At 41.8% G+C, this 65383-nt stretch overlaps 1 protein-coding gene across 1 annotated transcript; it reads right to left on the minus strand.

Moving 5' to 3' along the window:
• Nucleotides 1–6894: 6894 nt before the first annotated feature.
• LOC106612377 (prostaglandin I2 receptor) lies at nucleotides 6895–56289 on the minus strand. Its single transcript, XM_014213457.2, has 2 exons — nucleotides 54707–56289; nucleotides 6895–8116 (listed from the first exon to the last, which is right to left on the minus strand). Exons 1-2 carry the CDS (start codon nucleotides 55532–55534, stop codon nucleotides 7826–7828), a joined length of 1119 nt encoding a protein of 372 aa, XP_014068932.1. The 5' UTR covers nucleotides 55535–56289; the 3' UTR covers nucleotides 6895–7825.
• Between the last annotated feature and the right edge of the window lie 9094 nt (nucleotides 56290–65383).

Genomic DNA, 65383 nt, shown 5'->3' on the forward strand with positions numbered 1-65383 from the left:
GCATGTCAGAGTAAAAGCCAAGCCTCGAGGTCGAAGTATTTGTCCGTAGAGCTCCGAGACAGGATTGTGTCGAGGCACCGATCTGGGGAAGGGTACAAAAAACATGTGTGCAGCAATGAAGGTCCCCAAGAACACAGTGGCCTCCATCATTCTTAAATGGAAGAAGTTTGGAAACAACAAGATTCTTCCTAGAGCTGGACGCCCGGCTAAACTGAGCAATCAGGGGAGAAGGGTAGGCCATCATTGTAAATAAGAATTTGTTCTTAACTGACTTGCCTAGTTAAATAAAGGTTAAATAAAAAATACAAATAAATTAAAAAAGGCCTTGGTCAGGGAGATGACAAAGAATCTGATGGTCACTCTGACAGAACTCCAGAGTTCCTCTGTGGAGATGGGAGAACCTTCCAGAAGGACAACCATCTCTGCAGCACTCCACCAATCAGGCCTTTATGGTAGAGTGGACAGACGGAAGCCACTCCTCAATAAAAGGCACACGACAGCCTGCTTAGGGTTTGCCAAAAGAAACCTAAAGGACTCTCAGACCATGAGAACAAGATTCTCTGGTCTGATGAAACTGAGATTGAACTCTTTGGCCTGAATGCCAAGCGTAAAGTCTGGAGGAAACCTGGCACCATCCTTACAGTGAGGCATTATACTGGCAGCATCATGCTGTGGGGATGTGTTTTAGCGGCAGGGACTGGTAGACTAGCCAGGATCGAGGGAAAGATGAATAGAGCAAAGTACAGATAGATCCTTGATGAAAACCTGCTCCAGAGTGCTCAGGACCTCAGACTGGGGCAAAGGTTCACCTTCCAACAGGACAACAACCCGAAGCACACAGCCAAGACAATGCAGGAGTGGCTTCGGGACAAGTCTCTGAATGTCCTTGAGTGGCCCAGCCAGAGCCCGGACTTGAACCGGATTGAACATTTCTGGAGAGACCTGAAAATAGCTGTGCAGCGGTGGTCCCCATCTAACCTGACAGAGGTTGAGAGGATCTGCAGAGAAGAATGGGAGAAACTCCCCAAATACAGGTGTGCCATGCTTGTAGCGTCATACCCAAGAAGAATACTGAATACTTATGTAAATGTGAAATTTCAGTTATTATTAATTTTTTTTACCTGTTTTTTCTTTGTCATTATGGGGTATTGTGTGTAGATTGATGAAGGGAAAACATTATTTTTTTCATTTTAGAATAAGGCTGTAACGTATCAAAATCTTGAAAAAGTAAAGGGGTCTGAATACTTTTTCCGAATGCACTGTACATTATTAATCATTGACTTATTTAGTCAAGAACAAAAGTTTTGTGATACATCAGTGATGTCGCCAATGAAGGGAGGAACGATGCATTTTGAAAATATCGCAAGATCTAATCATCTGTAGGGACCTGCGCCAAATGTGTATCTGGAATGCTATTGTCTCAAAGGACAGGCCTGCTGGTTCTACAGTCTTGAGCACACAACACACTACTAAACCAGAGTGGTTACATGAAAAAGCATCTCTGTCAATAGCCTGTACAAATAACACTCACATTACTCAAGGAGCGTTTGCTCGACAAAGTCTTCGTGATAATGGTGATGATGAAAGACCATGAACACAGGCAGAGGGCTTTGCCTGTTTCTGTGTTGGCTCTTAGTGGTAAATAAACCTAGCTATCGTTTGACCATGAAAAATCATCTCGCAATTGAAGGACCATCCTCAACCACTTAGTGGAATCACATTACCAGGGAATATGATATAGGGAATTTGTTGCTTTATTATGAATGAGCATAAAGTGTTTTTGGCTTGTAAGTAGCTCTCTCTCTCTCTCTCTCTCTCTCTCTCTCTCACGCACACACACAAACACTGCTGGGAAATGAAGCATCTACATCAGTTTAATGTGTCAGTAAAGCTGCTCTACTTCCTACTAGATTTTTTTTTGCTAAGACTTTGGTAAAGGAGTTGGCTTTGTGGTGAGAGAGTCTGTTGGTTATGGTTTCCTGTCCTCATTCAGATGATAGTCCCTTTGGTGAGGAATGCTGTGGTCTGTGCCAACTCTATACTGTCAGTTAGGTCTTTCAATGACCATTCATTTTTAGTAGGGTATATACTGCATGGTTGTTATACTGCAACTACATGCTCCGCCTGCTTCTGATATGATCTTTTGAGATGGCATATGGGGAAGTGAAGTTTTATGAATACTTTATGACTGCATATTTATAGTTACTGTAAACCATAGAAATGGCATTTCTCTTGCCAATGACGTTCATTTCTCTATATTTCTAAGAATCGTAAATGTTCATGTCATTGTCCCCAGAGGCCATTTTTTTTGTGTGTGACTGACTGGCAAGGTCCAAGCAGTTGTGTTGTCTAAACCCCAACTAAACCAAATTCCTGTTAATCGTGTCTTGTTCTGTTTTCCTTCATCTGTAAACACATAGGCAATGTCTTTAAGCTTTGTGAATTCTACAAGACATACAGAAATTAAACATGGAAAATATACTGTATGGGCACACAGTAAAAAACTTGCCCATCATCACAGATTAAGACATACAGTTGAAGTCGAAAGTTTACATACACTTATTTCTTGTTAACAAACTATAGTTTTGGCAAGTCGGTTAGGACATCTACTTTGTGCATGTTACACAAGTAATTTTTCCAACAATTCTTTACAGACAGATTATTTCACTTATAATTCACTGTATTACAATTCCAGTGGGTCAGAAGTTTACATACACTAAGTTGACTGTGCCTTTAAACAGCTTGGAAAATTCCATAAAATGGTATCATGGCTTTAGAAGCTTCTGATAGGCTAATTGACATCATTTGTGTCAATTGGAGGTGTACCTGTGGATGTTTGTCAAGGCCTACCTTCAAACTCAGTGCCTCTGCTTGACATCATGGGAAAATCAAAAGAAATCAGCCAGGACCTCAGAAAAAAGATTGTAGACCTCCACAAATCTGGTTCATCCTTGGGAGCAATTTCTCCTAGAGATAAATGTACTTTGATGCGAAAAGGTGCAAATCAATCCCAGAACAACAGCAAAGGACCTTGTGAAGATGCTGGAGGAAACAGGTTCAAAACTATCTATATCCACAGTACAACGAGTCCTATATCGACATAACCTGAAAGGCCGCTCAGCAAGGAAGAAGCCGCTTGCAAGCCGAAGACCACCATCGCAACCTTGAATCATGGGGGTGACAGCATCATGTTGTGGGGGTGCTTTGCAGCAGGAGGGGCTGGCACACTTCACAAAATAGATGGCATCATGAGGTTGGAAAATGATGTGGATATATTAAAGCAACATCTCAAGACATCAGTCAGGAAGCTAAAGCTTGGTCGCAAATGGGTCTTCCAAATGGACAATGACCCCAAGCATACTTCCAAAGTTGTGGCAAAATGGCTTAAGGACAACAAAGTCAAGGTATTGGAGTGGCCATCACAAAGCCCTGACCTCAAGCCTATAGAAAATGTGTGGGCAGAACTGAAAAAGGGTGTGCGAGCAAGGAGGCCTACAAACCTGACTCAGTTACACCAGCTCTGTCAGGAGGAATGGGCCAAAATTCACCCAACTTATTGTGGGAAGCTTGTGGAAGGCTACCTGAAACGTTTGACCCAAGTTAAATGTATTTGGCTAAGGTGTATGTAAATTTCTGACTTCAACTGTATGTATTAGTCTGGTTCATCTCAGTTCATCATTCCCTGTTCTGTTCATCCATTCTATTTCCATCTGGTTAATCAATGAACACTTTTAATTACAACCTCAGTGAGGGCCAGGACTGCTGTTCATTAGTGCTCTGCTTCAGATAAAGATTCATCACTGTCAAACCTCTGGTGAATCACAGATAACCAGAGTGATGGGCTTCTTCTCTGTACAACAGACCAGGCTGCTGTTCCAAAACTAGAGCAAACCATCATTACATCCTTCTGATCCTCTGTAGCCCAGTTGGTAAAGCATGGTGCTTGCAATGCCAAGACAGTGGGTTCAATTCCTGGGACCACCTATAATGTAAGTTGATTTGGATAAACATGTCTGCTAAATGGCATACAAAGCTGAAATAAATCATTCTCTCTAATATTATTCTGACATTTCACATTCTTAAAATAATGTGGTGATCCTAACTGACCTAAAACAGGGAATCTTTACTTGGATTAAATGTCAGAAATAATGAAAAACTGAGTTTAAATGTATTTGGCTAAGGTGTATGTAAACTTCCGACTTCAACTGTACATGTGGAAAGGTACTCACACCATATACTTTCAATCTTTATTTGGCATTTGAATATTTTTACATAGGAACATGTACAGCAACCTATACATAACACGTCTGTAACATGTATTCACTTAAACATTTGTTACAATTGATCCAAATACTGAAGAACATATCTGATACTGTATATTCTCTAGTGCAAGAAACCACACTGGAACACACACTGGGCACGAGTCACATCATAGCTCCGGAAAAAAAACCACCACAACACAACACAAAACACAACACACTCACATACACAAACACAACACCACACATACAACACAACTGAGAGAACACATAGAAACGTACACAAAAAGCACTTATCACCAGCAAACATAAACCCAGCACTCTTCACGCAATCACTTTCAGAATCTGAGTTTACACAGGCAGCCCAATTCTGGTCTTTTGTTTAGTAATCAGATTAGCTCTGAAAAATATCTGATGTGGAAATAACAGAATTGAGCTGCCTGTGTGACCACAGCCATAGTGACGGAAGAGAAAGAGGACAAAAAAAGCAACAACTTCAAACATCGTTTGGTGAGCTTTTTCAACGACAGAACTACCGACACAGCAGCGGTTCTAACTTTGACTACATTCAAACAAACTCATACAGATGTAGGATCTTACTTTGATCACTGCACTGCATTAAATGTAGATGAGCTTTGTGATTTGCATAAATTCACTGAAAACCCCACACTGACACGGTTATATTAACAGTATTGCACTTTTCACTTGCACTTTTCACTTGCACAAGCAACATTATGGACTAAACGTTCAAATCCTGTTGCTGCAGGATTATTTTTGCTGTGACAATATAGGTCAAATGAATTAGCTAGATAAGAAAGAGAGGTACCATCTTGCGTGAGTGCACTAAGGAATGTTCATACAATATATTGTACAACAGAATCGCTCCATAGACACAGGTCTCTCTCAATGAGCCTATAATACACCCTAGCTTTGATTACCTACAACAGCGTATTGACAAAGTGTTGGATGCAAAGGTCTGGAAATTGTGACATGGATTTAAGACATGTCACGTGCACATGCATAGGATCCATGATCCATTCAGCCTTAAAGAAGATAAAGAGATTGGCCTTCATTAAAACTTGACCATAGATCCAGGGGACATGCATACAGAAGAGGCCATCATGCTGTATGAATGTGACCTGCTGTGACCTCGTACATGACCTCGCAGGCCTACATTCTGTTTTCGACTACACGGATCAGTGCAGCGAAACAGAGCATAAGCTGCATCCCACACTTCAATTATGTGACAGATCAGACAGCCATTTTAAATGCTAAGAGTTAAGAGGGCAAAGAGGCTGTCAATAAAACACAGCATAACAAATCACATCTTACTCATTCCTGCATGTTGATTTACTACACTGTTGTTAATGTCATTTGAAGTTAATGACCTGATTGCCGTGGGCATACACAAGGGCATATTGTCTGTTTTTGATGTATCGTGTTGTACATTTACAAGATGTGAAATAATTCAGGAAGTGAGGAAATCTAAATTCCATAAGGTAGTAAGAGTGGACATGACCATACCATCTTTGGTAAGCTAATGGAATGATTAGTAGATCTTTTAACAGGAACATTCTCGCCCAGTTTGGAAATGGTGTCCAGTGATACCTGGACAGAAGACCTAGTGCAATTTTTTCCCTCGGGTTTCACCGGGTGGTTGTAAACAGCGCCTTCAGAAACTATTCACACCCCTTGACATTTTCCACATTTTGTGGTGTTTCAGCCTGAATTTAAAATGGATGATGATTTTTGAAAACTTTACAAATTAAAAGCTGAAATGTCTTGAGTCAATAAGTTTTGAACCGCTTTGTTATATGGCAAGTCTAAATATATTCAGGAGTAAACATGTGCTTAACAAGTCACATAATAAGTTGCATGGACTCACTCTGTGTGCAATAATAGTGTTTAACATTATTTTTACCACACACATACAGATAATTGTAAGGTCCCTTAGTCGAGCAGTGAATTTCAAACACAGATTCAACCACAAAGACAAGGTTTTCCAATGCCTCACAAAGAAGGGCACCTATTGGTAGATGGGTAAAAAAAAAAAGCAGACATTAAATATCCCTTTGAGCATGGTGAAGTTATTAATTACACTTCGGATGGTGTATCAATACACCCAGTCAGTACAAAGATACAGGCGTCCTTCCTAACTCAGTTGACGGAGAGGAAGGAAACCGATCAGGGATTTCACCATGAGGCTAATGCTGACTTTAAAACAGTTACAGAGTTTAATGGCTGTGATAGGAGAAAACTGAGGATGGATCAACAACATTGTAGTTACTCCACAATACTAACCTTAATGACAGATTGAAAAGAAGGAAGCCTGTACGGAATAAAAATATTCCAAAACATGCATCCTGTTAGCAATAAGGAACTAAAGTAAAACTGCAAAAAATATGGCAAAGAAATTAACTTTGTGTCCTGAATACAACGTGTTATGTTTGGGGCAAATTCAACACAACACATCACTGAGTACCACTCTTCATATTTTCAAGCATGATGTCTGCATCATGTTATGGGTATGCTTGTCACTGGCAAGGACTAGGGAGTTTTTAGGATAGAAATAAACGGAATAGAGCTAAGCACAGGCAAAATCCTAGAGGAAAACCTTGTTCAGTCTGCTTTCCAACAGACACTGGGAGACAAATGAACCTTTCAGCAGGACAATAACCTAAAACACAAGGCCAAATGTACACTGGAGTAGCTTACCAAGATGACATTGAATGATCCCGAGTGGCCTAGTTACAGTTGACTTAAAATCGTCTTGAAAATATATGTCAAGACTTGAAAATGGCTGTCTAGCTATGATCAGCAACCAACTTGACAGAGTTTGAATAATCTTCTTAATAATAATGTGCACGCTCTTAGAGATTTACCCAGAAAGACTGACAGCTGTAATCACTGCCAAAGGTGATTCTAACATGTATTGACTCAGGGTTGTAAATACTTATGTAAATGTAATATTTCTGTATTTAATTTTCAATACATTTGCAAACATTTCTAAAAACATGTTTTCACTTTGTCATTATGGGGTATTGTGGGTAGATGGGTGAGAATAAAAATCGATTTAACACATTTTGCATTCAGGCTGTAACACAACAAAATGTGGAATAAGTCAAGGGAGTATGAATACTTTCTGAAGGCACTGTATGTACTGTACGTCGACAGAGAGCTCTTTGACCTGACCTTTGACCCTGGTTGTCCATAATAAATCCCTCTTAGTGGTCCTCTCCTGCATACATTCAGTACCAAGCAGGAGTTTCTGTCCATTTCAGTTGCTTTGAGTTAAGTTTTCAGTGAGTTTAAAGGCACAATCAATCACTTTATCCACTCCTTTGCAGTCTTTTTATACGGCACGGTCATGTATGAAATATGTAGCTCATGCATCAGTATACGCATATGCATTCTAGTCAACAGCGGATAAGGTACCTGTAAGAACTGGTGGTCAACAAAGTGAATTCTCCAAATCCTCTATCCAGAACCCCTTCCCCCATTGTCTGCTCTCCCACATACATACATAACTCCCATCCTCTTTCATGCCCCGGGTCCCACCCCTCACATCAGAGGGGCCGGCTGGAGTATAGCTTGGGCTGCGGGGAGACGGAGGGCGAGGGCTTGGGAGACTCCCTGTGGTCGTCAGGGGGTAAGGAGAAGGTGCAGTGGGCCGTGTTCTTCACCGCTCCCCCCGTGAAGCGGCAGCGCAGCAGCAGGCGGAGGTGGCGGAACACAGACTTGCGGAAGATGATGAACACCCAGGGGTCAACGATGGGGTTGAGGGCCTGGAAACGGAACGCCAGCAGGTTCTCCTGGTCGTCACCCACCGGCTCGATGGCATTGGCGAAACCGGCAATCTGAGGAGAGTTAAATACGAAAGAGTTCAGTTTATTAGGATCCCCAGTAGTTACTCTTATTGGTCAACATAAAATGTTAAATACATTTTATGTGTAGGGAGAGATACAGAAAAATAGAGTGCTGGGGGTGGGGGAGAGAGTAATAAGGGGGAGGCAACAAGAGCGAGGGAGGAGTAAGGACAAGACTCTGTATAAAAAGGCCAGTATATATGACAGGACGGAATGAGCCAGACAGACAGACAGACAGAGAGACAAACAGACAGACAGAGAGACAAACAGACAGACAGAGAGAGACAAACAGACAGACAGAGAGAGACAAACAGACAGACAGAGAGAGACAAATAGACAGAGAGAGAGAGAGATCCTGCCCACAGAGAGCAGCTGGCTAAAAAGCATCTCAGCCGCCCCATTCCAATCCCCTTATTTCCTGTGATATATTCAACAAACAGTCTCATAATTGATTACGTGGCCTGGTGGAGTGTTGTTGTGTCACAGTGTCAAATGTTTCCCTGTTGCTAAGGGCTGGGAGTGAAAAGTAATAACCCAAAAGACGGAATGGGAGCGACCCAGGGACCATTACAGGCCTGAGCTGTGCCAAATCCCCATCCAGGAGGGAGCAGGAACAGCACTGCGCTCTCTCCTCTCCACCATGGGCTAACTAGCCAAAACAGACACGATGTCCTGTAATGCACTAACAGACATTGGAGATGATCAAAAGGCAGAGAACATTGTGCAGACACTGTATTTGCATTGCCATATTGCCACAACTACAGACACAATACAAAATGAACTGATGTTTCTGTAGAAATGAAGTAATGCCTTTTGGAGGGAAGTGACTCCCCAAATTGCACAAAATGATGAGTCACTCGTCACACACACACACACACACACACACACACACACACACACACACACACACACACACACACACACACACACACACACACACACACACACACACACACACACACACACACACACACACACACACACACACACACACACACACACACACACACACACACACGCGTTGTTTTTCTATCCTTGTGGGGACCAAAAATGTATTTCCATTCAAAATCCTATTTTCCCTAACCCTTAGTCCTAAACCTAACACTAACCCATACCCTAACCCAGACCCTAAACCTAACCACTAACCCATACCCTAACCCAGACCCTAAACCTAAGCACTAACCCATACCCTAACCCAGACCCTAAACCTAACCACTAACCCATACCCTAAACCTAACCACTAACCCATGCCCTAACCACTGTCATGACGTTGCCCTCTTTGGGTATAGCGAGCACAGTTGACCCCCCTCCCTCTGCACCAGGCCTTTTCTATGCACCATCCCCCGACCTCAATACTTCTGACACCAGGCTCAGTGAGAGCGGTCGTAAATTCCAATGAGAAAATTCTCTCCTCATGGCCACAGTATAGAGAACAAAGGATTCTTCCACCTCACAGAATTGGAGAACTGAATGACATTTATGTTCTGGAGAAGGTATAAAAGATCGGTGAAGAATCCAGCTACGAACTGGTCCGTTTGGTACAATTTTGTGAAACTCATGAGAGACAATATGGCCATATTATCCTAATAATGTTTATATACTAGCCTCAGCTATGAAACTTACATCTAAATGGCTGCATAAAATTTATGAATAAGGATAGAACTGTTTGTGATATTGTGCAATGTGATTTTGGACTGTTAATGAAGGAAACTCCAATTTCCTTTGGAGTCTTAACTAAGTCATCGGCACGCCCCCAGGGACACAGACAGGACCTGGCGTCATATGACAGCCTTTTCTACGTTCAGTATATAAACCCCCACCCAGGGTTTCTTTCCCTAAGACCAGGCCTCCACTCCATTACGAGTTGGCTAATAGGTTTGACCATGCATCCCTCTTCTGAACTTTAACCATACCACGTGGTTAAACTATTAGACTATCGATACAGAATAAGAACAAGTCTTTGATATTAATTACTAGTCTGCAGCTAGGAATTCGGTATCATTGAACGCGAAGACCGACGAAACATCCATTCTATTACGACATGAATGAATGTCACTCTCAACTATCCATCCTAACCACGAGAGAGAGAGAGAGAGCGGAAAACTCTCCAACAGAAAGAACTTTTCAACAAAGATCCCGACGACACACTGAGAGTAAATATATATATATTGATTGCAATTGTTCCCGAATGAGTGAGCGTTCATGTGCAAAGGGTTAGCATTTCAATTGTTAATATTTATCAACTCTGTTGTGCCTTCTCCGCTGCCCCCACCCCCCTTTTGTTTAACAAGCCGCCATGCCGGTTTAGCCCACTAGGGCACATTCCTCTACCATTTCTTTGTAATGATACCTACTGTTTGTATGCCTTTCAGTGAATTATTTAGTTTAGTAAATAAATGATTTTAAGACAATTGATGTATGGATGACTCAGAGTGTAGACTGGGTTCGTGCAGATAACCAACAATTTACGACGTTTGGAATGAGATTGACGTGAGGTAAAGAAGATCAGATATTATGATATCTGAAAGTTATATTAGGAAAATTATAACTTTGTAATCTGAATATTTTCCTTGGTGCCCCGACCTTCTAGTTAATTACAGTTACACGATTAATCACTTTAATTGCGTAATAATAATTACAGAGAGTTATTTGATAAACATGTCTTCAGTTTTAATGATGCCAAAGACACAACACCACTAACCCATACCCTCACCCAGACCCTAAACCTAACCACTAACCCATAACCTAACCCAGACCCTAAACCTAACCACTCACCCTAAACCGAATTGTAGACCTAACCCTAAACCTAACACCTAGGCTTGGGGATTGGGGATTTTAGGTCCCAACAAGGATAGAAGAACCAACGCGCACACAGGCGCACACACACACACACACACACACACACACACACACACACACACACACACACACACAAAGAGAGAGAGAGCATAGCCTGTCTTCCCTCTCACGAGAACCCTTATTTCCTCTTCAAAGCTGTCAAACCTCACTGTGCAGGAAAGCTTCCTAATTTAAGGACTAACGATGGCTACATGGGACCACAGCTAGTGTAATTCATTACATTCATGGGAGTGGAGGATCAATTATAAATGCAGCATGTTTTCCCTGATTCAATTGTTGGTCCCATGGCTTGGTGCTGGGCTGCACTGTCATTTATTCATTCACAGTGAAAGGGTGGCCTACTGTAGGGGTGAAATATGTGTCATCCAATGGAGCACGCTGAGGGATAGTGAAGTAAATCTACCATTACTGCCATTACTGTAGCCCCAGGCTGAGTTAGAGGAGGTGTGTGTTATATGGGCTGTTCTCTGAGTCTGAACAGCGGCAGTAAGGTTAAGGGTCAGACACACAGCTCCCAAGACAGTAGAGAAGTTAAAAGGCTCATTTGGTAGAGCATGGCACGGTGCTAGGCCAGGATAGTAGGTTTGATTCCCGGGACCACCCGCATGTAAAAAAAATATATATATTTGCACGCAGGACCGTAAGTGACTTAGGATAAAAGTGTCTGCTAAATGCCATATATTACTACCCGGGCAGACGCACGACCCTGGTGACTACTCAGTGAGCCGTGACTTCGAGAGCTGGTGACAGCCAGACATATATATTACAGCCTGTCCATTGTTGGTATTACAAGACCTCCAAGAATGATGGTTACAAACTAGGAGCCTGTTTAACAGTGATAGATGAATACATAATTTTAAAAAACAGTTTTATAGTGTCTGGGTCGGATGTCACACATCAGACATACTGACACAGACCTAGTGATTTTCAACTCGTATTTGGATTTAGTTGTAACCTTTATTTAGGGAGGGGAGTCCCATTGAGGTCTCTTTTTTTAAAGGAGCCCTGCGTTATAAGACCAAGCAATTATATATTCAGGGCACAAACCTAGGAAATGCACAAAGAAGAATATACAACAAAAGAAACATCAAAAATAAAACAAAACGTAGGAAATGTGATTTGGATGTGTACTGTGAAAAAAAGCTTTATATAATGTTTGTTGTTACGCGTTGCCAAAGCATCTCACAAACAACACTGCTTCAGCTACCACCTTCTCCTTGCCACCCTGCCACATATGGCTCTCTGGGCAGACCTGGTATCCTTTAAAAGAGACACAAATCACGGGCGCTGCCATGGAGTGTGGGTTTAGAACGCAGGATAGATGAGAGGCATCGGCCGCTGGTTAAACATGCTCCATACTGATGAATATGTGTGGTTTATAAGGCTCTGTGACAGGCTGCAGCAGCAGGGCAGTCTGGGGGGGGGGGTGATCCATCAGTAGGTAAAGGCATATACAAAAATAATGAAACGCACGCACACGCGCACACACACACACACACACACACACACACACACACACACACACACACACACACACACACACACACACACACACACACACACACACACACACACACACACACACACACAACCCCACAGACACCTAAGGTTGTATCTACCTGGGTACAGTCTGTCTTTGTGGGGGCAGATCAGGGAGGCATGAATACATTATAGGCCATTTGGTGCTGGTGATGGCCTTTGCTATCAGGAAATAGGCCCCATAATGGACATAGCGGCCTATTAGTCTCCATCTTGGCTCCTGAAGGACTGTTATTCCCCTTCCCCTCAGATCCTGTTTCAATGGGAGGATAAAGTTCTGCATCTGCACACCTCAGAGACAGCAAAGCAGTGGATCCCAGAGAGAAAGGAGAGAGACCGCATCATTCTTACTTTTTGTATGACATGCAAACTCTACATGAAAACAACCACTTCCTGTTTTCATACATCTTTCTGTGAACAGAGTCTTGATGATACGGTGTTAGTTCGCAGTCCAATAATGACTTCAGTTGTTTGTGAGAATGAGCACACAAAGTAACGTTCCTGTGTTTTGTAGGAGAGGTTATTGACCAAGACATGGCACTAGGGCATCACTGTCAATAGCTCAGTGGGCGAACGCAGCACTAACACAACCAGAAAACCAGGTTCAATACCCATCTTTCCTCACTCGTTAGACCCATCAGTCACCACATTGTCTTTGTGACTCTCTCACTTTCCTCCTCCTTCCCTCAGCCTGTTATTACAGTCCACCCTCTGAACACAGGCTGAATTTTATTTATTTAACCTTTATTTAACTAGGCAAGTCAGTTAAGAACAAATTCTTATTTACAATGGCGGCCTAGGAACAGTGGGTTAACTGCCTTGTTCAGGGGCAGAACGACAGACTTTTACCTTGTCAGCTCGGGGATTCGATCTAGCAACCTTTCGGTTACTGGCCCAACGCTCTAACTACTAGGCTTCCTGCCGCCCCTAAATATACTACAGTAAATGTGAATACCACAGTAAAGTCAGCAAAAACACTACAGTGAATACTATAGTATTTATACCATAGTATACTATAGTATACTATGAGACTTGGACTCATCCAGGGGAGACATTCCTATACAGTGAACGTTAATCTATGGTGGTCCATGGAGGTCTTTCTATATTTTACTCTAGGAAGCCCGATTGTGTATGTGTGTGTGTGTGTGTGTGTGTGTGTGTGTGTGTGTGGAAGGTAGCTGGACTTTGTATGATCAACACCCTTTTTAACCTTATTCCCCACAGCCAAACCATTATGGAGAAAAAAACGTCTGAATGTCTAGCTCTCAGACAATGTGCGTGTGCCGTCTGCATGCGCGTGGGAATTCTATCTGTGGAATCACTCGGTCTGTCAATATCTTCCAGTCTACACAATCCGTTTGTCATCTGTCTGGGGAATCATTGTGTGTGTGTGTGTGTGTGTGTGTGTGTGTGTGTGTGTGTGTGTGTGTGTGTGTGTGTGTGTGTGTGTGTGTGTGTGCGTGAGTGTGTGTGTGTGTGTGTGTTAAGAAAGGCCAAAAAAAGCCTACAGAGAGACTTCAATGCAGCCATTAAGACTGTACACGTGCTCAGCAGGCTTCTGTGTATTGACTGGTAACAATAGGAGAGTTATTTACCCGGAAGGTTCAATCCCCAGGCGGTGACTGGACCTGCTGTGTATGCACCGGCAAGGAAACAAAGCTTTTATCTAAGTATCCAACTACACGATACATGGGTGACCTGTTCAAGCAGTTGTATAAAGCCTCTAATGTACCCTTACTGGAAAGAGTATTATGCTCTGAGGAGGGGGCATCAGTTCTAGAGGCAAGCACAATGTTGATCAGGCAGGCGCCAGTAGAAACAGCCCATCAGTGCCTGTGGTCTGTTCATAACTCATACCGAGCCTGGCAACGATAAGAGATACTGGGCATCGCAGACCAGAGCTAACACAAGGTCGATATCTCCTCTGTCAGAGGGCAACTTCAGAAAGAGAGAGAGAGAGAGGGGGGCAGATTGAGGGAGAGGGAGGGAGAGCGTTCTCCTTCAGCTCCTCCTCAAATGGTGATGACTCACCCCAGCAATCGAGCTCCATTGTCATCCTGTGCTTTTCTTGGCAACTATCTGCGTATTGTTGATAATTATCTGATAATTATTCTTGTATGTTAATCATTGTTACGCAGTCTTTCTAACAGATGCCTACTGAAGTAACAAAGGACAGATGTTTGCCAGGAAATATGACACTTTCACTGACTTTATACACACCCATGTTTTCTCCCACCACAATGTTTTAAAAACAACTACTTAAGTCTTGTTTTCCTAGCCCTGAGAACATGTATGCACGCATCTGCTCTCACACGCACACACGCACACACGCACACAGACGTGAGATCACACTCAGTGAGTTAGGAGTGTTGTGGCAGCTTGGCTTTGACATCTTTCCACCCACTCAGACGAACCCCTCTAATTGTAGTCCTCGTCTTTCAGTTCCCTCTCTCTTTCTTCTCCCCTAATCCCCCTCTCTCACTCTGTTTCATTCCCCATCTCTCCCCTCCTCACAAGTCTCTCCATCCTCTCTTATCATCTGCTGTTTTTCATTGTTGCCATTATCATGATCTTCCCTCACAAGCTCAACCCTCTCTCCTCTCCTTGCACTCTCCCCTTCAGAAAGCCAGAAATCTTCTGTTCCGGTTCCAAGTCCTCTTTCGTTACCACTAAGGGGAACTGAGGGCAGGTGTTGTAAAAAAAAAAAAAAAAAAAAAGACTGTTCACGTGAAGCAGCATGTGGCTCGATATACAGCACAAACACTGTCTGACCCATAAAACAGACAAATAGAGACTGAAAAGTGCTGCATTTGCTGTGTACCAGCCAGCCCAGAACCTGCTAATAGAGGCCACATTAAAGAGGAAGTGAAACTGTAGCCACTGTGTCACTGTGCTGTGGTCGTCACTTTTAGACGGCGAAAGAAGACGACTGGATAGGCTGTAAGCACACATAGCCATGTGGCAATGTCAATAGAAGGTTTCAGCAATAGGCTGGGTAGGCGTTTACCGTTGGATCTTCTCAGGGCGTTTTTTTTCAGATCTAATGATCAGAGCAACTTCCTAAGAACTGCTGTCTATCGTTTTCCTGAGAGACCCCTTCACTCACAGGACGACGATAATTGGAGAACGAGGAGGCACAAATCACATTCAGAAGGAAGGAAGTGCGGCTGAGTTACAGAGGATGAGGGAAATGGGGCAGAGATCATATAGTCCATCTTCTCCAGCTATACATGGTGGGACTAAGGACCAACAGACGGAGAACGGAAGGGACAAGAACAGAACAGGGGTGACCAGGACACACCAGCAGAGGGGAAAACGGGAGAAAAAACTAATGGAACACACGGAGGAAGCTTGCCCAATAAAAACGCTCATATTTGTTTTGTGATTGAAAATGCTTTCTCCAGTTTTGTGCCCAAATTAGACCAGAAGAAACCTGGCAGGAAATAGCAGAAATAGCAGAATATTTGTGGGGTCACAGAGGAATACTAGACCTTTCTCCAGAGTCCCTTCCTCTGTCTAAAGAGAGAAATCTACACCACAGGGTTTACTGACTGTCACTCTGTGATTACTGTGATTACCTAGCAGGTACATGTCTTTGCATGTCTTTAACTATTAAAACTGTTGGCATGTGAGAGAGGCAGGTAGCATGTGATGGTTTAATGTTACATCACAGAGACAGCACGATCTGTCACTGTAGCCACTTCACAAGCCCTGACATGTAGACTCTCGTTAGGATTCTCTGTGACTAATGGCTTCCAGAACACACCAAACCTCTTCCTGCACACCACCTCAACACACTACTACAAACCAGGGGTAATACAGGGGCGTGTTAAGTAGGACGCACCATAGCAAAAATGTTTTGAAATGTTCTGCAACAGAAAATGAAAATGGTTGTTTCTTATTTGAGTAGTTTTTGGTAGCACGTCCCCGTTTCACACAGTTTCCAAACGTTTTCTCCCTACTGAACACGAACCAGGGTTATCTTTAGGCCTCTTCGGTATAGCAACTGCAACAGCCACCCACTGACAGCCTCAGCGACAGGGCTGCTCCGAAACATGTGCTAGAGTTGTTGGTATTGAGCTGGTCGTGGAGAAACAGAGAGTTTTCCCTACAAGTAAACTTTACAGCTGTTTCACATGTTCGCTCAAATTAGAGACAACTACAAGCGTAAACAACAAAAAAAAAACATATGAAGAGGGAAAGGAAGAGTGAGACAGACAGACAGAACAAGGCTTCAGGGCTTGGCAGGCCATTTGTTGTGGTATGCAGAATACATGATCGACTCGAATAATTTGGCAGGGCGCGTTGACTAGGGAGAGAGCATGAAAAAGAACCATATGTGGTAGACTGCTTCTACTTCAGGGATATACTGTGTTGTCTCTGGGCTTTGGTTTCATGGTCATATCCAGTTACCTCTACTACTCCATGTCCTTGCTGTCTTATCAACACTAAGAGGATACACATATCTGAAAGTTGACTAATGTCTTATACAGTATGTGTAGTCTATATTCAAAGAAAGACAAGTCAGAATTTAATCCGGTAAAGTGAGGAATGCTTCCACCCACTTGGCACAGATGTCAATTCAACGAATATTCCACTGTTAGTTGAAAGTCATGTAATTGAGAAGACATAGAAACAACGTTGATTCAACCAGTGTCTGCCCAGTGGGTAGTGTCTTTAATCCGGATGGAACTAATTAAACTCATTACTTTATTGGCACAATGTTTATCTTCTGTTAACTTATTCTCAAATAATGTTGTTGACCTGTCCTATACTCTTATGTTGCCAAAGCATAATTTGTAGAGAAAAAAAAAACACTTCAAAAACCCTGCCTCAAACTTGTATCTCAAACAGACCATTTCAAAAAAGCTTGCTATTTCCTCATGATGTCAAACTTCTGAGGAGGATCAGCTGGCCAATCAGCGGTCTACTCACTTGAATATTATTAATGACCGGTATACGCCCACCTCATTCTGTTGTTGGGGTAAGCCCACACCATCCAACACAGAAAAGCTGCTTTTTAAGCTTTTTAACATACATAGATAGTCCTGCTGTCAAATTACCAAATCGAACTCCAGTGGCCTCATGGGCGGAATGTTATTAATATTTGTCATAATTAATAAACATTATTTCAAAAAAATCTGGTGTTTCTATGTCAAAAGTAAAAATATATATATATATGTCAGTCTTCTGTGATGTACATAAAGTGTATTATTGGGATGCAAACTCAAAGTGTGATACATTTCAACTCTTTATCTTGCCTGGTACAGGTGTCTTCTTTTTTTAAGCCTTTTTTTAAGGTGTATACTTTTGTTTCAAAGTAGATTTGTTTAAGACTACCAAAAAAACATTGTGTGACAACTGCAGTAAAATTGTTTTAACTACCATTTTGTGGAAGGAAAACTATTTCACTTATAGGTCATATGTCATAGAAATATGCAAACCCTGGACAGTTACTTTAAAGAGACAGATGGGGGGTAAGGCCATGTGATAGACTAGCGTCCTGTCCAGGGGGTGTACTTGTACTGTACAGTACCAGTCAAAAGTTGCCTCACATTACAGAAACAGGATCAACAGGCTCCTGCTCCTATGAGCCCTTCTTGATTGCCTCATGCAAGGCTTGTCGGCTGGGTGGAGCTGGCAGCACACAGGTGCTGTGCTGGAGTACAGGGGCATATCAGGTGAACTCACACACACACGCCATATAATGACGACCGATGAAGGGCACAGGGGTGAGTGTGGACCAGAATGATACACACACTCACTGTCACACACTGACACAAAAACACACAGACCTATAACTTTCCTCCTTCGCACGCACACACACACACACACACACACATATGACCTATAAGTGCAAGATGGCGCCGATAGAGATGACAGCTTTGCTTCAAGTCCTTAGGAAACTGTGCAATATTTAGTTTTTTTCTGTGTTAAAAAAAATATATATATATATTTTTTTTATAAGCATTTCGCTACACTCGCAATAACATCTGCTAACCATGTGTATGTGACCAATAAAAAATGTGATTTGCTTTGACACAGCGGACACCTGAGGTGATTGATCAGGGACATGAAGTGTCATCCAAACAGAGTTACTGATTAACACACATGAACAAAACCTGATCACAGTCTCCATCTGTCACATAGATGACATCCCACTGGGCACAGACGTCAATTCAACGTTGAGTCATCCAGTGTATGCCCTGTGTGGATGGCTATGAAAGGAATTGTTGAGAACTCCAACGAACTCTCTCAATTCCCACTTCAGGGACATGTCCTCTGCAATGCCCACCCATTACACTCTGGACCTCTATATTACTGATGGTGTCACTAAACCTTCCCTTTCAATACAATACAGCCGCAGCCACACACATCCCTGAAGGGATTTAGGTTGAAACCAACAGTCCCATGTTGGGTGTGCCACAGGATTCAATTCTTGGGCCAACTCTTTTCTCTGTATACATCAATGATGTCGCTCTTGCTGCTGGTGAGTCTCTGATCCACCTCTATGCAGACGACACCATTCTGTATACTTCTGGCCCTTCTTTGGACACTGTGTTAACAACCCTCCAGACGAGCTTAAATGCCATACAACTCTCCTTCCGTGGCCTCCAACTGCTCCTAAATACAAGTAAAACTAAGTGCATGCTCTTCAACCGATCGCTGCCTGCACCTGCTCGCCTGTCCAGCATCACTACTCTGGACGGTTCTGACTTAGAATATGTGGACAACTACAAATACCTAGGTGTCTGGTTAGACTGTAAACTCTCCTTCCAGACTCACATCAAACATCTCCAATCCAAAGTTAAATCAAGAATTGGCTTCCTATTTCGCAACAAAGCATCCTTCACTCATGCTGCCAAACATACCCTCGTAAAACTGACTATCCTACCGATCCTCGACTTTGGCGATGTCATTTACAAAATAGCCTCCAATACCCTACTCAACAAACTGGATGCAGTCTATCACAGTGCCATCCGTTTTGTCACCAAAGCCCCATATACTACCCACCACTGCGACCTGTACGCTCTCGTTGGCTGGCCTTCGCTTCATAATCATCGCCAAACCCACTGGCTCCAGGTCATCTACAAGACCCTGCTAGGTAAAGTCCCCCCTTATCTCCGCTCACTGGTCACCATAGCAGCACCCACCTGTAGCACGCGCTCCAGCAGGTATATCTCTCTGGTCACCCCCAAAGCCAATTCCTCCTTTGGCCGACTCTCCTTCCAGTTCTCTGCTGCCAATGACGGCAGTAATAAATTTATGAACTTCTTTGAGGAAAAGATCATGATCATTAGAAAGCAAATTACGGACTCCTCTTTAAATCTGGGTATTCCTCCAAAGCTCTATTGTCCTGAGTCTGCACAACTCTGCCAGGACCTAGGATCAAGGGAGATACTAAAGTGTTTTAGTACTATATCTCTTGACACAATGATGAAAATAATCATGGCCTCCAAACCCTCAAGCTGCATACTGGACCCTATTCCAACTAAACTACTGAAAGAGCTGCTTCCTGTGCTTGGCCCTCCTATGTTGAACATAATAAACGGCTCTCTATCCACCGAATGTGTACCAAGCTCACTAAAAGTGGCAGTAATAAAGCCTCTCTTGAAAAAGACGAATCTTGACCCAGAAATTATAAAAAACTATCGGCCTATATCGAATCTTCCATTCCTCTCAAAAATTTTAGAAAAAGCTGTTGCACAGCAACTCACTGCCTTCCTGAAGACAAACAATGTATACGAAACGCTTCAGTCTGGTTTTAGACCCCATCATAGCACTGAGACTGCACTTGTGAAGGTGGTAAATGACCTTTTAATGACGTCAGACCGAGGCTCTGCATCTGTCCTCGTGCTCCTAGATCTTAGTGCCGCTTTTGATACCATCGATCACCACATTCTTTTGGAGAGATTGGAAACCCAAATTGGTCTACATGGACAAGTTCTGGCCTGGTTTAGATCTTATCTGTCGGAAAGATATCATTTTGTCTCTGTGAATGGTTTGTCCTCTGACAAATCAATTGTACATTTCGGTGTTCCTCAAGGTTCCGTTTTAGGACCACTATTGTTTTCACTATATATTTTACCTCTTGGGGATGTCATTCGAAAACATAATGTTAAATTTCACTGCTATGCGGACGACACACAGCTGTACATTTCAATGAAACATGGTGAAGCCCCAAAATTGCCCTCGCTAGAAGCCTGTGTTTCAGACATAAAGAAGTGGATGGCTGCAAACTTTCTACTTTTAAACTCGGACAAAACAGAGATGCTTGTTCTAGGTCCCAAGAAACAAAGAGATCTTCTGTTGAATCTGACAATTAATCTGGATGGTTGTACAGTCGTCTCAAATAAAACTGTGAAGGACCTCGGCGTTACTCTGGACCCTGATCTCTCTTTTGAAGAACATATCAAGACTGGTTCAAGGACAGCTTTTTTCCATCTACGTAACATTGCAAAAATCTGAAACTTTCTGTCCAAAAATGACGCAGAAAAATGAATCCATGCTTTTGTTACTTCTAGGCTGGACTACTACAATGCTCTACTTTCCGGCTACCCGGATAAAGCACTAAATAAACTTCAGTTAGTGCTAAATACGGCTGCTAGAATCCTGACTAGAACCCCAAAATTTTATCATATTACTCCAGTGCTAGCCTCCCTACACTAGCTTCCTGTTAAGGCAAGGGCTGATTTCAAGGTTTTACTGCTAACCTACAAAGCATTACATGGGCTTGCTCCTACCTATCTTTCCGATTTGGTCTTCCCGTACATACCTACACGTACGCTACGGTCACAAGACGCAGCCCTCCTAATTGTCCCTAGAATTTCTAAGCAAACGGCTGGAGGTAGGGCTTTCTTCTATAGAGCTCAATTTTTATGGAATGGTCTGCCTAGCCATGTGAGAGACGCAGACTCAGTCTCAACCTTTAAGTCTTTACTGAAGACTTATCTCTTCAGTAGGTCCTATGATTAAGTATAGTCTGGCCCAGGAGTGTGAAGGTGAACAGAAAGGATGGAGCAACGAACCACCCTTGCTGTCTCTGCCTTGCCGGTTCCCCTCTCTCCACTGGGATTCTCTGCCTCTAACCCTATTACAGGGGCTGAGTCACTGGCGTACTGGTGTTCTTCCATGCCGTCCAGGGGTGCGTCACTTGAGTGGGCTGAGTCACTGACGTGGTCTTCCTGTCTGGGTTGGCGCCCCCCCCTTGGGTTGTGCCGTGGCGGAGATCTTTGTGGGCTATACTCGGCCTTGTCTTAGGCCGGTAAGTTGGTGGTTGGAGACATCCCTCTAGTGGTGTGGGGGCTGTGCTTTGGCAAAGTGGGTGGGGTTATATCCTGCCTGTTTGGCCCTGTCTGGGGGTTTCATCTGATGGGGCCACAGTGTCTCCTGATCCCTCCTGTCTCAGCCTCCAGTATTTATGCTGCAGTAGTTTATGTGTCGGGGGGCTAGGGTCAGTCTGTTACATCTGGAGTATTTCTCTTGTCTTATCCGGTGTCCTGTGTGAATTTAAATATGCTCTCTCTAATTCTCTCTTTCTCTCTTTCTTTCTTTCTCTCGGAGGACATGAGCCCTAGGACCATGCCTCAGGACTACCTGGCATGATGACTCCTTGCTGTCCCCAGTCCACCTGGCCGTGCTGCTGCTCCAGTTTCAACTGTTCTGCCTGCGGCTATGGAACCCTGACCTGTTCACCGGACGTGCTTGTTGCACCCTCGACAACTACTATGATTATTATTATTTGACCATGCTGGTCATTTATGAACATTTTAACATCTTGACCATGTTCTGTTATAATATCCACCCGGCACAGCCAGAAGAGGACTGGCCACCCCTCATAGCCTGGTTCCTCTCTAGGTTTCTTCCTAGGTTTATGGCCTTTCTAGGGAGTTTTTCCTAGGGAGTTTTTCCTAGCCACCGTGCTTCTTTCACATGCATTGCTTGCTGTTTGAGGTTTTAGGCTGGGTTTCTGTATAGCACTTTGAGATATCAGCTGATGTACGAAGGGCTATATAAATAAATTTGATTTGATTTGATTTGACTGGAACGAACTACAAAAATCTCTGAAACTGGAAACACTTATCTCCCTCACTAGCTTTAAGCACCAGCTGTCAGAGCAGCTCACAGATCACTGCACCTGTACATAGCCCATCTATAATTTAGCCCAAACATCTACCTCTTCCCCTACTGTATTTATTTATTTTGCTCCTTTGCACCCCATTATTTATTTCTACTTTGTACTTTCCTCTACTACAAATCTACCATTCCAGTGTTTTACTTGCTATATTGTATTTACTTTGCCACCATGGCCTTTTTTGCCTTTACCTCCCTTATCTCACCTCATTTGCTCACATTGTATATAGACTTATTTTTCTACTGTATTATTGACTGTATGTTTGTTTTACTCCATGTGTAACTCTGTGTTTTTGTATGTTGTCAAACTGCTTTGCTTTATCTTGGCCAGGTTGCAATTGTAAATGAGAACTTGTTCTCAACTTGCCTACCTGGTTAAATAAAGGTGAAATAAAATAAATAAATACAAATGTTAGAGCAACTATGCTTGATTGTTTATCGCTATATATTTGTTTATTGCTATGTATTAAGCAACGTTAAAATGAGTATCTCATAATTAAGTTGAATTTCAGGGGAACAGAATGATGCTCCCTTGGCTCCTTTAGGGGCAGGGGGCACATAGTAGCAGTTTTGGCAAGGCCTGTAATGGGATATGTAAGGGGGTGAGAGGGCTTTTAGCTGGAGTGTAGCAGTAACCCTAACTATGGGTCAGTGGTCGCTAAAACACAAAGCCACAGATTCCGCTATGGGTTCCTGGATGCATGGTTTCAATTATTAGAACGGTGCAGTCCCCGCTGTCCGCATTCTCTAGCTCTGAGCGTTCTGCGGGCGGAACATGTGTTCTCCACATGAACCCGAGACTTCTAGAATGATCAGAGAGATATTTAAATCAACAGAGATTTTAATAAAAACGCTCCCTAAACAGCCCGTAAATAAATCTGAATGTACAATGTAAGAGATGAAAACAAAGGGCACAGTGTTGCCTGCTGGTTTTACGATGTAGGATTAATGGATCGGGTCTATCTATATTTTAACGGTATGCTTATTTACTAAATGCAGGGAAACTTAAAACCTGTCAGTGAACTCAGAAATGACATAGTATTTGTAACTGGGGAATTCCATTTAATATTCCAATAGGACACATCATGGTGAATCATTAAGGCTGCTTGACTGTTGTTTTACAAGGGTGTAAGTGTAACTGATGGAGGGATTTTACTCAATATTCCAATAGGATATGAAAAGTTTCATTCAAAAACACTATATATCCATTTTCTGAAATGTTGGTAAATTAGCTTCTATTGTTTAAAGAAATGATGAGAGAGATTTGTTAATTTTTCACTATCTAATCATGGCATGGGGTTGTTCAATGACAGACATTCATTTGTTTAAAATCTTTCCCTTTCAGAGAGACAAATAGTCATGTTTTTTTGCAAAATGCTATATATATCCGCCTCACTCACAGAGAAATAAGTAGTACTGCTTGGTTTTACACAGTCAAATGTAACAAATAACTACATTTTTTATAAAGAAATTGACAAGTTATACATTTCTGACATCAATATTACATTTACATTTGACATTTTAGTCATTTAGCAGATGCTTTTATCCGGAGCGACTTCCAGTAAGTGCATTTATCTTAAGATAGCTAGGTGAGACTGTCACAGGCGTCGGATTGAAGAGACCAAGGCGCAGCGTGTTGAGTGCTCATCTTTTACTTTTAATGAAAGCACTTCACAAAGAAAACAAACGACAGCCAAACAGTTATGTCAGGTATACTAACAAACTAAACAGAAAGCAACCACCCACAAAACCCAAAGGAAAACAGGCTGCCTAAGTATGGCTTCCAATCAGAGACAACGAAAGACACCTGCCTCTGATTGGAAACCATACTCGGCCAAACATGGAAAACGAAACATAGAAATAGAAAACTAGAACAAATTCCCCTAGAACCAAAAAACCCCAAAACACAGAAAACAACCCCCTGCCACGCCCTGACCATACTACTATGGCCAATGACCCTTTTTACTGGTCAGGACGTGACAGAGACTACCTCATATCACAGTCAAATATACAAGATACGCACATTACATTCTAGGTAAACAATATGGATGTATGGCATTACGCAAAAAAAAAAAACATTTTCATACATATCTAAAATATATATAAAAAAAATCTGTAATATTAACAGTAATATTTTTCCACACATGAAGGTACCCATTAGCAAACATTTCTGATGAAAAAAATAAATAAATGTGACATTTCTTTTGAAAACTGTGTTTTGGAAATAAACTCTTCACATGGTGAATCATTATGACTCTGACAGTTGGAATTCCCATTTCCCTTTATAAGGGTGTAAGGCAATCCAAGGAATCCACAAAACTTCCCACACTTTCGCCAATAATTCAGAAAAACTTGGATTATTTCCTAACAGAGAAAAGCTTGCAATAACTCACAGTTTAAAAAAAGCTAACCGCAACAAGGTCTGTAGTGCAGTCAACTCAAAACCCAGAAGTTGTCCATATCAGACATTATTGCATGCTGCTTTATAGCAATAGTTCAGGTGATTTAGTCACATGACTCCTGGGTTAGATATAGGGTTTGTCTAATGTGTGTGTGCAGTATTTCACTTCAATGTGTGTATTGGCAGACTTCATTCGATCATGTCCTGGGATAAGGAGGGTGAACCAACACCTCGTACAAGTGGCCTATTGTTCTACACCTACACCTCTAAATCCTGTCATAGGGCTTTTCTTTACTACCGACTGCCCCAACAACATATATGAACGACCGTCAATATTGACACAACCATGTTGAACAACTGTGTTCTTCAGCTGCTTAATCAATATTTGTAATAGAAACCAAATTGGTTGTAATAAGGGATACATTCATTCTGATTTGGTCGTTACATACAGTATTATCAATTTTAACTCTGCTTTCTTGCAGTTTTTCTTGTATCACTTTGGCACATTTTTCAGATGTAAGTGATATATTTTCAAAACTAAGAACAAAACTCTGAACTAATAACACTTGTAATGGTCCCAATCTTTTGTTCAGAACCTTTGATTGTGCATTCATTAGGGTTTCACACAGCTCTCACCCATCAGTCATTCATACAAAATCAAAGTTTTCTGTGAAATACCATGAGCAACTTTTCTTTAGACACCAATAAATCAGATAATGATAGGCTCTCGATTTAGTCATTTTAACTTCCATTATATCAAATGTAAAAAAAAATCCAAGATACACATTTCAAAACTGTTATTTTAGAATTGCTGAATAGAAAGAACCGTAGATGGTAAATATACTTTTCTATACATTATTTGACTATAATTTCACATGCAATAAAAAAAAAGTTTGATCCAATGGCATGTTCAGAAATATGTCAGTCTTACAGTTTCATTATCCTTACACAGTACATACAGTGCAGTCGGAAGGTATTCAGACCTTTGATTTTTCCCACATTATGTTACCTTAGCCTTGTTCTAAAATGGATTACATTATATTTTCCCTCATCAATCTACACACAATAGCCCATAATGAAAAAGCTAAACAGGTTTTTAGAAATGTTGCAAATGTATTAAAAATAAAAAACAGAAAATACCTTATTTACATAAGTATTCAGACCCTTTGCTATGAGACTCGAAATTGAGCTCAGGTACATCCTGTTTCCATTGATCATCCTTGAGCTGTTTCTACAACTTGATTAGAGTTCACCTGTGGTAAATTCAATTGATTGGATATGATTTGGAAAGGCACACACTTGTCTATATAGGGTCCCACAGTTGACAGTGCATGTCAGAGCAAAAACCAAGCCATGAGGTCAAATAAATTGTCTGTAGAGCTCCATGACAGGATTGTGTCAAGGCACAGCTCTGGGGGAGGGTACAAAAACATTTCTGCAGCATTGAAGGTCCCCAAAAACAGAGTAGCCTCCATCATTCTTAAATGGAACAAGTTTGGAACGACCAAGATGCTTCCCAGAGTTGGCCGCCCAGGCAAATTGAGCAATCGGGGGAGAAGGGCCTTGCACAAGAAGGTGACCAAGAATCCGATGGTCACTCTGACAGAGCTCAGACTGGGGCAAAGGTTCACCTTCCAACAGGACAACTACCCTAAGCACACAGCCAAGACAAAGCAGGAGTGGCTTCAGGACAAGTCTCTGAATGTCCTTCAGTGGCCCAGCCAGAGCCTGGGCTTGAACCCAATTGAACATCTCTGGAGAGACCTGAAAATATCTGTGAAGCAACGCTCCCCATCCAACCTGACGGAGCTTGAGAGGATCTGCAGAAAAGAATGGGAGAAACTCCCCAAATACTGGTGTGGCAAGCTTGTAGCCTCATACCCAGAAAGACTCCAGGCTGTAATTGCTGCCCTAGGTGTTTCAACAAAGTACTGAGTAAAGGGTCTGAATACTTATGTAAATGTCACATTTCAGTTGCATTTTTTAAACCTGTTTTTGCTTTGTCATTATGGGGATGGGGTAAATTGATGAGAAAAATGAAAATTTGTATCCATTTTAGAATAAGGCTGAAACATCACAAAATATGGGAAAAGTCAAGGAGTCTGAATACTTACACTGTATGTGGATGAAATCAACAGAAATACTGCTATTGTAAAGCAGTTGTCTAGTGTAAAATTATAGTACAGTGTTGTAAGCCATTTCTGCCCAATGCAACATAGTACAAGATCACCTTTTCTTATGTGACTTGTCAGCTGATACATTATCGCCTGTCCCTCTGCTCGAAATGCATCAGTTTACAGTGTATCTAGGAAATTCAGATAATGAGTGGAATATATACTTATATACAACCCAGGTATTTCAGCAGTGCATTGTGCACTACATTATAATTCCAAATGGTAGCACACAGAGTGACTTCGTCCAATTGAAGCACCCTGGCTGATGGAAAATGAGGATTAGAATTTACAGCCACATCCATATATGATTTGTTTTACCTTCCAACATAAACTGATGTCAAATGGATACATTTTTTTTTCAAATATAGCAGCCAGTCTTACACTCAAAACCTTTCATTGTGCGTTCATTTCGTTTGTAGACATCTTTCACCACACAACCATTGGTTCATAATATATGTTTACCGTGAACTATAATGAGTAGATTCTTTGGTTTAATCAAACACAACCTAACGATATCTTCTCAATTTAGTTCTTTTAACAACCTGTTAAACCAATAGCAAAAAAAACATAAGCTACATGTTTAAAAATTCACAATATACTTTAAAATTGACTGAACATCAAATTTCCATCATTTCTATCCCGCGTGTGATCAAAAGGTGTGATCATTGAAGACATCTTTCACAATGTAATTAAATGAAACAAAATGAAATGAACAATGTTGAGCTGGCACTAGTTTGCATCAAGCCTGTCTTGAGCATTTGGCCATAGGCTCTCATCGAAATCGCATATCGTCAATACTCGTGCACCTTGGGAAAGGTGGCATGGCGAACCCAAGCCTGGCATACAATAGGTCTGGATTGATGTCATTGCATGCCTCATCCATGGTCAGAAGGAGGGTGGTACGCTCATGGGGATGGCAATCATACATCTTCCACCTGTATTGTAATCGTGTATTGTGTCTGTACGTGAGTAAGAATATTAACTAACGGTGTATCTCTATGAAGCCAAATGTATTGCTATTACTTGACGTTGCTTCACATTACAGGCCATATGAGAGAGGGAGATGCTTCCCTCATGAACCCCTACATTCCCCTCTTTAGCATTTTATGGCCAATCAGGATGCAATATGCAAATAACACCACATATTGTATTTTACAGTATTCTTATGACCCACAGCAAGTGTATTCATCTTAAGACAGACAGGTGAGACAACCACACAACACAGTCGTATCTCAACCATGTTTCACACACATTATACAATACAACATACACAGACATTTTGTATTGTGTCTCTTCACAGTACCCGTCGTGCCGTAAGGTGTTCATTTATCTGTTTTTTAAAATCTATTTTTTATTGCTAGCTTGAGTTACCTGGGGTGGCAGAGAGTTCCATGTAGTCATGTCTCTATTTAATACTGTGTTTCCCAGCCTCTGTTCTGGACATGGGGATTGTGACGAGACCTCTGGATGCATGTCTTGTGTAATACCCATGAGTGTCCGAACACACTTCAACACATCAACACATCAATAACTCGCACAAAGACCCATAGTGATGCAGTCAATCTCTAATCAACTTTGAGCCAGGAGAGATTGACATGCATGTCATTGACATTCGCCCTCCGTGTACATCTTTATCTTGGCCAGGTCGCAATTGTAAATGAGAACTTGTTCTCAACTTGCCTACCTGGTTAAATAAAGGTAAAATAAAAAATAAATAAATAAACATCTAAGTGCAACATGTGCTGCTCTGTTTTGGACCACCTGCAATTTGCATATGTCCTTATTTGCCACACCTGACCAATCAACTGGACCGTTGTCCAGGCGTGACAAAGCTAGGGCCTGTAGGACCTTTCTGGTTGACTGAGATATCAAGAAAGCAGAGCAACGCCTTGTCATCGACAGACCTCTTCCCATTTAAGTAACCATTGAGTTAATTGTATTGCTAACGAATTACAAGAAAATCATATTGAAAATAAAGTGAATATTGCATTGTGAAAAGCAACTGAAAATGTGCTTAGAGTTTTGGAACATGAGCCATTTTGATGATCTGTTTATATTTGTGCTTAGACTTGTGAAAATGTACCAGATACTTGTGAAAATGACGCCAAAGTAATTACTGTAAACACTGACTGTTCTTGTTTGCACCAATGTGAATCTTAGTTTTGAACGCTGTCAAAATGTCCTCCCACCTGTGATGAGTTGAGTTCCCACAAAAGTTAAAATGGTTGCACAAGTCTACAGCCACAACAAAGTGCAGCATCAAATAGAAGCCTTTGGTGGTGGCCAAACAGATGCTCATGCTTTTTTTTTGTCAGAGTCGGGGGAAACGGGTAACGGTATTCAGTGTCAGATCTGATTGATGACTGCATCCTGGATGAGACTGTGAGGTCATCACTTTGTACCAGTAGCTGCCACGGTGGACTCTACACAAACCAGATGTGATCCTAATGAACTGTTACCATCTTGCGCTCTCTCCCTCTAACCTCTGATTCCCTCTAAGTTGACTTTCTCCCGCAATCTTTTCTCGCTCGCTCTCTGTATGCCATATCTCTTCTAAACCCTCTCACAGTCTTTGTCCCTCACTCTGACAAAATCAACCGTCTACTGTCCTGCTGCACCCTCCTCTGCATACAATAGTTTGAACCAGGAATCTGCTGTCTTATTAGAGTCAAGCACCAGTAAGGGTAAACACAGGGACAAATCCTCAAAGTTGTGGTGCTTCAAGGTGCAGACAAGACCGTGCCAACAACCTCGGTTTTGACGGATGAACAAAAGGCTCTGGAAAAATGTATGTGAGCTAAAGGAGAATACATTTGAGCAGCATAGTCAGATTAAGAGCTATGAAACTCCCCATCTGTCATAACATCTCCCCTAATCTCACCCATTACAGCCACACTTCACTTATCACACCTTGTAACAGATGACATCTATATTTTGACTATCTCTGAAACTCACTTAGATAATACCTTTGATGATACAGTGGTAGTAATACATGGTTATAACATTTACAGAAAAGACTGAAATGCTAACAGGGGCGGTGTTGTGGTCTATATAAAGAACCACATTCCTGTAAAGCTTAGAGATGATACAATGTTAAATACTGTTGAAGTAATATGGCTACAGGTTCATCTGCCTCACCTAAAGCCCATTCTTGTGGGAAGCTGCTATGGACCACCAAGTGCTAACAGTCAGTATCTGGATAATATGTGTGAAATGCTTGATAATGTATGTGATATTAACAGAGAAGTATATTTTCTGGGTGATTTAAATATTGACTGGCTCTCATCAAGCTGCCCACTCAATAAAAAACGTCAATCTGTAACCAGTGCCTACAACCTGGATCAGGTTGTCAGTCAACCTACCAGGGTATTTACAAACATCACAGGAATTAAATCATCAACATGTATTGATCACATCTTTACTAACGCTGCAGAAATTTTCTTTAAAGCAGTATCTAAATCCATAGGATGTAGTGATCACAATATAATAGCCATATCTAGGAAAACCAAAGTTCCAAAGGCTGGGACTAATATAGTGTATAAGAGCTCATACAATAGGTTTTGTAGTGATTCATATGTTGATGATGTAAAGAATATTTGCTGGTCTGTGGTGTGTAATGAGGAGCAACCAGACCCTACACTTGATACATTTATGAAACTACTTATTCCAGTTACTAATAAGCACGCACTCATTAAGAAAATGACTGTAAAAACTGTTCAATCCCCTTGGATTGATGAGTAATTTAAAAATTGTATGGTTGAGAGGGATGAGGTAAAAGGTATGGCAATTAAGTCTGGCAGCCCAACTGATTGGCAAACTAACTGCAAATTAATAAATCATGTGACTAAGCTAAATAAAAATAAACTATACTATGAAACAAAGATAAATTATATAAAGAATGATTGTAAAATGCTTTGGAGCACCTTAAATGAAATGTTGGGGAAAAAGCCAACTCGGCTCCTTCATTCATTGAATCAGATGGCTCATTCATCACAAAGCCCACTGATATTGCCAACTAATTTAATTACTTTTTCATTGGCAAGATAAGCAAACTTAGGGATGACATGCCAGCAACAAACGCTGACACTACACATCCATGTATATCTGACCAAATTATGAAAGACAAGAATTGTACTTTTAAATTCCATAAAGTCAGTGTGGAAGAGATAAAAAAAATATCGTTGTCTATCAACAATGACAAGCCACAGGGGTCTGACAATCTGGATGGAAAATTACTAAGGATAATAGCGAACAATATTGCCACTCCTATTTGCCACATCTTTAATTTAAGCCTACTAGAAAGTGTGTGCCCTCAGGCCTGGAGGGAAGCTTAAGACATTCCGCAACCCAAAAATAGTAAAGCCCCCCTTACTGGCTCAAATAGCTGACCAATCAGCCTGTTACCAACCCTTAGTAAACTTCTGGAAAAAATGGTGTTTGACCAGATACAATGCTATTTCACAGTAAACAAATTGACAACAGACTTTCAGCACGCATATAGGGAAGGACACTCAACAATCATGGCACTTACAGAGATTACTGATTGGCTGAGAGAAATTGCTGTTAAAATTATTGTGGAGGCTGTCTTGTTAGACTTCAGTGCAGCTTTTGATATTTTCGGTCATATTCTGCTGCTGGAAAAACGTGTGTGTTATGGCTTTACACCCCCTGCTATAATGTGGATAAAGAGTTACTTGTCTAACAGAACACAGAGGGTGTTCTATAATTAATGGAAGCCTTTCAAACATAATCCAGGTAGAAGCAGGAATTCCCCAGGGTAGCTGTTTAGGCCCCTTGCTTTTTTCAATCTTTACTAACAACATGCCAATGGCTTTGAGTAAGGCCAGTGTGTCTATGTATGCGGATGACTCAACACTATACACGTCAGCTACTACAGCGACTGAAATAACTGCAGCACTTAACAAAGAGCGCCAGTTAGTTTCGGAATGGGTAGGAAGGAATAAGTTAGTCCGAAATATTTCCTAAACTAAAAGCATTGTATTTGGGACAAATCATTCACTAAACCCTAAACCTCAACTACATCTCGTAATGAATAATGTGGAAATTGAGCAAGTTGAGGTGACTAAACTGCTTAGAGTAACCCTGGATTGTAAACTGTCATGGTCAAAACATATTGATACAACAGTCGCTAAGATGGAGAGAAGTCTGTCCATAATAAAGTGCAGCTCAGCCTTTAAAAAAAATACTATCAACAAGGCAGGTCCTACAGGCCCTGGTTTTGTCACACCTGGACTACTGTTCAGTCATGTGGTCAGGTGCCACAAAGAGGGACTTGGGAAAATTGCAGTTGGCTCAGAACAGGGCAGCACAGCTGGCCCTTAAAAGTACATGGAGAGATAGCATTGATGACATGCATGTCGATCTCTCATGGCTCAAAATGGAAGAGAGATTTACAAAAACAAGTAATGAGGAAGTCAGAGGTGTTGACAAGCTGAAGGTACCAAGCTGTCTGTTTAAAATACTAGCACACAGCTCGGACACACATACATACCCCACAAGACATGCCACCAGAGGTCTCTTCACAGCCCCCAAGTCCAGAACAGACTATGGGAGGCACACAATACTACATAGAGCCATGACTACATAGAACTCTATTCCACATCAGGTAACTGATGCAAGCAGTAGAATCAGATTTAAAAAGCAGGTAAAAATACACCTTATGGAACAGCAGAGACTGTGAAGTAACACAAACATAGGCACAGACACATGCATACACACGATAACATACGCACTATACACACACGTACATATGGATTTTGCGTTGTAGATATGTGGTAGTGGAGTATGGGCCTGAGGGCACACACTTAAGTGTGTTGTGAATTCTGTAATGAATGTATTCTAATGTTTTTAAAATTGTATAACTGCCTTAATTTTGCTGGACCCCAGGAAGAGTAGCTGATGCCAAGGCAGCAGCTAATGGGGATCCATAACAAATACAAATACACCAGCCAGCAACACTGAGCTGGTCTTGCATCACACACAGCAGGGACGGGTCTCTGAAGAGCTTTAGCTTGAGTAGCAAGTATCAATACACCTAGTCACTACAGAAATACAAGCGTCCTTCCTAACTCAGTTGCTGGAAAGGAAGCTCATGGATTTCAACATGAGGCCAATGGTGACTTTAAAACAGTTACAGAGTTTAATGGCTGTGATAGGAGAAAATTGAGGATGGATCAACAACATTGTAGTTACTCCACAATACAAACCTAACTGACAGAGTGAAAAGAAGGAAGACTGTACAGAATCAAAATATTCCATGCATCCTGTTTGCAACAAGGCAATAAAGTAATACCAAAGTACAGTTTGAACTTTGGTATTGAAGATAAAACTGCTTCTCCAATAGAAATCCCTGATCACACTTGTAGGCCACGTTGGCTAGCTAAGCTCATGAGTAGCAACATGTCATTGGGTTTATCAGTCATCTACACTCTTAGAAAAAAGGGTTCCAAAAGGGTTCTTCGGCCATCCCCATTGGATAACCTTTTTTGGTTTCCAGGTAGAACGCTTTTTGGTTCCAGGTAGAAATATTTTGGGTTCCAGGTAGAACCCTCTGTGGAGAGGGTTCTATATGGAACCCAAAAGGGTTCTACCTGGAACAGAAAGGGTTCTACCTGGAACCAAAAGGGGTTATTCAAAGGGTTCTCCTATGGGGACAGCCGAATAACCCTTTTTTGGTTCTAGATAGCACCTTTTGTTCTAAGAGTGTAGAGTTGAACTGCACATGTGCAGGCTGTCAAATCAAAAGGCACTCCTTTGATATAAAGTTGTTTTTGACAAAAAGGAAAACGTGTCAGTTTGTCACTATCACCAGGTTAGAGTAATAACATGTTCAACCACTTAAGACATTGGCTTGAATGTAGGTTGTGTTTGAGATAATGAACAACTGAGGAAGAAATGTTCACTTCTCTCATTGACTTCTCAAACCCCAAACCCAGGCCTGGTCTGTTTGGTCTGTTTGGTCTGTTTCGGGAAGTGTTTCCGGATGTCTCATGATGTTGTGCCTCTGGGTTTATAAACTCTGTGGTAATACAAAAAAATTGGGCAAAGCAATTTGTCCATGCAACTCATTATGTGACTTGCTAAGCACACTTCTACTCCTCAACTTATTTAGACTTGCAATAACAAAGGGGTTGAATACTTATTGACTCAAGACATTTCAGAATTTCATTTTAAATTAGTTAAAATTTCAAATAACATAATTCCACTTTGACATTATGGAGTATTGTATGTAGGCCAGAAACAACACATCTCAATTTAACCCATTTTAAATTCAGGCCGTAACACAACAAAATGTGGGAAAAATGCAAGGGGTATGACTACTTTCTGAAGGCACTGTATCTCCTTCACTGTACTGTATGTTCTTAACCCTGGGCAACAATGGCCTTGGAGGTTCACTGGGATATTGGTATCCACAGTACACAGCAAATTATACATTTTTGAATTCAATACTTCTTGAATTCCCTTAAAATGTTTTTTTTTTTACATGAATGCACTGTAATTTAAGCTTTAAAACAGATTTGTTTTCTCTCTGCTCATGGCAAAATGTGTAGAAATGCAGGATATTAGCTTTAAAGCTGCAACAACAAAAAGTCTCTCTGCCCCATGACAAAATATGTAGAATTGCAGGAAATTAGCTTGAAAATCGCAAACAACATTTTCTTCCTAGGTCCCGAGACTTGGTTCGTTCCGGCCATGTACTGCCAAAGTAATAGTAAAACTCCTTGTATGCTATTTTGATCTCACTCGAGTGGTGTTCTGATTATGAGGGGGTCGCTGATGAATGTACTATCACAATAGGCATCACCGGTCACAAAAAGTTTGAGAACTCTGGTCTAAGATCCCTCCCAATGTGTTTTCCAATAGGTCTTATGCTTACAAGGGGAGGCTGCCAGACTATTGAAAACAGGGGTGGCAATCATTTCGACAGCTATCTTTTTTACATGTTTTTTTGTATGACTTGTTAATCAAAATCTCTTTATCTGTGAAAATGTATTAGTACAAAAAAAAACATGTGCATACAATATTGCTCAATATTTGTATTATACATTTTATGCAGTCTTTTGCCAATCATTTGGGACCTGACTGTGTGTACACACACACACACACACACACACACACACACACACACACACACACACACACACACACAAAGGTAGAGGGTAATGGGAAACAAATATCCACCCACCCTCCCATTGTCATTGGCATCAAGATAATGATTGCCAGTGGTGAGAAGGTGTAGGCAGATCCTGAACAGATATGGCACAGAGGGAGTGTCACGTCCTGACCCTAGTAAGATGTCATTTTCTATAGTAGAGTTGGTCAGGGCGTGACAGGGGGTGTTTTGGGGTTTTCTATGTTTTCTATTTCTATGTTTAAGTTCTAGTTTTTCTATTTCTATGTTGGGATTGTTTGGTTTGATCTCTAATTGGAGGCAGCTGAACCTCGTTGCCTTTAATTAGAGATCATATTTAAGTAGGGGTTTTTCTTCCTGGGTTTTGTGGGTAGTTGTTTTCTGTTTAGTGTATGTTCACCTGACGGAACTGTTGTCGGTCGTTTTGTTGTTTTGTTCTAGTGTCTTCATAATAAAAGTGAATATGAGCACTATACACGCTGCGCCTTGGTCCCCTTTATACGACCCGCATTACAGGGAGTGAGAGAGAAATAGGCCTATACCCGCTAATTATCAAAATCCAGAAAAGAGACGTTAAATTCTACAACCACCTAAAAGGAATCGATTCCCAAACCGTCCATAACAAAGCCATCACCTACAGTGAAATGAACCTGGAGAAGAGTCCCCTAAGCAAGCTGGTCCTGGGGCTCTGTTCACAAACACAAACAGAGCCCCAGGACAGCAACACAATTAGAGAAATCATGAGAAAACAAAAATATTATTTCTAATCTGTCAAGTAATTAACAAAAATACAGAGCAAACTAGAATGCTCTTTGGCCCTAAACAGAGAGTACACAGTGGCAGAATACCTAACCCCTGTGACTGACCCAAACTTAAGGCAGTGTGCCATCACAGCAGCAAGATTTGTGACCTGTTGCCACAAGAAAAGGGCAACCAGTGAAGAACAAACACTATTGTAAATACAACCCATGTTTATTTATTTTCCCTTTTGTACTTTTGGCACATCGTTACAACACTGTTTGTATACTTTTGGGTGAGTAATGTTTACTGTAAATGTTTATTTCACATTTGTTTATCTACTTCACTTGGTTTGGCAATGTTAACATATGTTTCCCACGCCAATAAAGCCCTTGAATTGAATTGAAACGAGAGGGAAACAGAGGCTTGAGAGAGAGAGAGAGAGAGAGAGAGAGAGAGAGCAGAGAGAGACAGAGAGAGAGAGACAGAGAGAGAGAGAGAGAGAGAGAGACAGAGAGAGAGAGAGAGAGAGAGAGAGAGAGAGAGAGAGAGAGAGAGAGAGAGAGAGAGAGACAGAGAGAGAGAGAGAGAGACAGAGAGAGACAGAGAGAGACAGAGAGAGAGAGACAGAGAGAGAGAGAGAGAGAGAGAGAGAGAGAGAGAGAGAGAGAGAGAGAGAGAGAGAGAGAGAGAACGAGAACAGAATGAAGCTTAATCCTTCTTCCTTTACAAGGTAAAGGCTAATGGAAAAGAAATGGACCAACTACATTGGGAATTCTTTTTCGTGAATGTACATTTTGAAATGAGGTCTGTAAAGGTTAATGTCAGTGCATCACTCCTCTCTCTATGCTTAACCTTGTAGCGCAGCCCGACTCTTATGAACTGTATGCAAGAAGTCCCTCTTAGGAATTCAGCATTCTCTGTGTTGATCTCCCATTGTCTCACCTCTGAGAAGGAGAGTTCACGTCACGTAGATCTGACAGCTGATCGGAGGTTAACGTTAAACCAATACTATGGCACAACAACTCCGATTTTGAATCCAGAAAACTCAGACACTTAAGGGTCTTAGATTCATTGTTCTAGCTCTTTTTTTGGTCCTGAACTGCTGTGTTGATGCTCTCCTTTCTTTCTCTCTCCACCCCATGGCCTTTCAGGCTATGATTTCTCTCTCTCTCTCTCTCTCTCTGACCATGTTTGGAATAACGCCTTGTAATGCTTTGTAACTCAAGCTTTATGCCTTGTATGTGAGTCCATTCATTTTACAAAGTCATTAAATACGCTTGTATTTAGAATTCCATTCTCAGACATTTATTTATTGCGTATTACTGTAACACAACCATAGTCTCTTGCGTATTGCTAATTATCTTTATGGAGTTAGATAAGCATTTTAATAGGCTAACTGCTTCGTTTTATTACGAGTCGCATGTAATGTAAATACAATATACTGTATATTCGCATATCAAATATTACTGCCCACTACAACCTCTGTAAAAACAGAAATGTATCTACCACTCCATCGTCCACCAGACCAACAAATCAATCGATACCCCAAACAAACCACCAGATGGTAAGGACCTCCTGTTAGTAAATAAATGAGCAAACGAGTCCCGAGCCATCCATTGATCAGCATGCAGGACTTCAGCCGATTGCTCCACCTCTTAGTGAAGAAGCTACCAGAGGTCAATAGGACAAACAGGGTGGCATCATGCTGCCAGCTATTATGAGGGGATGGCTCGTGGTGACGTTTATCAAAATTGGGTTTGTTAACACATTTTTTGTGGATCTGTGTAATATTAGGGAAATAGCTCTCTAATTTTGTCATCCATTTGGCAGGAGGTTAGGAAGTGCAGCTCAGTTTCCACCTCATTTTGTGGGCAGTGTGCACGTAGCCTGTCTTCTCTTGAGAGCCAGGTCTGCCTACAGCGGCCTTTCTCAATAGCAATAATAGTCTCTCTCTCTCTCTCTCCCCCTCTGGCTCTTCTTCTCCCTCCCCAAACCTCAGTTTCCCTCTCTTTCTCTCTCTGTGCCATATCTGCTCGAGATCTATCTACACCAGCTCACCACTGTCAATCATTCTCTTGATGCCAACGACAAAGTCTGGGTGGGTGGACATTTATGCTGCAGGATATATCCTTCCTGCTCCTGTGATAAGTTTACGTTAATCCCTCTCTGTGCCACACATTGGACGTGTGGGTACAGGGGCAGGTGGAAAGTGTGACGCACCAAATGTCACCCCATCTGTGGTGGCTGAGCCTGGGCACTGCCAAACCCCTTCTGAACCAGTTGTCTGTTAGCAGTTAGTTTAGACTAAACAGAACATTGTGTTTCACTGAGACATAACACAACAGCATTTAAAGCTGTGCCTGGGAGCCTTTGGACACAGCAATTACTACTAGATCTAGAGGGTGGAGACATACACAGAGACCCTGCTGCAATGGTGTGTGTGAGTCCTAATTCCTTCAGAGATGGAATTCTTTTTGTTCAGGTCACAAAGGCTGGCTTTTTATCACAACACAGTGGTGACCTTTCCACCAGAGACCTGGATGAGCCTGACAACAGGGTTCTCGATTTCTTTAAACCCTGCCTAGAGCACCTGGGACTAAATGGAGGCTCTGGCTTGTCTAAGTGTTTCACTCACTCTCCCCTTTACAGGATTCTCTCCATCCAGTAAGGGCTGAACTTTCATATGGATCGATGATTGGATGACTTCTCCCCACACATGCAACACTAGCTATTATTGAGCGGTGAATGCCTTTCTCAGGCCAGTTGGTATTACATTACCAGAGAACAGCAAACAGCTCTCCTTACCTTACAAGCTAATCTCTGCTTAAAGTAGCCTCAGCGTCACTCTGAGATTTTGTCTTCTTTCCCACTCAGTTTCTGAAAGGATCGACGCAGGAGATGAGAAGCAGGTACAGGGGGTGAAGTTTTAATAGCTGACGGACATGAAACGGAACAGGAACAGCGTCTGGACAGGAACACATAACAAGAATTAACGCGGACACAGGGAACACCACCGAGGAACAGACAGATATACAGGGCCAATCAGCCACGTGAAGGAGTCCAGGTGAATCCAACGAGCACTGCTGTGCGTAATGATGGTGCCAGGTGCGTGTAAAGACGGGTAGCTTGGCGCCCTCGAGCGCCAGGGACGGGGAGCGGGAGCAGGCGTGACAGATCCCACAGTCGGGATCTGCTTAGTTCATGTGATTACATTGGAATTTCCAGACTGAAAGAGAAGGACATTTCTCAGGCTGGCACCCATGACCAAGGCACGTCAGCCTCAACGGCTGGTCAACATATAGTCAATGGCTGTACAATCACTGGAACATTCATTGGGACATTACAAAAGCCATTAACAAATTATCCTTTGAACGTTACGGAGGTCACAGACATATAATTGCAGAAAAACAGGTCAATATAATACTGCTGAGCAAGTCAAAGTACGAAATGTCAATCTAGAACCTGAGTCATTCAACCAAAGCATCTTTTGGCCAGGCCCTAAATAGTGGTTTGGACCGATGTTGATAGCGGTTTTGCGTATCTAGGTGCCAATGTTAACATTTCAACACTTTTGTGCTTACTGTACACTAAAGTGTTATGGAAGTGCCTTGTAGAATCACTGATCCCATATCCCTCTTTTCTAATTTCAACCCTGCCCTCTTTTGATCTCTGTATTGATGAGTAACCTGAAGTGCCCTGACTGATGCTTCACCCGCACACAAAAAATACTACAGTATACTATGGTATAAATACTATAGTATTCACTGTAGTGTTTTTGCTGACTTTACTGTGGTATTGACTGTAGTATATTTAGGGGCGGCAGGAAGCCTAGTGGTTAGAGCGTTGGGCCAGTAACCGAAAGGTTGCTAGATCGAATCCCTGAGCTGACAAGGTAAAAGTCTGTCGTTCTGCCCCTGAACAAGGCAGTTAACCCACTGTTCCTAGGCCGTCATTGTAAACAAGAATTTGTTCTTAAATGACTTGCCTGGTTAAATAAAAATAAAATAAATATACAGTTAACTCTAGTATAAAAACTGTAGTAATGAATGTAGTGTCTTTGTAGATTATAGTTTACTGTACTTATAGTTAACTATAGTATAAATACTGTAGTAAAAGAAAACTGTAGTTTATACTACAGTAATTAATGTAGTGTTTTTGCAGATCGTAGTATACACTATAGTCTTTTTTTTTCTTTTTTTTTTTACATTTTTGACACAGAAGTGGAGGCTTTCTCCTTCAGGAAACCTACTGGAGAAATAGTTAAATACCACATTTTCAATAACCTGTAGGGAAAACAATATGGTCTACACTTGGCATGTAGGTTTCTCACTTATGGTGGAGGGGAATGGGCAGGGTATATGCAAATCAAATACTGTAGTATTTACTATAATTTAAAAAGTGTAGTATTTTTGGTGTCTAGTATTTTTGCAGACATTACTGTATTATTTATTAGTGTTTTTTTCTCTCCAGATAACACTGTAATATTTACTGTAGTACTCTATAGTATACTATAACATGCTATAGTAAGTACTACACATGATCGACGGATACTACAGTGTAGTTTAGTATTCTACAGTATACTGCAGTTTACTATAGAATTCTATAGTAAATACTGTAGTATTCTATAGTGTTTTTTCATGTGGGTAGTTCCCTAGAGGGCGGTTAGGGGACGTACGGGGGAGGGATAGGGGTGAGGGTCAATGAGGTGAAAGGCACGCTACAGGCAGGCTATTAGTCTGGCCTTGTCAGATGAATGGGCATGTGTTAACCATATATAGTAAGGAAATAACAGGTGGAGAGGTCATGGAAGTGGGTTTGTTATCTCTTTCACAGAGCACATCTACTCTCTGGAAGACTCCAAACTAGACATGCGGAACTGTGACAACAGCAGGATAAGGTACGCAGCAGGGGAAGCATGTAGCCTAGTGGTTAACAGCGTTGGGCCAGTAACCGAAAGGTCGCCAAGCCGACTAGGTGAAAAATCTGTTAATGTGCCCTTGAGCAATAACACACAGACCAAAACAATGGACCATGCAGTGCTGCAGTCCCACATCTTTCACAATTAAATGTGGTTTGTTGTGATCAACTTGCATGGTTCTTAACCTCTTATCACACTGACTGAGGGATAAGAGGTTATCTTAGCTAATAGAAAAGAGCAGAAGCTCTGACCTATCCATGCAGACCTCAGTTCTACAGGTTATGGAGAATTTGCTACACTCCTGAGAAACAATACAGTAAATACTACAGCATACTACAGTTCTCAAAAAAAACTACAGTAAGTATTTATATTATAGTAAACTGTAAATACTACAGTACACTACAGTCATGTCATTTGCAGACTTAACTTTTCAAAAACACTACAGTGAATACTACAGTAAAGTCCACAAAAACACTACAGTGAATACTATAGTATTTCTACCATAGTACACTACAGTATTTTTTCATGTGGGTCAATTACACTCATCACAATTTGACTAACTAGAGGGTGAACATGCACGCACACACACAAGCACGCACACACACACTACCTCGAGATGATACAGTCGCTAGTGAATGTCTACACACCCCTTGCACAATAATCACATTTTGCTGCCTTAAAATTAAATCTCAAAAGGATTACACTTTTCCTACCGATCTACACAACCTACTCCACATTTTCAAAGTGAAATAAATATTATAGACACTTGTCCTAATTAATTACAAATAACAACATGAAGATGTCTTGATTGTATCCCACTGGGCTCACCATGTCATTTCAACGTGGAGAATTGGGTAATACTTGGTTGATACGTTGATTAGAACCTATTTCCACCCACTCAAAAAGGCAGCCAAAAGTTTGTTGAATACTCAATGTATTACCACTGTTCTTTACACCAATGGTTCCCAAACTTTTAATAGTCCCGTAATCCTTCAAACGTTCAACCTACAGCTGCGTACCCCCTCTAGCACCAGGGTCAGCGCGCTCTCAAATGTTGTTTTTTGCCATCATTGTAAGCCTGCCACACACACACTATACGATACATTTATTAAAACATAAGAATGAGTGTGAGTTGTCACAACCCGGCTCGTGGGAAGTGACAAAGAGCTCTTATAGGACCAGGGCACAAATAATAATAATCAATCATTTTGCTCTTTATTTAACCATCTTACATACAAAACCTTATTTGTTCATCGAAAATTGTGAATAACTCACCATAGGTTAATGAGAAGGGTCTGCTTGAAAGGATAACTCTGTAATGTTGGGTTGTATTGGAGAGAGTCTCAGTCTTAAATAATTTTCCACACACAGTCTGTGCCTGTATTTAGTTTAAATGCTAGTGAGGGCCGAGAATCCACTCTCACATAGGTACGTGGTTGCAAAGGGCATCAGTGTCTTAACAGAGCGATTTGCCAAGGCAGGATACTCTGAGCGCAGTCCAATCCAGAAATCTGGCAGTGGCTTCTGATTAAATTCAAATTTTCACAGAACCGCTTGTTGCAATTTTGATGAGGCTCTCTTGTTCAGATATCGGTAAGTGGACTGGAGGCAGGGCATGAAAGGGATAACGAATCCAGTTGTTTCTGTCATTCATTTCAGGAAAGTACCTCTGTAATTGCACACCCAACTCGCTCAGGTGCTTCGCTATATCACATTTAACATTGTCCGTAAGCTTGAGTTCATTTGCACACAAAAAAATCATACAATAATGGAAAGACCTGTGTGATTAAGAGCTCCAAGTTCTTAATCATAGCCTCAATTTTGTACCCCACATTGAATATAGTTGCAGAAAGTCCCTGTAATCCTAGATTCAGACCATTCAGGTGAGAAAAAACATCCCCCAGATAGGCCAGTCATATGAGAAATGTTTCATCATGCAAGCGGTCAGACAAGTGAAAATTATGGTCCGTAAAGAAAACTTTAAGCTCATCTCTCAATTTAAAAAAACGTGTCAATACTTTGCCCCTTGATAACCAGAACACCTCTGTATGTTGTAAAAGCGTTACATGGTCGCTGCCCATATCATTGCATAGCGCAGAAAATACATGAGAGTTCACTGGCCTTGCTTTAACAAAGTTAACCATTTTCACCGTAGTGTCCAAAACATCTTTAAGCTGTCAGGCATTCCCTTGGCAGCAAGAGCCTCTCGGTGGATGCTGCAGTGTACCCAAGTGGCTTGCACGCGCGTTACCACTCCACTATGTCTCCCTGTCATGGCTTTTGCGCCATCAGTACAGATACCAACATGAGCAGCAGCTACGTTTGGCTACATACGGACCGTTAGTGGAATTCCCGCGAGAGAGTAACGGTTAATGTGACTGGATGTTAATTATTTGACTAGGCTACCTGTATTTGACATTGTGTGGTTATTTGGTTTCATTTTATATTTGGCAGTGAAACGAGGCTACTCAGGCGACAAAAAAACTCGCCCAAATGTATAGCCCCGTTGGAAAATATAAATGGACTGTTTGAAAATGTGAAGATTTTTTTAGATTTTTTATATATATATTTTTTAATTTTTTAAATGTGAATCACATTTTTATTTGGGGTACCCCCGATGGCATTGTGCGTACCCCCCCAGTTTGGGAATACCTGCTCTATATCAAATTTCAGTCAGACTGCCCAGCCAACCCGAGCCCCCTACACAACTTCCTACCCATGGTTTATTTTTATGTCTCAAGGGAAAGGTTTGGAAAACAAAAGTTGAACATACACATACACCTACACATTAACACACAAACATTACACCCTCCATATAATTCATATCATAGGCCTAATAGTACTGTAGAGCTCTTTTTACTTGCACACAATATAGCTGAGTCACCTCGTCCTGCCCCAATGGGTCCACAGCCCTGCAGCGCCCCAACCCAACACACCCCACTCAGCTTTAGGATCTTAGTGAAACATTCATTATTGGTTTCAGGTGTTTCAGAGTGTTTCAGAGTGACAACAGTACAGCAGACTCCCAGGGCCAGGAATGAGCAGCCCAGCAGCTAGGGATTGCTTAAATCTCCCCTGACGTGGACATGTTTTCAATACAAACTCCTTTTGTCGTACAGTATTCCACATAAGGCTTCCAGACCTTTGCACAGTATACCCTCAATCTTAAAACAAATCTAGTGATACTGTACATAACTTGACATTTCTTCCATAGATTGTGGGAGGATAACCTACCTTCCAATGAATGGCAATGCATTTATTAGCCACTTTAAATGCTTGGTTACACAGTTTCTTCTGATAACAGTCTCCAGTATCAACATTTCCAAGCAAACAAAAACAGGGAGAAGGCAGAATCCGTAGACATGCTGAGATAAAAGGACATACTCTTTGCCAGAATTCAGCCAGCCTTCACAAGACCTCAACATATGGCATCAGGTAGGCTGTCATTATAAATAAGAATTTGTTCTTAACTGACATGGCTAGTTAAATAAAGTTTTAATTAAAAAAATGAAAAAAATGTCCCCTTTTGTGCTTTACACCTCCAGCAGAATAATACAATTTCTGAGTGCACGATATTCAGTTTCACTGGCATATACTACCCTCTATGGATGGTCTTGAACTGCATTAATTTATGTCTGAGATTATATGAACATGACTGGGTATTCTAACATATCTTTATCCATTCATCGTCATCAATAGCATCTCCCAGGTGTTCCTGACATTTTGTTTTACATGTTTTGTGTCAATGGCAAATTCTTGCAAATGTATTAAAAATAGAAAACAGAAATACCTTATTCACATAAGTATTCAGACCCATTGCTATTAGACTCGAAATTGAGCTCCGGTGAATCCAGTTTCCATTGATCATCCTTGAGATGGTTCTACAACTTGATTAGAGTCCACCTGTGGTAAATTCAATTGATTGGACATGATTTGGAAAGGCCCACACCTGTCTATGTAAGATCCCACAGCTGACAGTGCATGTCGGAGCAAAAACCAAGCCATGAGGTTGAAGGAATTGTCCGCAGAGCTCTGAGACAGGATTGTGTCAAGGCTCAGATCTGGGTAAGGGTACCAAAAAATGTCTGTGTTCCCAAGAACACAGTGGCCTTCATTGTTTTTAAATGGAAGAATTTTGGAACCACCAAGACTCTTCCTAGAGCTGGCCGCATGGCCAAACTTAGCAATCGGGGGAGAAGGGCCGATGGTCACTGACAGAGCTCCAGCGTTCCTCTGTGGAGATGGGAGAACATTCCAGAAGGACAACCATCTCTATAGCACTCCACCAATCAGACCTTTATGGTAGCGGCCAGACAGAAGCCACTCCTCAGTAAAAGGCACATGACAGCCCGCCTGGAGTTTGCCAAAGGCACCTAAAGGTCTCACAGACCATGAGAAACAAGATTCTCTGAACTGATGAAACCAATATTGAACTCTTTGGCCTGAATGCCAAGCGTCACGTCTGGAGGAAACCTGGCACCATCCCTACAGTGAAGCATGGTGGTGGCAGCATCATGCTGTGGGGATGCTTTTCAGAGGCAGGGACTCGAGGGAAAGATGAACGGAGCAAAGTACAGAGATCCTTGATGAAAACCTGCTCCAGAGCGCTAAGGACCTCAGACTGAGGGCGAAGGTTCACCTTTCAACAGGACAACGACTCGAAGCACACAGCCAAGACAACACAGGAGTGGCTTTGGGACAAGTCTCTGAATGTCCTTGAGTGGCCCAGCCAGAGCCGGGACAGAGAGAGATCTGAAAATAGCTGTGCAGCGACGCTCCCCATCCAACCTGACAGAGGTTGAGAGGATCTGCAGAGAAGAATGGGAGAAATTCACCAAATACAGGTGCACCAAGCTTGTAGCGTCATGCCCAAAAGACTGAAGGCTGTAATTGCTGCCAATGTAACATAACAAAATGTGGAAAAGGGGAAGGGGTCTGAATACTTTCCGAATGCACTGTAAGCTACAGATATGTTTTTTTGCATTGGATGCGTTTCAATCCACCGTATCCGCCGATGTCGCACTTCCGCATCTGCGTTGAAAGGGGACAGAGCTAGAACGGTGTTTGTCAGACCATGAGACATCCCTAAAAATCAGTCTTCTCACAAAATCATCCATAGCGTCCGAACGTTTTGGCCTACAAACTATTATGACCCCTCTATGGAAAGATGGGATTCATCTGAAGTCGGTACAGCCAATCTCCCAACTTCTGTCTGTAGTGTCCGAACCTTTTGGGCTACACACTAATATGTTGTTTTGCTCTAGGATGCCCACAGGCCTCACAATACTCGTCTGAATGTCTCCCGGTACCAGTTGAAAAAAATGAATGGAAGTACAGTACCAGTCAAAGGTTTGGACACACCTACTCATTGAAGGGTTTTTCTTTATTTGTACTATTTTCTACATTGTAGAATAATAGTGAAGACATCAAAACTATGAAATAATATATTAAATATAAATATAAATTAATATATTATATTATATACTTGAGTTTCTTCAAAGTAGCCAAACAACATTTGGCATTCTCTGTATTTTGTCTTTTTTAAGTGGTCTTAAAATTCAAAATCAAAAATCAATCAAATTATCCTTAACTTCTTTTAAAAAATCCACATAGCATTTAAAAACCATGTCAAACCCTATTATTTGATTCTTCCTTTATTTAACTAGGCAAGGCAGGTTAAGAACAAATTCTTATTTTCAACAACAGCCTAGGAACAGTGGGTTAACTGCCTTGTTCAGAGGCAGAACAACAGATATGTACCTTTTCAGCTCAGGGATTTGAACTTGCAACCTTTCGGTTACTAGCCCAACGCTCTAACCATTAGGCTACCCTGCCGTCCCGGAGTGAGTCCATGTAGCTTTTTATGTGATTTGTTAAGCCAAATTTTACACCTCAACTAATTTAGGCTTGCTTAAACAAAGGGCCTGAATACTTTCGCAACGACTATATTTTATTTATTTCATTTTATATTCATCTTTAAAAAATATTAATAATCTTCCACTTTAACATGAGTATTTTGTTGACCAAAATGACAATTAAATCCATTTGAATCCCACTTTGTAACACAACAAAATGTGATGAAATGAAAGGGGTCTGAATACTTTTGCAATGCACTATAAATAACCAATGACATTTACAATCAAATCGATAAAAGCATCAGACCATTGAATGTTCACCAGAGAAAAGGACTTCAGCTCTTATACACATCAGACAAGAAGTATTACATACACACACACAACCTTATCCCAAAACACAGTCACATCTCGGTGTGATAGATCAGCCACAGTGACTCACAATAGCCCTCAGAGCATCAAGGGCGATCGTTTAACGATACCAATCTATTCTGCTCCGTGTCACAAACACTTTATGCAACCACATGCAGGATGTAAATCAAAGCAGGGTGAAAGGGAATTGAAGGCCATATGGACAGCGCTGAGAGGCCTAGGTAAATACAGTCTGGCAGTGACCAACAAATTACAATACTGCACATAGCTGCTGACCTTGAGTCGGATTTGAGAAGTAGACTCCAGATTGAAACATGAAAAGAAGTCTAAAAGGGAACTTTGTCAGCTGGTGCAATGTCTGCAGTCCTGTTATGTTACACATTGTTGTACATTTCACCTTTTCACACCTGAAAAATTCCCTCCTCAATAAACCACAAAGCAAGTATTATAAATACTTACAGACTCCATCATCAAACACTGGTCTGAGCCTGCAATGTTAATTAAACAACCACATTTTCATTCTGGATTAAATTTAGTGTTGGGGAACAAGACTTATTCTAACCACAATTGCACTGTACAGATGTAAAGTTTGGTTACAGAATGACACTAAAATCTCCCTCAGTTTTTTATGTGACCACGTTTTCCAAAAATTCTGTAAATATCTATATTTACTCCGAATCAAGATTCAAAGATGTCTGGGGTGTCAGCTATGATATGACACCTTGAGTTCGAAAAATTTATTTTGGTTAATGAACTACAGTAAGTGAAGTGGATTAACATCCGATAAAACCTGTCAAACTCATTCCAAGGAGGACCAAGTGTCTGCGGGTTTCCGCTCCACCCTTGCACAGTCGTGGCCAAAAGTTTTGAAAATGACACAAATATTAATTTTCACACAGTCTGCTACCTCAGTTTGTATGATGGCAATTGGCATATACTCCAGAATGTTATGAAGAGTGATCAGATGAATTGCAATTAATTGCAAAGTCCCTATTTGCCATGCAAATGAACTGAATCCCCAAAAAACATTTCCACCGCATTTCAGCCCTGCCACAAAAGGACCAGCTGACATCATGTCAGTGATTCTCTCATTAACACAGGTGTGAGTGTTGACGAGGACAAGGCTGGAGATCACTCTGTCATGCTGATTGAGTTCGAATAACAGACTGGAAGCTTCAAAAGGAGGGTGGTGCTTGGAATCATTGTTCTTCCTCTGTTAACCATGGTTACCTGCAAGGAAACACGTTCCGTCATCATTGCTTTTCACAAAAAGGGCTTCACAGGCAAGGATATTGCTGCCAGTAAGATTGCACCGAAATCAACCATTTATCGGATCTTCAAGAACTTCAAGGAGAGCGGTTAAATTGTTGTGAAGAAGGCTTCAGGGCACCCAAGAAAGTCCTGCAAGCACCAGGACCGTCTCCTAAAGTTGATTCAGCTGCGGGATCGGGGCACCACCAGTACAGAGCTTGCTCAGGAATGGCAGCAGGCAGGTGTGAGTGCATCTGCACGCACAGTGAGGTGAAGACTTTTGGAGGTGTCAAGAAGGGCAGCAAAGAAGCCACTTCTCTCCAGGAAAACATCAGGGACAGACTGATATTCTGCAAAAGGTACAGGGATTGGACTGCTGAGGACTGGGGTAAAGTCATTTTCTCTGATGAATCCCCTTTCCGATTGCTTGGGGCATCCGGAAAAAAGCTTGTCCGGAGAAGACAAGGTGAGCGCTACCATCAGTCATGTGTCATGCCAACAGTAAAGCATCCTGAGACCATTCATGTGTGGGGTTGCTTCTCAGCCAAGGGAGTGGGCTCACTCACAATTTTGCCTAAGAACACAGCCATGAATAAAGAATGGTACCAACACATCCTCCGAGAGCAACTTCTCCCAACCATCCAGGAATAGTTTGGTGACGAACAATGCCTTTTCCACCATGATGGAGCACCTTGCCATAAGGCAAAAGTGATAACTAAGTGGCTCGGGGAACAAAACATTGATATTTTGGGTCCATGGCCAGGAAACTCCCATTAAGTGAGAACTTGAGAACTTGTGGTCAATCCACAAGAGGCGGGTGGAGAAACAAAAACCCACACATTCTGACAAACTCCAAGCATTGATTATGCAAGAATGGGCTGCCATCAGTCAGGATGTGGCCCAGAAGTTAATTGACACTATGCCAGGGCAGATTGCAGAGGTCTTGAAAAAGAAGGGTCAACACTGCAAATATTGACTCTTTGCATCAACTTCATGTAATTGTCAATAAAACCCTTTGACACTTATGAAATGCTTGTAATTATACTTCAGTATTCCATAGTAACATCTGACAAAAATATCTAAAGACACTGAAGCAGCAAACTTTGTGGAAATTAATATTTGTGTCATTCTCAAAACTTTTGGCCACGACTGTACTTAATTGATGAATTAAGGTCACTAATTAGTAAATAACTCCCCTCACCTGGTTGTCTAGGTCTTGAAAGGAAAAACCTGCAGACACTAGGCCCCTCATGGCATGAGTTTAACACCTCTGCAATAACAGAATGATGGTAACAGAACGACATCATGGGTCCCTGATCTGTACTATACAGAAATGCATAATTATGAATGTCATTCTCTTCATGGTGATATCCTGAATAGGTACACGAAGGTAGAAAAATGTAATATCCTCATGCTTGGGTATTATTCTACACATTGGCTATTATTCTAATGAGCTCCGCCCCCAAACAAGACCAAATTTGTACCAATCATAGATGCCTAGACTATAATCATAGACACGTTTGGACATCACAGACTAGCACAGTAGAGTAGAGTACAGCACAGCAGAACCCAGCACAGCCGTGTAGAGTACTGTATTCTTCAGTAGAGTACAGTACACTAAATAATACTGTACTCTACTCTAGTGTGCTTTACTGTACTGTACTGTCCTATACTCTACTTTTTTATACTGTACTGTACCTTGTGACTTGGTGACTACTATGAATTCTCATTGTAGCCAATTCAGTTGCAGTCATTTTGTTACAGATTTTCTGGTCATTCTGTTACCGATTTGGTAACCGAATGACACATTTTAATCACTTAATAAATCATAAACCAAATTGGTTTCAGTAAAAACACTAACTAATCGGTAGGTCTAGCTTTAATTGGTACTTCTGTAAACTTTCAATATTTTTGGTGACAGAATGACAAGACACTAGGCAGCATTTCTTAAACTTACAGAAGGCAAATACCCCTTTTCCATCTGTTTGACCAGAAAGACTTTTCCTATTCCTAATTTTTAGGATGGAAAATGTTTAAAGAATTGATATATGCCTTCATAGAAATAATATATATATATATATATATATATATATATATATATATATATATATATATAATTGACTCTTAGCTTTCATTTTCCACCAAATTTGATATGCTCCTACAAACTTCACGTTAGTTGTCACGGAGTGTTTTCCATGAATATGACCTACCTACACTGTATCAATCAGCATCAGTCCAGCTGGTTACTCATCTCTTCTCCGTGAATATGACCTACCTACACTGTATCAATCAGCATCAGTCCAGCTGGTTACTCATCTCTTCTCCATGAATATGACCTACCTACACTGTATCAATCAGCATCAGTCCAGCTGGTTACTCATCTCTTCTCCGTGAATATGACCTACCTACACTGTATCAATCAGCATCAGTCCAGCTGGTTACTCATCTCTTCTCCGTGAATATGACCTACCTACACTGTATCAGTCAGCATCAGTCCAGCTGGTTACTCATCTCTTCTCCATGAATATGACCTACCTACACTGTATCAATCAGCATCAGTCCAGCTGGTTACTCATCTCTTCTCCATGAATATGACCTACCTACACTGTATCAATCAGCATCAGTCCAGCTGGTTACTCATCTCTTCTCCGTGAATATGACCTACCTACACTGTATCAATCAGCATCAGTCCAGCTGGTTACTCATCTCTTCTCCACTTTTTCTGGTTTTCAATCTCCCTCTCCCTCCCTCTCGCTCCCTCTCCCTCACCCCATCCATTCCTTCCAGAGTAGGCAGATTGAAAGCTAACACATCCTCCTCTTATCAGCTCCAATGCACCACATTTATCACTTCTTTCCATCTCCCTCACATTCACTTGTTCCCGCCAGCCTCACTAGAGCTTTATGGCGGTGCTGAAAGCAGACCGCTGTGAGAAAAAGCATCTATTCTTCAGCGCCTGGCATTGTGCTCTGCTGTATCGTGTTACATCAACGTGTTTGTGTTCCATTAATAAGAATTGGACAGAGAGATGGCGGCATGCCTGTGAGTCTAAGTGTGTGTGTGTGTGTGTGTGTGTGTGTGTGTGTGTGTGTGTGTGTGTGTGTGTGTGTGTGTGTGTGTGTGTGTGTGTGTGTGTGTGTGGACTGTACTGTATGTACGTGTGCTCAGTATTGACAGGAGTGGTAAGTCTATTACATAAACTAGACTCTCTATCCCATTGCCACTTGACCATATTAAAGAGGGAATTATAGAAACTAGAGTAGTTTCTTTCCTCCATCCTGCATCTCCTCTTGCTCAGGTTTCCATCATGTTCCAGCAGTCTTACACTCTAAACCCGCGTCTTAACTACAGGTCTGGGGCTGTAGGCAAAGCAGCAGGGCTTAGCGGGGAGGAGAGAGAGACTGCTGCGTTGACATGCACTGTGCTGAACTGCACTGATCTCATCCTATACACACTCCTCTATGACCTCTCTCTAATCCACTCATAGTCACGTTCACACAGCACACACACACACGCAGTGTGGCATGTTTGAGGTGGTGTGTGAGTCAGTCAGTTGGGTGACTCCTTAATAACAGGCTATTCAATTATTCACCAGATTAACGGCCTTAACGTGCCCTGCGTGCCTGGTCGGTATTTGGCCTTGATTACTACAAGTTTAGATAGCTGGTTAGACTAACTTACCAATCTAAAAATTGTTAGCTGACACCTAATTGAATGACTGTCAAGAGAAACAAGAGAGAAACTGCTGATGCACAAGTAAATTTGCACCTTGAATATTCTACTATTCTAATACCCTGACTACACTGCTCGCGTTGCAAATTAAATGTAGGAATCTATGTTATTCAATTATTGCACCCACACTGCTCACGCGCGTCAAGGAGGGTCTGCATTGCCAAGGGCTAAAATAGAAGTCATTCTTATTTCTGACGCAGATCGCGCTGCAAGTCCTGCCTCTCCCATCTCCTCATTGGTTTATAGAAGCAGGTACCCACATGCCATCTCCTCATTGGTTATACCCACGTGGGTGATTGAAAGACGAATTGTTGCCGGTTGTCGTGGTAATACTATGAAAGTTTAGATGCCAATCACCATATAAGTTAAACAATGAAAAGGCCTGGAAGGAGGAGAGATGACTAGAAACTATTCGGTTGATCGTTTTATGTGTGGATTAATTGTCGGAGTAGAGGACCTTGTGCATTTCAGGTAAAATAACAACCTAATGTTTATATCCCAGGACAAATTAGCTAGCAACAGCAAGCTAGATTTTATAGGACAAATTATCTAGCAACAGCAAGCTAGATTTTATAGGACAAATTAGCTAGCAAGTGCAAGCTAAATTGCCATAAATGTTTAATGCTTTTCGACCTGTCCCCAAATTAATGTCATTGGTTCAGAGTTTGTTTTGATATTTTAACCTGCGTGTCGTGATCGTGTTTGGTGTAGGGGGATAAAATAAATGTATGCACGATGGCGCACGATGGCGCACGATGGCGCACGCGCGCAGCCAGTTTGGGTTCCGTGTAAGTCTCAACAGTAAGTTGAGACCCAGACTGAGTTCCCTTTTTATATATCTTTTTTTTTGGGGGGGGGGGCTTAGCGGGTATCACAGACCCAACCTGCAGGGTAATCTTTCTTACCATCTGCATATGAATCAAAGTGACTCTATCTACACATTTAGTAGTATTTGGTTAGATTTGAATTTCAACAAGTATGCCAAATCATTGCTGGAGATTGGAGGAAATTCTACCCCCACAGATACCGTCTGGTCCAAGAAGTGACTCAGGAGTCAGGACGGGCCTGCATATTTCCCTAAGGCATCAACCACAGATCCTGACAGACTGCAACAAGTCAGTACCTTAAAAACCGCTCTGTCATCTTTCCGTCTCATCATGGACTATTACCCACAGGCAGCAGAGAGACCTCGGGGTGAAGATTGGTATGGAATGACTCAAAGAAAAAGGGCAACAGTTGACATTACAGTCAATTATCCTCATTCCTTGGAGTTACTCTTTAACTAGTTTGGCAACTGGAATGTCATTACTCAACTGTACTTAGTAGCACAAATCAATGATTTAACTTAAATCACAGGAAACTGGCAAGCTTATTTCGTGTGTAATCAAGGATAGCAGGCTTATATCTTTACACTCAAACAGTGACTTTCAGCAAAACATAGATTGTTTTGGTTTCAACCCTCACTTTATCAGTATTTCGACAAATGTCTATATGTACAGTGTGTGTGTGTGTGTGTGTGTGTGTGTGTGTGTGTGTGTGTGTGTGTGTGTGTGTGTGTGTGTGTGTGTGTGTGTGTGTGTGTGTGTCTGTGTGTGTGTGTGTGTGTGTGTCTGTGTGTGTGTGTGTGGTAACAGCCAGAAGTGACAGGGACAGGAGGGTGACTCCCCAGCTCAGTGTCAAACCCACTGAACAGCACCCACAAGCAGAGACCCGCCCCACAGCCCTCTGGGAAGGGAGGGGCCAGATCCAGTCCTCCAGGGCTGGCAGGTTTAGCACACACCTCTCAATTAGAGTAGCCAAACATCAACGGTCGGGTTTATTTACAATCCAAATGACGGTCTGGTTATGCAACCACGCAACCAAACCTCTCTGGGCATTGGATATGTCATAAGGAACGGCCCCATGGGAGTAGAGGAGAGGAGACAGGCCCGCATATTTTTTTTAAACAGTTTCTTCCTTGGAACAAAGGTTTCTCCCACATCTGTTACTTCCTCAAAAGCACTGTGGTTCTTAATTTCACTTCAATATCAAGACACTGAAGCGATCTAACAGTGAGTGAGATGGCACAGCATGCCATTGTTTACACAGAATGTGTGTATAGAGAGAGATCAGGAGATGAGCGAAGTGGTTTTGAATATCTAATAGCCACAGTATGACAGTGTACTGCAGGGTCATGACTTAGGTATCAGACAGAATCACATACAGAGAGATCCAGACAGAGAGGATAAGACAATTGAAGAGACACAAAAGAGAGAGGTCACTCGGTCACAGGAAAAGTGAGTAAATACAGTGAGTCACACAGAGTTTGAGTCGCAGATAAGTCACAGAACGTGTGTCAGTCATAGCTTGGGGCCACACGTAAGCACGCAAACATGCACACTCATAAACGAACACACACAACAACAAACACATAGGGATATGGGTCAGAGAGAGAGAGAGGTCAGAGGTCAACTCACAGTGAGCGGCAAGGAGCAGACAACGAAGATGACCGTCATGGAGGCCAGCAGCATCAGGTGGTCCATCTCCTCCTCTCCCTGTCCGAACCAGCCCAGACTCATCTTCCTCTTCCTCCCTCCGTTCACCACCGTACCACGCCGTGTCATCTGGCTGCGGTGCATCCGGCACAGGCTGACGATCACCGAGCCGTTGCACACAAACACCGCCACAATCAGCAGCGCCATGACCGAGGCGTAGGACAGCGAGAACGCCAGAACCTTCCTCTCTTCGTCCGCCCCCTCGCCCGCCGCCTCCATCTTGATGAAGCACCACGTGCCCGGGCAGTACTGCTTGTGGCGGCCATAGCCGAAGAATGGCAAAACACAGAAGGCGCAGGTGAAGACGTAGATAAGCAGGAGGGCCACCTTAGCGAAGCTGCGTCGGACGCACTTGGAGTAAAAATAAGGGTGGCTGATGGCCAGGCAGCGCTCCACGGCCATGGCACAGAGGATGAGCATGGAGGCCAGGCCGAAGAAGGTCATGGCAAAGGCGAAGAGGCCACAGAGTCCCTTGTCTCCAGTGAGCCCCAGCAGGGATCGCTGGCGGGCGTAGCACACAAACACCAAGGGGCTGAGGAAGCAGGTTCCCAGCAGGTCAGTCAGGGCCAGTCCCGTCACCAGGATGCAGAAGACGGAGGACTTGGTGCGCCGCTCCTTCTGGTGGACCCCCAGGATGGCCAGGGCAATGAAGTTCCCCATCACCCCCAGGATGAACATCACCGTGCTCACTACCGGGTTCCCGTCCGTGTGGATATGGGTGCTGTTCTCGCAGCTCTCGTTCGACAGCATGTCTCGAGGTTCAGTGTGTGTGTGTGTGTGTGTGTGTGTTGTGTGTCAGGCTGTCAGTGTTGTGGTGTGCCCCTTCAAGCTCTTAAAGTCACCCTTTTTTGGCAGCAGAAAGGGCTATGGTACGTGTTAAGACCCATTCCACTGGGCAAAAACCGGTTGAATCAATGTTCTTTCCACTCATTTCAAGCAAAAATGTCAATTTGATGACCTTGAGTCAACCTGGAAAACATTTTTTTTTCACACAACTTTTGACCTAAATCCAATGACATGGTGACATGTTTTGTTGATTTCAGGTTGAATTCACGTTCGTTAACAACTCAAGCAAATATAAATCAAAACTAAACATTGAACTGAAGTCTGTGACCAATGGGCTGGCATTGTTGAATCATTGTTATTCAGTGGATTTCCCCCAAATTGTTTCCATTTCTCTTGTTGCTCATCTGTAAAGTTTCCAACGTCTCCAAAGTATAAAACGGTTCACTTTTTTAAAGAAAACATGCAACTATTTAGGGCTCCATTGCGCAAGAGCTGTTCAAACGATATCTGAGTAATAAATAACACTGTGTATAGGAACGAAACAAGCTCAACTCTCACCAGACGGCTCTCAGTTGGCGACAAAAATCGACTGCCACTCCATATCTTTTGATCGGTCTGTTCTATAGTCCCCGTTGTCCTTCCTCCGAAACTCTAACTCTCCGACTGTCGCAAGCATCTGTCTGACAGCTAATGATAAAGAGCGGGTAGAGCATGTGTCACTTTCCGCTCTCTCTCTCTCTCACTCTCTCTCTCTCGCACTCTCACGCCCAAACGTTGCCTACTCTCTCTCTCTGATTTTCATTCTCTCGCTCTCAGTCCCCAAGACTGTTAAGTGTACTGCTTTAAGTCATATAACTTATTAGAAATGCTACATGTTTCAAAGACTATCTGCTTTTCGAGGTGATTTTGGTAGGTTTTCAAATAATTTGCATATGGCAAAAATATTTTTCCTCTTTCATTTTCTCTGACCACCTTCAAGAAGCCCAGTGACGAACCATACCGTACTATATAGCCTACATGACAATTTTTTTAATAAAAAAAAATATGAGACATTTAATTACTTACAAAGTCATCTTTATTTTGAATCTATTTGAAATAAACCTAATTTCTTTGCCTGAGAATGAATTATTTATTAATTTGATACCTCATCCATGAGCTAGAATTGTGTAATTCTATGTATAAGGTCAGTAAGTCTTTTTTTAAATATCGTTCTAATATCTTTAGAATTCAGAGATTTTTGGCCAGAATACAAACCACAATTCCAATCTCATTATGATGGAAAAATTAGGCTACATTCCTTGGCTAAATATTAGAACCCTAGAATGTTACAAGAACCAGAAGAACCGACGAAAAAAAACCTATCCATTCACTAAACTATAACTTCAAGTGTATACTTTTTTTACTCTGTAATTGGACGGAATTCGCGGAGTTGAGAATGAATCTGGCCAACGCTGGTCAGAAAAAAATTGCCTAATGTGTAAAATTGTTTCAGACTTAAGTAAATCAGTAAAAAAAATGGGCCCACTCACTAGCATTTACTGGGTAATACCAATTATCCTTAGGGTAACTCTGGCATGGTCAGTTTTAAGAAAATGATAGGAACAAATCAAATAAATAAAACGAATACATGTTTCTCCATGCAGAGAGGGGTCAGTGAGCTGGAGAAATCATTTACTGAAAGTGAAGAGATGGAGAAAGGCAACAAGATGAGGGAGTAATGAGAGAAAGAAAGACATGGAAGGGCTGCTGAGAATGAGAAAGGAGATTGAGACTTGTAACAAGGTAGAACACAATCGATGGAAGCTGGATAGAGAGGTGTTGGAGAAAGTCAACAAGGTGAGGGTGGAACCAGGGCAAGAAAGAGAAAGGCTAATTAAAGAGTTGCTCAGACAGATCAGGGAGAATGAGGCTTCTATTGAGGTACACCACTACCAATGGAAGCTAGAGAGAGAGTTGTTTGAGAAACAGAGACAAAGTGAAGTGTCAGACAGAAAAAAGATGGAGCTTAAGATGGCAAAGCTGAAGGTTCAGAACATACTGAACTTGGCCAAGTTAGGAGAGGTGACAGTGGAGAGTACCAAGCTTTTAGCTGAGAATGAAAGGGAGAGAGAAATGTTGAAGAAACAGAGAGAAAGCTTAATGGCAGACAAAGAAAATATAGAAGTCAAGATGACAAAGGTGACGATGGAGAAGATACTGCACTTGGCCAAGATAGGGAAGTTGACCGTGGAAAACACGAGGCTGTTAGCTGAGAATGAAAGGGTGAAAAAGGTGTTGGACAAGCAGCAGCCGACACACAAACGTTGGTGGACAAGTTAGCAAAGGTGAAGATGTCCTTGTCCAAGTCAAGTTATGGAACATGACAGTGGAGAACAACATACTGTTAGCTGAGAATGAAAGGGTGGAGAAGGAAAGGGTGGAGAAGGAAAGGGTGAGAGAGAGGAATGGATGGAACCTCAGAAGAAATTGTTTGGAGACAGCTTTGGCCTCAGCAGCCAAGGAGAGGAATCAGACACTAGTAGGCTGGAAGGAGGACAGTTTGGAGACGGGCCAAGGCTGGCCTATGAAGCCTCTGGGATCAACGGGGGTAAAGATGGATGAAGGAGGATGAGGAGGAGGAGGAGGAGATTAAGAGGAGGAACACGCAGGCAGCAGAGGTGTGGATGATTGAGCTGAGAGAAAAGGAGAGCGCGATAGAGGCTCTGGAATGAGAAAAGAGAAGGATTCTGAACCTGCATGGACAAGAAAAGAAGGGATGACAGATGGACAAGGAGAGGTTGGAGCTTATGGGGGAGTGGGAGAGAAAGAATAGTGAAATTAAGAAAATGCAAATGGAGAAAGACAGATGGGCAATAGAGAAGATAGATATGGTGGAGAGGATGAAGTAGGCTTACACATACTGTAAAGCTGTACCAGATGCAGACTGTCCTGAGGTTCAGAGAGCAAGAGCAGGCGCAGATACAGTACTCCATTTAATCAGTCACAGTTCAGGGAGGTCACAAGCCACCTCCTAATGGTTACACTATCAGATTCCATGGATTAAGTTGCCTGCATGCTAGAGAAGTAGTAACAATAATATCTCAGATCACTGTCTAACATATATGGACTTTCTCTTTCAGATGGAAATGGAAATTGCCCAGATAGTCAGGGCAAAGCAGGAGAAAAAGGAGAGGAAAGAAAGAGAGATGTTGGAGAAGAACAAAGTGAAAGAGCTGCTCAGAGCAAGAAAAGCAGCTAGTAAGGAAGAAGTCAGGAAGAATAAGGGTGAAAGCCCACCTAGACGAGGTGGCAAGGAACTTTAACGAAAAGAAACAGGGAGATGGAAAGAGAAAAGCTGCTGAAAAAGTCATATGGCAAAGAAAATCCCATGGCTTACGTCCCAGACCTCATACTGAAAAAGATATTAGAATGCAATACTGTCAGCTGTCATTGTTGTGACTTTTTCCACATTTTGTTACGTTACAGCCTTATTCTAAAATGGATTAAATAAAAAAAAGAATGGGAGAAACTCCCCAAATACAGGTGTACCCAAGAAGACTTGAGGCTGTAATCGTTGCCAAAGGTCCTTCAACAAAGTACTGAGTAAAGGGTCTGAATACTTCTGTAAATGTGATAGTTTTTTATAATTAATACATTTGCTAAAATTTCTAAAAATCTGTTTTTGCTTTGTCATCATGGGGTATTGTGTGTACATTGATGCAGGGGGAAATTATTTCATCCATTTTAGAATAAGACTGTAACGTAACCAAATGTGGAAAAAGTCAAGGGGTCTGAATACTTTCCGAATGCGCTATATCTGACCTTACCAGTATTGATTTATAGACACTACCCAGGTGTTACAGATCATAGTGCCATCACTTATAACGGTGTGGTGGTGTGAGCAAGGCCGTTGGATTTAATTTTACCTCCAATGTTTAATGTGCCTTTAATGTGATTTGATTTGGCGCAGAGAAAATCTAACTAGGGCTGTCAGAGAAATGGTTTCCTTGGCGTGTAACGTGTCTTTTCTGTTGAGTCAAGGTGTTTTCATTGAGCAGTACCAGTAGGAATTGTACTCAGCAGATGTTAACAGATGTTAAGTGGAGAGTTTGGAGATGTCTTTATTGGCCTGACTCACTTCCAGGTGCCTGCATGTGTATGTGGTCGAGTGTGTGTGTGTGTGTGTGTGTGTGTGTGTGTTAGATTGTGGTTCTTATTACAGATGGGAGATTTGAGTTTCACCTCCTCCACCCGTTTGATTAAAACATTACTCTGATTCATCACATCTGTCTCATGTGCACCTGGAGGCACTAGTTTGTCCCACAGTGCTAATTTTTAACAACATCTGATACATGATGTTGCCAACAGTAGGATACACACACACTCTCCAGGAATGATCAGTCTGCCTGGCGGCCTATTTGCCTATCGAGGCTTGTTACAGGCTCTCATTATAAAATATGTATATGCCCATATGTAATTATCTGGAAAAATCGAAAAAATCTGCAGCAGCTTCACACTAAGTGCACCTGCTCCCATTCTCCATAGTGAGTGCTTTTCCATTGCGGAATGCTCCAGTCAAACATAACCCAACATCGCTGCCAAATTAGTAATAACACTTGGGTAGCTCTGTTTTGCCTCTGCAGCATTCTGTTTAGCTTTCACCTTTTAAGCAGTCATTTTCTGGACGCATTGAATGCATTGAATGGTAGACCCATTTTTCAATGGTAGACCCATTCCTATCAAACATGTAAGCGGGGCCTGCAATAAAGACAAGCTAAGGCCTCTACCCCTTTCCCCTGATCTGTCCTCCCCGTCCCGCTATCATTCCCCCATGCTCCCTGGCACCATGAGAGGAGGAAAAAAAGTCCTCACAGATTATCACTGAGAGGATGCCTGGGAGTGTTTACAAGTCTACTGCCCATAAAACAAAACACAGTGGCATCTTTTAAATAAACACCACCCAGACAAAGCCATAGTGAGGGGCATGGGCCATGGAGAGAATAGGCACGCAGAACCAGGGAGACCAGCATAAATATACCAACTACCACACCAATGTCATAACTCTGACGTTATTTACATAGCCCCATATTGAGATAGATTGTTGCAGACAGTTGGGGCTATACGTTGATTCATTGCAGAGCCTCTGTGTCTGTTGGAATACTGGGTCTTTAATGTCCTGGAGCTTATGAGTAAGCTGTGGATAATGGTAGCAGTAGAGTACATTAAACCTATGCCTGTTGCACCAGAGTCATAGGGTTTACTCTCTGAGATGAACATGTTTAAAGAACATACACTATTGATTGGTATCTATTGATGTCTTCGGTTTTTACTGTTAGGCTTCCTTGGTGGAAGAACAAACAGGTTAGGTAAGTGGTCCGATGGCTGAGTACTGCATGATAACAATCTCCAACCCACATAATGTGATACATAATGTATTATTTGAGTTGAATCCCATTCTCAATGCATCATAGTGACAAACCACTATGAAGTCACTTTGGTCTTGAATTTGGTAAAGTTCCACTGTTACAGCTGACCTGCTCTGTAATGGGTTCAGTGCCTGTCCGGATACTTCGCCAGAGACCAGAGCAGAAATAGAAACGTGAAATGGACTAGAGGAAATAAACTGCGTTATTGAATCCTTTGAGAGACATATTTTTATATTACAGACGTTAAATATCTCCCTGAAATGATTTAACAAGAGCCCTGGCCTGGGATGTCAGTGCTGTTGGTAATAAACTAAACACCAAAAGGACTTTGTGTGCGTCTCAGGTTTGGCCACACAGAGACGGTGCTCCTGGCCCGGGAGTTAGCCTGGGGAAAAACGAAAGGGCAGAAGAATGCTGCTGTTTCTTTGAAGTCCGTTCAGTGCTCTGCTCTTCTCACTCACAGATGGTGACATCTCACCTGGGATCTGTTCTAGTATACTAAGACTGGTGTGTTATGGCCTTTGTCAGAGATTGGAGTAGAAGCTAGTCAAGGTTTGCAGCAGCAATAAATATAGCAGGTCTTAGACATCTGGTGATACGTGCAGTCTCTCACGCATGCAAGCCCACACAAGCACACACACAGACATGCACACCCACGAGCACACACACACACACACACACACACACACACACACACACACACACACACACACACACACACACACACACACACACACACACACACACACACACACACACACACACACACACACACACACACAAAGGCAGATGTTGATGAGCCATACAGCCATTAACCACAACAGGAGCGTGGTATGATGCATCAATGGTATGATGCAGACACAACTACACGGCTAGACGTCTCGAGCTCCTATCTGGCCAAGGAGAGAACATTGGACTGGTTTTGTTCATAAAGGCCACAGGATATCAGTCCTTAATAGTCGATATTGAGGTTAACGATTGAGGCTAGACAGGAATGTTAGAAAGGATGTGGGAATGTCACTCAAACTGCTCCAGATGATCCCAGAGTGGTTTATACCCTCATACATACCTGACTGACCGGAGCGGCTTCGACCGCGGACTGAAAGTCCTCTAAAGAAGAGCTGTGATTGGATTTACATATTGTTTCAGTGACATCAACCCAGGTCTCTTTACGTGGGTGATGTCCCTCTGTGAAATCGTTCAGTCAGGTTTGATGAATTGACTTTCTAATGGATATTACAGTGGTTTCAGTGTACAACTCTCAAACTCATTACCTTTTTGTCCCAATACCTCAGCTTGCCACACTGCCTGACCTTTCGATAAATCTGAGTTGAGTTTGATGATAAATCCAACAATTGGCACTAAAATGTATCACAATTCATCATAAAGTCATGAACATCCAGCCAATTTCTTGGTTTCTGGCCCCTGTGTTTGTTCCGTCTGGGTCAGGGTTGCGTTTAAGATAGATTCCCCTGTCTGGTAAACATTGTTTCCCTGCCTCGGCTGACTCAGAATCAAAACAGGCCTTCAGTCTAGATGGATGATGTGGCACATGATGAGATTGACTTGTATGAATGGTTGACCACCTCCTATCACAGACAGACAGGAATGAGGAATGGCCATTACTATGTATGAACTCATGAGTTTAACATCTTTTATGGAGATGAATGGAAATCGTTGTTTTACAGTTTATCGTCAGTGGTCTGGATTGACTTTACCTCTGTGATTTCCATTTATGAATTGAAAACAGTAAATCAGCTAGTCTGGATCTGGTTCTATGCTTGACAAGTAGTCTTTGGTAACACTTAACTGGAAGTGGGCTCTTATGAAATGTTATATTACCTGATAAACATATTCAGTAACACTTTATTTGGATAGTCTGTAGAGCATCTACAGAAGGACTATCAGTGGCATTTCAACTATCTACTAACCCTAACATTAACTCTTACCCTAAGCTCTTTCCCTAACCTAACCTTAGCAAGCAGTTCCTTATCAACAGAGGGTATGACCATCTGCAGATCATCTACAGATGAACAATTCTGACTATCCAAAATAAATTGTGACCATATATTCATAGCATATGAATATGGATTTAGTGAAAGATTATGAAACTGTATAATAAATCAATGAGGCATTATTAGCTGTGACATATTCACAGTATATTAGAACAGCTCCCACTTATTTGTTCAAGCAAATACTTCTTTGTTGATAACACATCCCTTTTTAGATGTGTACACAACATGTACTGTAGATGACGTGGCCAAGCAAGTCTGACAGCATTGAATGTAATTTAAGTCCCTGGTTTACTGGACACTTCCCTCAGCTCAATTGATTAGCTAATGTCAGAAAGCGTAAGGTGCAATATAAAGAGAATCATGGTTTAATATAGGAGGTTTAATCATGGTTTTATGTCATGGTTTAATATATTTAATATTATGCATTTCTGGATGGCACAAATAGGTAATAAAATGTCATAGACATTGATTTCAAATTTTGTGAGAATGGATAAACAAAGAGTTACATTTCATCTGCGAAGAGCGTGATGGTAGAAGGGAAAATGTGCTTTGATGTGGTCCCATTGTCTCTTTTGTAATCGAAAGCAGATCGATATTGGGGACACAGAGAAACATCTCATACTGTAGATTCTCAAAGTTTCCAGCATTATGGAATCTTCCAATGACAGACATTCCAGTTGGGGAGAATGTAAAGCTACAAGGGACTGTGTGTTTTTTCTTCAGTCTGTCTGGGAACTGCAGTTGGACTATTCTGGACATTAATATATTTTTGTTCATAGTCTTCCAAAAATAAATTTGATCAAAATGAAGTAAAACATTTTTTTCCCCTTTATTAATGGTCTTTCCCATTTCTGTGGTGAGATCTATTCTGTTATTGAGGCTGTCCCGAAGAAAGGCCGTCTGGTTGCTTAATTTGCTATTAGGTAGATAAGAATCAGGCTTAGGCTATAAGTAATGAAAATATGAAATACTTTCCTGATTAAATCAGTTTGTGTGTGCATGCACGAGTGCATGTCTTGTTGCGTGCACACCAGTCTCGGTGTTTGTGCATAAGAAAGACAAATGTGGTCAAATGTGGTATCTTGCCATACCCAATGAGAAGTAACTTCATCTATCTGAGAAATCACCACCTCTCTCATTCCTGACTCTAATGGTGCCCTGAGATAAACTGGCTTTAACATCCAGACTTCACAAGAGGCAGTGCAGCACAGAGGGTCAACCAGTTAATTTACCACCTGGTTGTTGTACAAGTCTTAACATTAGTTCCTTGTATGTACCAGCGGTTGACACAAAGGAACACTGAGTAAGTGCCCTCTTGGTAGTGGAAGACCCCTGTGATGGAACGCATATTGTGTTCCTCCATACAATACTGGCTTGATTCAGCCAGGCCAGCCTCACTTGACCATGTCTAATTCAATAGCAAAACATAATGCAATTTTAAAATACAAACGCAGTATTCCCAACAAGCAGAAAGTACAGTGTAATCAAAATAACATATCCTGGGTATAACAATTACCTCATCTGGGAATGCAGTTTGTTATGGACAACAATGCACAGTGTGACGACAGTCCAATTGGATTCCATATCACATGTTCGCCTGATTTGAAACACCAGAGAGAGAGAGAGAGAGAGAGAGAGAGAGAGAAGGCGTGACATGATGTAAAACAGATCCTTCCTGAGAAATTGAGCTCACAACGGGTGCGTTTACACAGACAGCTACATTCTGATATTCTTTTGACCAATCACATAAGAGCTTTTCACATGAGATCGTTTTCAGAGTTGATCCGATTGGTCAAAAGACGAAATAGTGATAAAAAAGACCAGAAATGGGCTACCTGTCTTAACGTAGCCAGAATGACCCCTAGGGTTTATAGGTTTAGGTAGGTATGTGATGTGTATGAACTGTAGGGAAATGCCAGAAACAATGGATATGTTTACACAAGCAGCCTAATTCTGACCCCCCCCCCCCCCCAACTAATTGGTCTTAAGACAAATTAGATGAGCTATTTTGCCAATAATTGGGCAAAAGATCAGAATTGGGCCACCTGATTATACCAAATATTAAGAACACTTTCATAATATTGAGTAGTGCACCCCCCTGTGGGTGTATGAGAAGTGGGCGTACTGGTTTTGGGATTCTATGTCTGGTTGGTTGATTGTCAAATGTTCACATTTTACATGGAAAGAGGCAGATATTTTTGGAAACCTTGAATATTACTGAGGAAGTAAAAGGAGTGAGAAAAAAAAGAGAAAAAAATTGAGTGCCAGCAGTTTGGGATAAAGGTAGGAATGGGGTGAGAAGCAAAGATAAGTTGTTCAGAACAGTTGGGTTTACCGCAGGTGGTTGTTTGTGACTGTATAAGGCTGCATTTACACAGGCATCCTAATGCTGA

Source organism: Salmo salar, chromosome ssa09, assembly GCF_905237065.1.
Source record: "Salmo salar chromosome ssa09, Ssal_v3.1, whole genome shotgun sequence".
Taxonomy (NCBI): Eukaryota; Metazoa; Chordata; class Actinopteri; order Salmoniformes; family Salmonidae; genus Salmo; species Salmo salar.

What these genes read in the sequence shown, in the direction of transcription:
- LOC106612377 (XM_014213457.2), bottom strand. Translation starts at nt 55,534, where the DNA reads ATGCTGTCGAACGAGAGCTGCGAGAACAGCACCCATATCCACACGGAC. An exon ending in TCTGCTCCTTGCCGCTCACT is followed by an intron (nt 8,117 to 54,706) that starts GTGAGTTGACCT and finishes AACTCTCCTCAG; the next exon opens with ATTGCCGGTTTCGCCAATGC.